The 52,100-nt window shown below is 39.7% G+C and overlaps 1 protein-coding gene across 3 annotated transcripts; it reads left to right on the top strand.

Annotated features, from left to right (window-relative positions):
- Window positions 1-7,784: 7,784 nt before the first annotated feature.
- Window positions 7,785-51,536, top strand: G3BP1 (G3BP stress granule assembly factor 1). 3 transcript variants are annotated; one of them, XM_072824426.1, is made up of 12 exons: window positions 7,785-7,942; window positions 25,481-25,593; window positions 31,188-31,269; window positions 31,743-31,916; window positions 35,083-35,173; window positions 36,813-36,906; window positions 38,083-38,284; window positions 39,489-39,590; window positions 40,023-40,134; window positions 40,339-40,467; window positions 40,868-40,977; window positions 44,364-51,536. In XM_072824426.1, exons 2-12 carry the CDS (start codon window positions 25,499-25,501, stop codon window positions 44,568-44,570), a joined length of 1,398 nt encoding a protein of 465 aa, XP_072680527.1. In that variant the 5' UTR covers window positions 7,785-7,942; window positions 25,481-25,498; the 3' UTR covers window positions 44,571-51,536. The 3 variants fall into 3 exon arrangements, with proteins under 3 accessions (XP_072680527.1, XP_072680528.1, XP_072680529.1); XM_072824427.1 differs by lacking the exon at window positions 7,785-7,942 and adding an exon at window positions 8,438-8,593; XM_072824428.1 differs by lacking the exon at window positions 7,785-7,942 and adding an exon at window positions 8,652-8,672.
- Window positions 51,537-52,100: the final 564 nt, after the last annotated feature.

The raw sequence follows: 52,100 nt of genomic DNA, 5'->3' as shown, positions 1-52,100 counted from the left end.
AGCATGACATGTAAGCATAGTTGTACCAATGTTACTTTTCAGTGACCAAGAAAAGCATTTTTTTTTAAGAAAAGCATTTTTATGAAATATATCAATTCCAAATAAAGTTTTAAAAAAGAATAAATTCGGGACACCTGGGTGGCTCAGCAGTTGAGCGTCTGCCTTCAGCTCAGGGCGTGATCCCGATCTGGGATCCAGTCCTACATGGGGCTCCTTGCCGGGAGCCTACTTCTCCCTCTGCCTGTGTCTCTGCCTCTCTCTCTCTCTCTCTCTCTCTCTCTGTCTCTCATGAATAAATAAATAAAATCTTTTTAAAAAAAAGAATAAATTCAACTATAGTCTTCTTAGAATATGTTCATTGTATTTTTAGAAGTAAGAACCAAGGGGCACCTGTGTGGCTCAGTTGATTGAATGACCTCTCTTGGTTTGGGCTCATGATCTCAGGGTCTTGAGATGGAGCCCCTAGTCAGGCTGGACATGGAGTCTACTTCAGATTTTCTTCCTCTTCCTCTGCCCCTGCCCTGCCACCTGCTTGCGTATGTGCTCTCTCTCAAATAAATAATCTTTTAAAAAAAGTGAGGACCAGACACTTTTATACCATTAATAAAATGTTAAGAAAGAACACTGAATGATCCAGATTTTGAGTGTCTGGTAAAAAACTGGAAGATCTAGAAACTTATCTGTAACTGGCAAGACAGGCCAGGTAATGCTATAGCAACAAACCATCACAAAACCTTAACGGCTTAAAACAACAGATTTTCTTCTTGTTTATGTCATTTGACCATTGCAGGTTGGGCAGTTTGGAGGAGCAGCTCAAGGACCCAGGTTAAGGGAAATTCCCCAAATAGAATGATATTGAATATGGGGGCTGGTGTGGGGAGGGAAGAGCTCAGCAAATAATCACTAGCTCCAAAGACTTCTCTTCCTGGAGGAGAGATGTGTCACATTTGCTCACCTTGTTTTGGCCAAAGCAGGGCATGTGGTCATACCTGTCTATAGGAGGGCAGGACAGTATAATCCTGCCAGGTACTTGGAAGGACTGGAAACAGCTATGTCAGAAAAAAATACAATAAGTCATAAAAATGAAAAGTACAGCATAGGCAATATAGTCAATAATATTGTAATAATGTTGTACGGTGCTGAGTGAAATGAGTCAATCGAAGGACAAACATTATATATTCTCATTCATTTGGGGAATATAAATAATAGTGAAAGGGAATAGAAGGGAAGGGAGAAGAAATGGGTAGGAAATATCAGAAAGGGAGACAGAACATAAAGACTCCTAACTCTGGGAAACAAACTAGGGGTGGTGAAAGGGGAGGAGGGTGGGGGGTGGGGGTGAATGGGTGACGGGCACTGAGGGGGGGCACTTGACGGGATGAGCACTGGGTGTTATTCTGTATGTTGGCAAATTGAACACCAATAAAAAATACATTTATTATTAAAAAAATAATGTTGTATGGTGATAGATGGTGACTACATTTATCATGGGAACACTAATGTATAGAATTGTTGAGTCATTATGTGGTACACCTGAAATCAGTGTAACATTGCCTGTCAACTATACCTCAATTAAAAAAAAAAAATATATATATATATACAAACGACCACCAAGGACTCTTCAGATAAGGCATGAGCCCTTTGGCCACTGCAGTACTTCTCTAGCCATCAGGGATTTAAAGCTATGTGTAATGAGACACTCTAGACAAACCTGTGTTCAATTCCTAGCTGTGTTGGGCAACAAACCTCTCTGAACCTGAGTTTCTTTCCCTGTAAGATAAAGATAATAATTAGACCTATCTCATAACATTATTGTGAGAAATAAGATAATGTTCATAAAATATTTAGTTCAGTGTCTGACATACAGTAAATACTTAGAAGCCACGCTTATGGTTATGCCAGGTTTTTTTTTTTTTTTAAAGATTTTATTTATTTGTTTATTTATTTATTTATTTAAAATGCGAGAGAGAGAGAGAGAGAGAGAGAGAGAGAGAGAGCAGGGGGAGTGGTAGAGGGAGAGAATCTCAAGCAGACTTTACACTGCATGTGGAGCCTGATGTGGGGCTTGATTTCACACCCTGAGATCATGACCTGAGCTGAAATCAAGAGTCAGATGCTTAACTGACTAAGCCACCCAGGTGCCCCCCAAGTTACTTTTTAAATTACATAATACAAGGAAAGTTTCTTAATGTAAAAATTTTTAAACAATCCAGATAAAGTGAGTTTCCTTCAAATCCTCATTATCACTGTTTTCCACAGAGGAAGTAACTATCAGATTGCTGTACATTCTTTCAGACCTTGTTCTGTGGTTTCACAAACACTAATAAATACATATGCATATATCGTTTTTGGTATTTTTTTAAAGCATGCATGACATACTGTACATAATTTGTAAGATGCTCTTTTTAATAAACTACATGGTCTGGGGATTTATATCTATGTATATTGTAATATATGTTTTTAAAATTTTAAAATCCTGCAGATTTCTAGAATTTGCCATGGTTATCAGAATTCTCAAATCACCTGGAAAGCTGTTTCTGTAGCATTACCTCATGGCATACTTGAGGCCCTGAAATAATTCCAGCCTTTCAGGGATTTCTGAGGAGGCCAAACCCCTTTTCTTACTTGGGGCTATATTCTTCTTCCCTGGGCAGTATTGAGAAGTAGGTAAATGAAGATGAATTTGAAGTCAGAGGGACCTAGTTTCCAACCTCAGCTGTGTGACCTTGGGCTAGGGGCTATATTCTTCTTCCCTGGGCAGTATTGAGAAGTAGGTAAATGAAGATGAATTTGAAGTCAGAGGGACCTAGTTTCCAACCTCAGCTGTGTGACCTTGGGCTTGTTGCTTACCCTCTCTGAGCCTGTTTCTGAGAAATGAGAAATATATATTTTTTGTGGGCATAAATGACATCATCTTTGTAGAGAATATTCACAAGGTTGCCTGGCTCATGATCAGCATTCCATAGAGTTTCAGGAAGTCCTATGTTTGCAGACAGTCAATGCCAAAAAAGGAGAAATCCAATTAGGCATGCGTTTCTTTTTTTTAAGATTTTATTTCTTTATTCATGAGAGAGAGAGGAGACAGAGACATAGGCAGAGGGAGAAGTAGGCTCCCCGATGCAGGGTCGATCCCAGAACCTGGGATCATGCCCTGAGCGAAAAGCAGACCCTAACCACTGAACTATGTAGGCGTCGTTAGGCATGTGTTTCTAAGCCAGTAAATTGTCTCTTTAGATTTTTGTATGCTAAGGAGCAAAAGTAAAAGATGTTTGTAGTCTGGTAGGCAGGCTGATTAAAACTTTGATGTTCATTTTCAAAATTCCTCATATACCTATAAAAGGATAAGGTGTTTTTTTTAAATTTATTTCTATTAAAGATTTTATTTTCAAGTAATCTGCATACCCAAGGTGGGCTCCAACTCACAATCCTGAGATCAAGAGTCTCATGCTCTAGCTCTACGACTGAGCTAGCCAGGTGCCCATATTTTATGTTAATACCAGTGTAGTTAACATATTAGCTTTTGGTCTACAATATAATGATTCACCAAGTCTAGAAATTACTCAGTGCTCATCAAGATAAGTGTACTCTTAATCCCTATCCTGTTTTAAAGATCAAAGTTTCCATATTTGTAGTTCCTATATTTAACATCTGCACTTAACATTGAATTTCTTTTGAAAAATAATACATGCACATGTTAAAAAAAAATTATCAGTACCAAAGTGTACTTTGGATGAATGAAAACTAAGCTGTTCTCTTACAGGGCCCAAGTTCACCTCCCTGTTAGCAATCATTAACAGTTTCTTGTGATCCTTCCAGATGTAACCTATGCATGTACAGCAACACCATCCAGGAATGTGTAGAGATAACTAGAACAATCCAGCATACCTTAATAGAAATAACTGCCCCATGGATTACTGTCCCCCTTTTTTTACTCTTTCCATTATTCTTCACTTTGCAGATTGCTCTGTAACTGTACACATAGACCTGCCTCATTTTCTCTATGGTTGCATGACAGTCCACCATAAGAGTAGTTCCATATAGCTCCATTTTTGGGTTGTTTTCTATCTCTAGTACAAGCAGTGCTGTAATGAATATTATACTAGATCTTTGTTCACAGGTGAGAGTTTAATAAATGCAAAGGCACATATTTTTAAGCATCCTCCATAAATGATTAGCTGTTTGGGGAACACTGCATTGACATTCTTAGGATCATTCCTTACCTAGTAATCCCCCCACATGCCCCTCCCTCTCCCCCATACCCCCACTAAAGTGTGTTTTCTGGGGTTTTGGTCACATTTCTCCCTACCTTGATTCTCATAGCTTTGGGGAGAATTGGCAGAAAGAAGGGTCAAGTAGTGTACAGGAGAGGTATCCAGATTTTGCTTGCCAGTAGAGAGAAAGACCAGCAGGAGGCTGGGGACTCTCCCCTACATGACTCAGGAAGACAGATCAGGGTCTCTCTGAGAGGTTTGGCACTATTGACTTTTTTGGCCAGAAAATCCTTTGTCATGGCAGGGGTGTGGGTGTCTTTCCAGTGCATCTGTGCATCCCTCGCTTCTGCCCACTAGATGCCTGTAGTCCCTCTACCCAGTTGTGACTAAAGCCACAAGTCTCCTGGGGGAAAATCTCCCCTGACTCCCCTGCTTTAGAACCAGTGTTCCACACAATTCATTTGTAGTAAATTACTCACTGAACATTTACTAAGTATCCAGCACCTGAGTGCTGAGGGTTTTTATGATTTTTAAAAAATAATTTATTCACGAGAGATAAAGGCAGAGACCTAGGCAGAAGGAGAAGGACGTTCCCTGTGGAGAGCTGGATGAGGAATTCAATCCCAGGACCAAGCCAAGGGCAGTCACTCAACCACTGAGCCACCCAGACATCCCCAGTTTTTATGATCTGAGTGAGGAAGCTACCACAGAATGTCAACTTGCTCTCTCCTGTGGAAGATAGCAATGGCCACGTGAGGGTTCTTGTCTACCTTCTCCCTCTGGTAATCCAATTCCCCTTCTTTTCTTCCAACCTCCCATTACACAACACAGTACATGGACACAGTCTCATTGTAAAACTTTTGAATAATACATTATCCTCATCACTCTCAACCTGGGGGATTCTCTAGGGGAAATAACTATTGTTTTAAATTTAAAATTCTTCCAATGCATTTACATATTGATTTTAACATACTGAAATCAGGCGTTTTGACATAAATGGGAATTCACTGTATATTTTGTTGAACTTGATTTTTTTTCAGTTAATCCAAATAACAAAAGGAGACCCATCCATATCTGTATAATTCTTCTTTTTAAAACTACTGCATGATATTCTATATTATATGCATATCACTGTGATGTAGTTTTAGAATATAGGTTCATCAACTGGTTAACCAGTTTGTCAATTGATGAGCAATTACATTTTGGTTCATCAACTGGTTAACCAGTTTGTCAATTAATGAGCAATTACGTTTTCAGTTTTTTAAAAATGATTTTATTTGTTTATTCATGAGAGACAGAGAGAGAGAGGCAGAGACACAAGCAGAGGGAGAAGCAGGCTCCATGCAGGGAGCCGGATGTGGGACTTGATCCCAGGATCCCCACCTGAGCCAAAGGCAGAGGCTCAATCACTGGGCCACCCAGGTGCCTCTACATTTTCAGTACTTTCTTTCTTTCTTTCTTTCTTTTTTTTTTTTTTTTACATTTTCAGTTCTTAAGAGTTGTAACAAAGCTGACAATGCTGCAGTTCAACACCCTGATATACACTTCTTATGGAAAAAAAAAAGTGTGGCTATAAAGCAAGAAGTACTATTATTGTTTTGGATGATATACACAATTTTAATAGTTGACTGCCAAATAGCCTTACAAAAATAGCCGTATCACTTAAAATTCCCTCCAAATGTGATCCAAGAATAGCCTTGACTCTATCACAGGCCATCTGGGTTAAATTACTAATCAGCAAATTTAAAGTTTTGCAAATCTCTCATTAGCATTTCAATTTGGAGAGTCTTCTTGTAAAAGGAAATCTCTTTAAGAACCCTTTCAGGGGCTCTGCACTGCCCAACAGAATAAAACTCCGAATTCCTTAGCACAGCTGACCCGATCCTGGTGTGGGGCTGGGGCGGGGGGGGGGGGGTCCTTACTCTAGGAAACTTTAACGGCGTTTCTCCTCCGGGTTGGGTTCCATCCGGTGCCTTCATTGTCCTAGACGCCTGTTCCCCCTCCAGAGGGGGAGGGGGAGGAGGTGGGGGTGGGGGTGGGGGCTCCCGACCCAGCGAAGCGCCCCGGTCGGCCCAACAGGGTGACGAGAGCCGAGGCGGCGCTCAGTTGCTCTCCGGGCCCAGCCCTCGCTAGGAGCTTCCTAAGTGCGGAGTGAGCTGGGGCCACAGGGCAGCGGGACCTGCGGGGCCGGAGGGACGCGCTCGCTGGGTCTCTGGGGCGGCCGCGAGCCCTGTCTGGGGCCGGTCCCCGCGCGGGGAGCTAGAGGGGATGCGCCCGGGTCCCGGCAGGTGGCTGCGGGCGCCCCTTCTCCCCGAGCAGAGGCGCTCCGGGCGCTCCACTCCCAAACTGTCTGCAGAACTTCACGGGAGACCACGAGCCTGGAACGAGAGCCGGCCGGGGCGTCTCTGTCTCCTTACACACCGCTCATGGTGCCCAACAGAGGGCCCAACGAAGCCCGGAGAGACGTGGACAGGACCGGGCTGGCGCGCTGCCGAGCCCCAGCAGAGCTTCGGGAAGCCGCGGGCGGGCGGGCGGGCGGGCGTGCAGGGGTCTGGCAAGCCGCCCCTCGGAGACGCCAGGGCAGCCCCACAGCGCGGCCGATCGGAGGCCGGATGGCAGCGGCGGTGACGCGCAGGATGTTGCACTGAGCCCCGAGCGGGGCGCAGACCTCCCAGGCTGCGGCGCGTCGGCAGCTACGGCCGGGAAGACCTCGGCGAGCGGGGCCCGCGGCCGGCCTGGGCCCCCGGCACTTGCCACCAGCAGCCGGCGGCGCAGACCCGTGTTCTCGGGCTCCGCGGCGGCTCTCACGTGCGACCTCTCCAGCGACCTTAGGAAGGTCCCCTCAACTGTCCCACCGGAGTGCTGACTAATGCTGAGAGCCAGCCAGTGCCCTTAGGCCGCCACATGGAAATTAGAAAAAAAAAAAAAAAAGTTGCCCTAAGAGGAAGAAAAAAAACCCCAAGCAACGGGAACTTTCGCACTTGGTTTCCCTAGAGCCAAACGGTGCAGAAAAGGCGGGAGAGGGGGACTCAGGGGCTAGACCCAACAAGCGAGGGAAAGAAAGGACAGAGGACTGGAGCCCGGGGCCGGAGCGCCTCGGAACCGTCCCCGGAGGGCACGGCGGCCCTGGGGCTCGGTCTCCTTGGCGCAGTCCCACCCCCGCGTCAATCAGACCCTTCCCGCTTTGCGATTGGCCGGGGGCTCCCTTGGCCTCCCCGGCGCCCACCTCCTAGCTGCTTGGGGTTTACTTCCCCAAAGTACACGGGCCCCACCTTGTGGAGCAACCGCTCCTGCACGGACAACGGATCTCCGCCCAGGGGAAACACATCTTGACGAATGGGAGCGGCCCCACGCATTCATTGGCTGCTCTGGACATCACTCAAAGGACTCCCCGCCCTCCTTTCGACGTCCCGTGAAGTGATTGGCCGCCCTCCGTGCCAATCCGTTACTAGGGAAACGAGATCCTCAGAGTCTCATAGGCAGGAGTCAAAGCCAATCAAGAGCCACGCCTTCACCCCGAGTCAGTGCCCAATCGCTGCTCGAAGAGCGCAGAGGACGCAGTTGGGATTGGTCAGCCGGCTGCTCGACCTGGCCGCAGCAAGTTAGGCTGAGGCACGGTTATATAGACCGGCGACGGAGCACGCGTGTGTGCGGACGCAGTTGCGTGAGGGGATTTCGCCTTCCGCCGTGCCGTGGAGCAGAGCTTGTTCCTCTCCCTCTCAGCCGCGCAGGTACGCCCGGGTGTGGGTGTGGGCGGGGCGGGGCAGGGCGGCCCCGGGGCCGAGACGAGCCGGGGCGCCTGAGAGAGAAGTCCGGGCGGCGGCGGCGGCGGCGCGGTGGTGGTGGTGGCGGTGGTGGCGGTGGTGGCCTCCGCGCGAGGCGTGCGCACCGCCCCCCCCAACGGCCGCAGGCGGGCGCCGGGCGCGCGGAGTTTCCCCGCCCCCTCCGCGCCGCGCTCTCACCGGTCGGCGCGCGTGGCCGTGTCCGCGTCCGCCGCATGCGCGTGCCACGCCCAACGGTCGCGCGGGCCGGGAGCGAGCGGCGGCCGCCGCCCGGGCCCCAGGGCCGTGTCGGGAGCCCGGGGCCCCGCGCGGCCTGCTCGCCGGCCTCTCCCGCTGCCGCGCGCCCGCAGAGTCCCCGCCCCCCCCCCGCCCCCGCCCCGCTCCCGGCGAGGGGCTGCGGCCCGGGCCGGCCCGGGAGCGCGAGGAGGCTTGGGCTTGGGAAGCAGAAGTGCTGCTGCTCCCGGGTTTTACAGGGAGTGGAAGGGGGGAGCGGCGAAGGCGCGGAGGATGCGTGGAAGGAGTAACCGCTCTTTTTTCTGAGCCGGGCCCTGTGCTGAGCAACTTGGGTGGCTCTCCTGTACTCCACGGCGGTCCGGCGAGGTAGGTGCGGCGAGTTGCCTTTTTTGCAGTGGATCCGGACGTCCAGAGGCGGAGAGACGCGGTCCCCGGCACGCCGACGGTAAGGGGCAGGCAGCGGGGGCCCCCGGGCCGCGTGACCGCCGGGCCCCCGGCCTGTTTGCGTCCTGGAGCCGGTGCCCTCGGAGGGAGCACTGGTCCCCGGGGAGGCCAGCGCGGCGGCATCTGTGCTGGGGCCGCTTGTGGGCTTGCAGGGAGGCGCGGCGACAAAGGACACGGAGGGCTTTGGGCTTGCGGTCCGCGTGTGAGCGCACGGCCAGCTGATGGATGCGCCGCCCGCGGAGCTTCCGGAGAAAGGCGGCGCGGAAGTGCCGGCGAGCGCGGCCCGGGCTCCTGCGCAGATTTGTTAACTCGCCCCGCGACGGTGGGAAATCCCCGGCGGCCGCGGGCGTCAGGCTCTGCGCTGACACCTTAGACCTTTTTCGTCTTTTCTTGACCGAGGCAGACTTTTGAGAAAGACCGTCCGTGAGATAGTTCAAAACTTGCTCGTTTTGTCGTTGGACAACATGCGGGGCCGAGCGGGGGGTTTGTTCAGATGGGTGGGTTGAAATGTGAAGTCGGGGTGGAAAGGACGGTGCCCGGCTACAATATGAATTAAGCCTCTGGAGCTTATGCTCGCTGAATTATGAGTGATTGAGGTGTGTGAGGAATCGTGCCCTTGGGGCTAAAGTCGGAATCTTCTGTGGGTGAAAGCCTCTCTACATTCATTTCGTTTGTTTACCGTTTACTGTTCGGCTCCCGCGTGTAGTATATGCGAGTATGGAACACACCTTCAGAGGGGAGCTTATATATTTGCGATTTCTAAAAGCCATTATGCTCCCTGTCTTAATAAAATAGTTACAGGTCCAGACCATTACTTGACATCACAAACGTCTCTACTTGAGGTAAAACTAACAAAAGTTTGGGCATTGGCTCTAATGAATTAATTTTGCTTGGAATGGCTTTCAACCTCTTATTTGTTTTTGGTTTTGTTTTTGTTTTTTTAAATATGTATTTATGATAGTCACAGAGAGAGAGAGAGAGGCAGAGACACAGGCAGAGGGAGAAGCAGGCTCCATGCACTCCCTCTTATTTGTTTTTTAAAGCCTTTAGGATTAGACTTTGAATAAGAATTTTTTGCAGACAGAGGGAACTTTAGCATTTACATCCTCCTCAGCAAACTAAAACACTACAAGGAAGCTTAATATTTGTAAGTGTTTCCATTTACCCGTACTTTCCATGTTTCTTAACAGAAAGTAGCAATAAAGGATCAAAATATTGTATGGTCCAAGTTCTTAATGTTTAGTTGGTATTGCTTTAGACTGTAACATTGTTTTACTTAAAACGTGCCTTCATGTAGCAATTCTAGTTACCTTTATTTAGATGGTCTTAACTATTGAGTTAGCATTTTAGGTTTCAAATTTTAAAACATAATAACATACATTTAAACTGTTAACTTGGAGTCCAGCTAATGGTGTTAGTGCTCAGGGTAAAATAGATTAGGATGACATTTGCTTGTGCCTTAATTGAGGAAGAATTTTGTTTCCCTTTCAGATATTTCTTAGCCTGTTCTTTGCCTCGCCTCCGGCCTCCATTGGGTAGGAATATGAAAACTGGTAATTTACAAATTGGTAGCCCAGTGTCTCTCCATGTATGGATTTATTAAGAACAAATGAAGCAGATTGTAATAATATGAGAGTAGCGTGCCTTCCTTCTTCCCAGCCAAGTCAGGTTACTTCTGTTATTGCTAAATCCTTTCTGTTTAGGCTTTTGTATTTCTGATAGAAAAGTAGGCAGTTCTTTGTTCTTTATTTAACTCACATTAGGTTTGCTGTTCTCAGCTGACAGTCTGCTAAGAGTGCATCAGAAGATTTGGTAATGTTTGTTGCTGACCTATTTTGCAGTAGTTCTTGTAATTTTCATTATTTGACTTGTTATAGTACTTTGAATAGAAAGTAAAGGGTAGAGGTTAGTTTAAGCTTTTTTACCTTTGTGAATTGTATATGGTTCATAGGATGAATAGGGCAATGGCAGGTAAGAAATGAAATTTAATATAAAGCCTCAATTTGTAACTGAAAGCAGTGTTTTTTTTTGCCCGTTTAATAAAGTTATCTCTCTGATTTTTTCACATTTTGTAACTCATTTTTTTTAAATGATATTTTAGAATTCGGTTATGCATTGTTCAGCAGATGGGTTTAAAAAATGCCCCCCACCCTTTCAGTTAACAACTAGTGAGAAAAACCTTTAGTTGCAACACTGTCCTTCCAGCATGGAGTTAAATTTAGACTCAGCAATTGTAATCTCACTTGTAGTTGGTGATCACACACTGGTGGTTAATTGGGTTTATTATATTTTTATTTTTTTATTTTTATTATTTATTTATTTTTTTAAAAAAAATTTTATTTATGATAGTCACAGATAGAGAGAGAGAGAGGCAGAGACACAGGCAGAGGGAGAAGCAGGCTCCATGCACCGGGGGCCCGACGTAGGACCCGATCTCAGGTCTCCAGGATCACGCCCTGGGCCAAAGGCAGGCGCCAAACCGTTGCGCCGCCCAGGGATCCCCTTATTATATTTTTAAATCTCAAAAATCAGCTTTATACTTTTATTGAAGTATTCTTGGACACCCTGTTTGGCTTTGGCCAGAGAAGTTGAATTGCAAGCCAGGTAATACGGTGAAGAGCTAGGAATAATCTCCACACGAAGAGTGGGCTTTATGAAACAAAGTAATTCAAAAAATTTCACAGATTGTGGCCTTAGTAAATGTTTTTAGATGGCTTTGAATGCTAGATTTCTCCTTTTGTTCTCTGGTGGTCCGTCATGTGATATTGTTTAGCTGTTCACCTTGTTGTCTTTCCGTTACTTAATGATAATTTTTTAGAGATTTCTTTATTTTAGAGAGAGAGAGCATGAGCTAGTGAGCTGGTGGGGGCTGGAGAAGGAAAGGGATAGAGGGAGAGAGTGTCACAAGCAGACTCCACAGTGAGTGTGAAGCCCCACTGGGAGCTTGATGTTCCAATCCTGAGATCAAGACTTGACCCAAAACCCTAGAGTCCGATGCTTATTGACTGAGCTACCCAGGTGCCTCAGGTATTTAATAATCATTAAAGTAAATGTTAGAGCTGGTTCAGAAAAAGGGGCCTCCTAGATGGGACACACTTCTGCTTTGTAGGGATGTCATCCTTGGTGGCTGTTAACTTAATTGGCTATGTAACAGTATCATTGTGTGTTTGTATAGCCCTTTTATGTTCTAAAAGTGCTTTTACATAGCTTAGTGTTCTTATCTTTTTACTTATAAAAAGAACAAGCTCTGAAACCCAAATAGTTGTATATTTTGTAGAGCTTGTATATCTAGTAGGGCACTGTAGACTGTTCTATCTTAGCTTTTTCCTTACTCAAAAACGTTTGAAAGTTTCAGAATTTAGAAGGTGTGTGACAAATACTTGACTTTCTAGGCTTTTGTAGGCTATACCTCAAGTATACTCTGGACTCTGAGCTTGCTCTTTGCTTTGTGAGATCTGAAGGGTGGGAAATTCATGTTTTTAGGAATTTGTAGATGAGACAGTAGTATTAATTACAAGATAGTTTTACATTTCAGTCTATGAGAAAGAACATAGACTGTTGCCTAATTATAAATCCATCTGACTGGCTTTTAACTTTGGAGTGGGGAATGGATGCTAAAAAACCAAGACAAACTAGTGAATTGTTAAGTTTTTCAGCTCTGTCTTGAAGTTTCTTCTTTTGAGTTTAAGATAGCTAAGAAATTGACATTGAATGAAATACTGTTAACTAAATGATTGCCCTTATTTGGATTTCCTTATTTTTTTTTCTACTAATGTCCTTTTTCTGTATCAGGATCCAATCCAAGATATACCCCCATTGCATTTAGTCCTCCTGTCTCTTTAGTCTCTCTCTGATATGTGACAGTTTCTGTCTTTTGTCTTTTGTGATCTTGACCCTTGATCTCAGTTGGGCTACATCATGAGTAAGTAGACTGAGGTTATGAATTTGGGGGAAAGAATACCACAGAGGTGAGACTTAAGTCTTCTTATCACATCAGGGGGACATTAATTTACTGGTTGAATTTAGCCTTGGTAAGTTGAATAAAGTGGTACTTAAAGTCTGCCAGGTTAGGGTTTTTTCTCTTATTTTGTTTATTAAAAACCAGTCCCCAATGCCTGAGTGGCTCAGTTGGTTCAGTTGAGCGTCTGCCTTTTGGCTTGGGTCATGATGTCCATCCAGGTCCTGGGATCTAGCTGGCATCGGGCTCTCTGCTGTGCAGGGAGCCTGCTTCTCCCGCTCCCTCTGCTGCTCCCCCTGCGTGTATGCGCTCTCCTCTGTTGAATAAATAAATAAAAAATATATATTTTAAAGTTTATATATTTAGAAAAAGTCGCCCGGGGGAGGAGGATCTGAATTTGTGGACCTGTATTAGCTGTATATTAAAGCTACCATTGTAATTATTAAGTATTTGGGGGAGACACTTCGAAGCTATTCTAATACTGTTTCTTTAAAGGTTCCCTCCTTTCAGCATTTATTAGTGGATCTTGCTTTTGGCTATTTTTTTTTAAAAGAATTTATGTATTTATTCATGAGAGAGAGAGAATGGCAGAGACACAGGCAGAAGGAGAAGCAGGCTTCATGCAGGAAGCCCGATGTGGGACTTGATCCCAGGACTCCAGCCCTGAGCCAAAGGCAGACGCTGAACCGCTTGTGGCTATTATTTGTAGTGTTTTAATGGTGATTCTTTATTTCCTTTGTTTCTTCTGCCTTTGAAATTCCTCTGTAGGGCAGATTTGTTTCTTCTGTCCAGTTTATTTTATTAAGACTTTATTTTCTTACTCATTAATTTATTTATTTTTTTTAATTTTTTATTTTTTCATTAATTTCTTTATATCACTATGGAGTCATGGATATTTTATTCTTTGGGTTCTTAATCCAATGTTATCTAACTTTGATTTTTTTTTTTTTTTTTACTTATTTAATTGCTCAGATTGTTCCAATTTTGGCCCTTGTGTCCTTTTAGTATTCCCCTATGCTTTGTGTTTTTTGTTTTTAAAAGCATTTTCTTTATCAGGTACCTAAGGCTCACCTTGTATTTTGCCTTTCCCAGCCCTAGGGTCAACCATTTCTCCAAGGAGCTATCATGAAGAATTTTGAAAGGAAGTGACAGGTGGTAAATGTGAAGAGTTTAGAAAATAGATTGAATAGTAGATCCAGTGATGGTGATAGTGCTCTTGCTTTGAGCATAGACAGTGGCTTTTATATTAGAATTTCTCTAGTTCTGGGACACCTGGATGGCTCAGTGGTTAAGTGTCTGCCTTTGGCTTAGGACGTGATCCTGGAGTCCTGGGATCCAGTCCCATATTGGGCTCACTGCATGAAGCCTGCTCCTCCCTCTGCTTGTGTCTCTGCCTCTCTCTTTGTGTGTCTCATGAACAAATAAAATCTTAAAAAACATGAAATTAAAGTTTCTCTGGTTCTAAGAAAACATTTTGGTTTTTCTTAATACCTAAACCAAATTTCAAATGTTTGAATACATAGCATAAGCTTGCTACAAAATTTATGACAATTTAATATATACTCCTGTCAGTACATAAAAACCTTTGGTGTTTATTTTTTCTTATTGGTCTTTGATAAATTATTAAAATAGGATAAAAAGACCACTTCAATATCCTAGCAGTTAGAATTGACGATTAGCATTTTGCATCACTCTTTTAAGTAGGATTTCTTTTCTTACATAGGTTCCCATTCCACTCTTCTCCTAGGCTGTTTTTGTTGGAATTAAAAATATTTTAGGGGTGCTTGGGTGGCTTAGTCAATTAAGTCTCTACCTTCTGCCCAGGTCATGATCTCAGGGCCTTGGGATCAAGCCTGGCCCCTGGCTCTCTGCTCACTGGGGAGTCTGGTTCTCCCTTTGCCCTTCCCTCACTGCTTGTGCTGACTCTCTCTCTCTCTCTCTCTGAAATAACACTTTATTTTTTTTTAAGATTTAATTTATTTATTCATGAGAGACACGAAGAGAGAGAGAGAGAGACAGAGAGAGAGAGAGACAGACGGAGACACAGGCAGAGGGAGAAGCAGGCTCCATGCAGGGAGCCTGACATGGGACTCGATCTCAGGTCTCCAGGACCATACCCTGGGGTGAAGGCAGTGCTAAACTGCTGAGCTACCCGGGCTGCCCTCTCTCTCTGAAATAAATAAAATCTTAAATTTTTTTAGGGATGCCTGAGTGGCTCTGTGATTGAGCGTTTGCCTTTGGCTCAGGTTGTGATCCTGGGGTCCTTGGATTGAATCCTGCATCAGTCTCCCCACAGCAGCCCGCTTCTCTCTCTGCCTCTCTTTCTGTGTCTCATGAATAAATCTTTAAAAAAATTTTTTAAAAGCTTTTTTAACTGCACATATTTAAAGTGTACAGTAATTTTTGTCACTGTTTATATCTGTGAAACCTTCACTACAATCAATATAGTGAACATACACACCCATCACCCCCAAGTTTTTCCATGCCCCTTTGCATTGTCTCTTTCCTATTTCCTGTCTTTTCTGCCCGGAGGAATTTATTTGCTGTCACTGAAAATTGCATCTTATGCATTTTATGCAATCTGCAGTTTTTATGTAAGTGGTATCCTACAGTATGTGCTTTTGAATTTTTTTCTCCTGTAAGTACACCATAGTTTATCTACTCATCTGCTGGTGGATATTTGGTTTGGTTCTAGCTTTTGGCTGTTTAAAGCTTCCTAAGAAACTGCCTAACTTTTCCAAAGTGGTTGTACCATTTAACATTCTCGCCAGCAGAGTTTTGAGGGTTATACTCTGTATCCTGGCCAATATTAGCATTTAAAATTTTTGTCGTTCTACAGGCAGACCCCGGTGGCGCAGCGGTTTGGCACCGCCTGCAGCCCGAGGTGTGATACCGGAGACCCTGGATCGAGTCCCATGTCAGGCTCCCTGCATGGAGCCTGCTTCTTCCTCTGCCTGTGTCTCTGCCTCTCTCTCTCTGTGTGTCTATGAATAAATAAATAAATAAAATCTTAAAAAAATAAATAAAACTTTTGTCGTTCTAGCAGGTGTAGTGGTACCTCACTGTGGGTTTAATTTGCATTTCTGTGATTACTAATGATTGACATTTTCATGGACTTACTTGGCATTCAGATAGTTTCTTTGGTGGAATGTTTCTTTATTTCTTGCTCATATTTTATAGGATTGTTACTCGGTTTTGATAGTTCTTCGGGAATCCCTGGGTGGTGCAGCGGTTTGGCGCCTGCCTTTGGCCCAGGGCGCGGTCCTGGAGACCCGGGATCGGATCCCACGTCGGGCTCCCTGCATGGAGACTGCTTCTCCCTCTGCCTGTGTCTCTGCCTCTCTCTCTCTCTGTGTGACTATCATAAATAAATAAAAATAAAAAAAAATAATAAAGTAAAACACTTCAAGTTAAATTTTTAAAAAAATTTAGAGAGTGTGAGAATGCATGTACAAACAGTGGGGGAAAGGCAGAAGGACAAGAAGACTCCCTGCCGAGGAGGGAGCCTGACTGGGGCTCTTGGGGCTTTATCTAGGGCTCTGAGATCATGACTTGAACTGAAGTCAGATACTTAACCACTGAGCAACCCAGGCATGCCATTGAGTTAAATTTTAAGATGATGCGATGCGTGAAGGGGGTTCATTTTTTTCTATATCTGAGTGTGTAACTGATCCACCATTTGTTGAACAGAGCTATCCTTTTTCTGTCAGATTATCTGCATTTAATATTGAAAATCCCAATTGTCCGTTTATGTGTGCATATATTTTTCTTTTTTTTTTTTAAAGATTTTATTTATTCATGAGAGAGAGAGAGAGAGAGAGAGAGGCAGAGACCCAAGCAGAGGGAGAAGCGGGTTCCATGCTGGGAAAACCCAATGCAGACTTGATGCAGACTCCATCCCGGGTGTCCAGGATCACGCCCTGGGCTGAAGGCGGCGCTATACCACTGAGCCACCCGGGCTGCCCTGTGCATATATTTCATAAGTATTCTGTTCCTTGGATCTGTTTGTTTTTACGTCCATACTGTTTTAAAAATAAACGTACCTGTGAACAATATCTGATGTTTCTAAACACGTTTAAAAGCTGTTTTGCAGTACATATTCAGGTGCTGACTTTTCATTTTAATATTGTTTTTGAGATCTCTTTCATGCTGACTTTGACCGCTATAAATAGGATGACTTTGTCTTGGTTTCCCAGGGACAGCCCTAATTCACTCTAGTTAACCTGCTATAATTATAAATATAAATAGTACTGCTTTTCTATCTTATAAGTGCCCCATTTGATGATCTTAGATAAAGGAGGTTTGAGTAATAGGCATAAATGCAACTTAATCCATCCATTTCCCATATGACAGACACATAGGTTATTCTTAGGTTTTAGAAATAGGGTGGCAGTTAATTTCTCAGTTTGTCTTGTGCACATGAGTGACTTGTGTATATATCTAGAAGAGAGTTAATAGATTCATTGGAACATTTTTGATTTCTTTTTAAAGATTTTATTTATGAGAGACAGAGAGGCAGAGACACAGTCAGAGGGAGAAGCAGGCTCCATGCAGGGAGCCTGACATGGGACTCGATCCTGGTCTCCAGGATCATGCCCTGGGCTGAAGGCCACGCTAAACTGTTGAGCCACCCAGACTGCTTGACTGGTATTTTAATACTTCAGGATATGTTCCGTGAGAACTGGTAGGTCTTAAAAAAAAAAAAATTTTTTTTTTTAATTTTTAGAGTTTATTTCTAAATATTTAGAGCACTTGTGAGTGTAGGGGTAGGGCAAAGGGGAAGGGAGAAAGAATCCCAAGCAACTCTGTTTAGCAGGAGACCTGGGCTGAACGCAGGATTTTGAGATCATTGACTTTGCCAGAGTAAGCTCTACTATTAAAAATTCAGGTGGAGGGAACCCTGGGTGGCGCAGCAGTTTAGCGCCTGCCTTTGGCCCAGGGCGCGATCCTGGAGACCCGGGATCGAGTCCCACATCGGGCTCCCGGTGCATGGAGCCTGCTTCTCCCTCTGCTTATGTCTCTGCCTCTCTCTCTCTCTCTGTGACTATCATAAATAAATAAAAATTTAAAAAAAAAAGAATTTAAAAAAAAAAAAATTCAGGTGGTTTATGACTGGTCTTCATCATGGTTCCCTGCTTTTGGAACAGAAATAATTACAGCTTTTTAGACTCCGTTAAAGGAAGCACATTTAACGTTCTTGTGAACTTCAGCAAAATTATTGATGGAAACTTCTTTAAAGTTGCCATGCAATCTAGTAACTTGGGGTTAAGTAGGAATTTTTTTTAAAGATTTATTTATTCATGAGAGACACACAGAGAGAGGCAGAGACACAGGCAGAGGGAGAAGCAGGCTCCCGCAGGAGCCCAGTGAGGGACTCGATCCCAGGACTCTGGGATCTCTCCCCAAGCAGAAGGCAAATGGTCAACCGCTGAGTCACCCAGGCATCCCCATGTACTGTACCTTAATCATGCTTTTCATTGTTTGCTCTGAGGGATCCAAGTGCCAACACAAAATGGTATTGTTGGAAAAATGATAGTATTACAGGCAAAAAGTGCATTCCTTCCTAAAATTGGAAAACTATTTTTTTTCTTAATTTTTATTTATTTATGATAGTCACACACAGAGAGAGAGAGAGAGGCAGAGACATAGGCAGAGGGAGAAGCAGGCTCCATGCACCGGGAGCCCGACGTGGGATTCGATCCCGGGTCTCCAGGATCCGGGATCGCGCCCTGTGCCAAAGGCAGGCGCTGAACCGCTGCGCCACCCAGGGATCCCGGAAAACTATTTTTTTTTAAAGATTTTATTTATTTATTCATGAGAGACACAGAGGCAGAGACATAGAGGGAGAAGCAGGCTCTCTGTGAGGAGCCTGATGCAGGACTCCATCCCAGGACTCCAGGATCACGATCTGGGCCCACGGTAGATGCTCAACCACTGAGCCGCCTAGGGGCCCTAAACTTGGAAAACTTAAACAGAAAGTATTCTGATACAATCTTCTAAAAAAGCAAAGTAAATAGATATTTTAAGACCAATTTGAAGGTGAAACTAAGAACTTTTTAGGAGAATGCTTGGCTCTTAGACTTTAGCCCTGAAAGTTGTGAGAAAGTAACCAGATAAAACTTACTGCACTTGAAAAAATTGAAATTGGATCATCCATACCTGCTGCTAGTAAATACACGGAGATGTATTCTCAGATTAGTGTAAGTATCCCACTCATAATAATAAAAATCATAAGAGTGGAGTTAGTTTATTTATGGAATATAAGTCTAAGCAGATTTTAGGGCAGCCCGGGTGGCTTAGTGGTTTGGTGCTGCCTTCGGCCCAGGCCCTGATCCTGGAGACCTGGGATCAAGTCCCACGCCTGGCTCCCTGCACGGAGCCTGCTTCTCCCTCTGCCTGTGTATCTGCCTCTCTCTCCCTGTGTTTCTCACGAATAAATAAAATCTTTAAAAAAAAAAAAAGCCTAAGCAGATTTTAAAGATCTGTTCCATAGAGCTAAAATATGTATGATTGCATACCACTAGTTTTACTGGATGTTGGTGGACCCTTTCTTGCATTTTTTGATTTTGAAAATGATGTATGTTGCCCTTAGGGCATTGTAGCAATACAGAGGTGTATGAATTTTACTGTTTTTAATTGTTCCATAGCATTTCATTATGTAAATTGTATAGAATATAACTTTCTGTAACACTGCAAAAGTACTTTTTATATCTTATGCTTATATGTTTTTCTACCTGTGTTGTTTTTATTTACACCTTTTGTTTTTTAATAATCATTTTTGCATGGACAGTTCACGAGTAATAAAGTTAACCCTTCCTGAAAAGAAAAAGTGATTACTATTCAGTTTTTAGGTTGCTAGTGTTGGGAATAAAGGGAGATGAATGTTTTGACTGTTATTTTCTAGTAGCTTTTCTCAAGGGAAATAACTCCTCTTGGCTTTGATGAGTAAAGATTAAGATTACTTCAGAAATCTTTCAGTTCAGCAAACTTTTTTACCTAGCATAAGACTAAAATAGTGTTGCTTATAAGAAAAGTAAAACTTAAATGCTTTAATTTTTAAAAAGAGCAGGAGTTTTGTTTTTTTTTTTTGTAAAGATTTTTATTTATTCATGGGAGACCCACAGAGAGAGAGAGAGAGAGAGGCAGAGACACAGGCAAAGGGAGAAGCAGGCTCCATGCAGGGAGCCTGATGTGGGACTTGATCCCGGGTCTCCAGGATCACGCCCTGGGCTGTAGGCGGTGCTAAACCGCTGAGCCTCGAGGGCTGCCCAAGAGCAGGAATTTTTATACATAACAGCACACACATAAGTAAGACCATTGTAGATTCATGATGCATGTTTTAAAAATTAAGATACGTGTACACTGATTAGATTTTACAGTTTGTGCAGTTAAATCCTGTAGGCACGCAGAAAGTCTTCCCTATGTAACATTCATAGGCTGGATTACAACAATCATAAAGTCAGCTTAGAATTTCTCTGAAAAGTTAGTTTTACATTAAGTATTTGGGCTTCTATAATTCAAAGTACTCTGTACAAAAATTCTCAGAATAATCATCCAGTATTTTAGTACTGCTAGCAGAGTTCTTAAGTAGTCTTCTGGGAACAGAAAAGGGTGGGATGTGAAAATGCTTTCTTTAATTAGAGTTAGTTAATAATTAGAGTTAATAGTAACAGCTTACTTTCAGCGCTTGCTACTTATTTTTTTATTTTTAAAGATTTTATTTATTTATTCATGAGAGGCACACAGAGAAAGAGACAGAGACACAGGCAGAGGGAGAAGCATGCTCCATGCAGGGAGCCCAATGTGGGACTTGAACCCGGGTCTCCAGGATCACACCCTGGGCTGCCCAGTGCTTGCTATTTAATAGACAGGTTTTGCAGTTATGATTTTGATTTTATGAAAGAACTGGGGTGCATAGAGATTAAGTTACTAGCCCAAGAGCACAGCAAGTGAATGGTATTGGAGATTTTTTTTTTTTTAGGATTTTATTTATTGGGATCCCTGGGTGGCGCAGCGGTTTGGCGCCTGCCTTTGGCCCAGGGCGCGATCCTGGAGACCCGGGATTGAATGCCACATCGGGCTCCCGGTGCATGGAGCCTGCTTCTCCCTCTGCCTGTGTCTCTGCCTCTCTCTGTCTGTGACTATCATTAAAAAAAAAAAAAAAAAAAATTAAAGATTTTATTTATTAATGAGAGACACAGAGGCAGAGAGAGGGGCAGACAGGAGAAGCAGGCTCCATGCAAGGAGCCTGATACGGGACTGGATCCCAGGACTCTGGGATCATGCCCTGAGCTGAAGGCAGACACTCGGCCTCTGAGCCACCCAGGTGTCCCTTTATTTGAATCTCAGTACTTTCTCAGTATTCTAAAATTGAGCACTCAGTTTTAGATTTGCTTTAGATTTGGATGGTTCAGTGAAAACCGGTAAACTGAAGGTCATGTTTAGTATTTTTTTCCTCAAGCATTTCTTTCTATTTTACTTAGAGACAGTGTGCACAGGGATGTACAAGTGGGGGTGGAAGGAGAGAGAATCTCAAGCCGACCCCTCACTGAGTGGGGAGCATGATATGGGCTTTGCTCTCGATCCTGAGATCATGACTTGAGTCAAAATCAAGAATCCGACTTTTAACCCCCTGAGCTATCCAGGCACCCCTGAAAGCATTTTTTATATAGAATTTTGGAGGCGCAGTTTACAAATAATTAAATTATAGAATTTAAGGATTCAGCTTGAAGAATTTTTGCATCATATATTTATAATCATCATCCCCAAACAGTTGATTTTTTTTTTTAAACAGTTGATCCAAAAAAAAAAAAAAAAAAAAGTTGATCCTTAAGATGAGTTTGAACTCTGTGGGTCCACTTGTAGACGGATTTTTTTTTTTTAAATAATACATAACGGTTCTGGAAATGTATTTTCTCTTTATGATTCTCAATGTTTTCATTGCTGTAGCTTGCTTTATTGTAAGAATACAATATATAATACATATAACATACAAAGTTTGTCATTTGTTACTGGTAAGGCTTCTGGTCAGCAGTAGGCTAGTAATAAAGTTTCTGGGTAATCAAAGGTAAACGTGGATTTTCAGCTGTGGTTGGGGTGGGTGTCCATTCCCTTAACTGAGGGGGGGGCGCGGTATTTGAAAATCAACTTTACATACATTTCTCTAACCCCCCCCCCCCCATCCCTCTCAGGAATTTCTGAATTGTAGCACCACTTTTCTTTTGTGTTTTTTCTTAGTCCTTAAAGAAACAGTGTTGTGGCTGTTATCTTAATCTAACTTCTGAAAAACCTGACAAATGGATGATAAAAAATCCATTTTGGTTGTATAAAATTCTAATCTTTTGTGTGAGAATGTAGAACCAAAGAAAACTTTATTCTTTGTCAGACATTCAAGTTTTGGGGCTAGAAAGTTACATAAGAAATGATCTCTATTAAGAAACAATATTTAGGAAGAAGCTTGCATTCTTTTTTTTCAAAATGTTTTATCTGACCATGACTCATGAGGAATTCTTGAAATCTTTGGCTGTTTTAATTTAGAAATCAGTTTTTTTTTTTTAAAGCAGTGAAACAATCAATATAGTTTCTTTTCAATAAAATGTACATTATTTAGTCCCATGATCCCATGAAATGTTCCTTTTTTTTTTTATGGAGAGGTAATTGACAGGAATATTTTATTTTTTTGACAGGAATATTCTTTTTAAATAGTATTTCCATTTTCCTTTAAATTCATTGGTCCGTATTATAGAAGAGCTGAAAGGAGAGACTTCAGAGCCAGAGCTTCTACTGTAATGGAATTATATGGTGCTTGAAGTGTAAATATGAGCCCTTAGGAGGCTACAAGGGTATTTGAGGCAACACTGATGATTGACGTTAAAAGTTGTAACTTGAGTAGCAGAGTATTGAAAATTTGGTTTCAGCATAGCTATTGCATGTTTCTGAAGTTGAAAATTTCAATCTAAAATAAAGTACCACCTATTTAGAAAAAAATAAAAGATGCTAATTAAGAACCCAAAACATTCAATTATATTAAACCATTAAGCTAATAAAGAAAATTAATGTTGGAAACTTGGTAAATGATGTGGATTTTAGTATTGGCTTCAGAATTAATAACAAATCCACAAACGAGATGAAGTTTGATTTACCATATAAATATTTAGCTTTTCTTTTTTCTTGGTTTTAGGGGGATGACCTGAAATAAAACGTTGATAATGGTGTAACTAAACCAATAATGAACTTTCTTTATTCTTTTAATTTGAATTATGTAGGTAATCTCAACGAGAAAAGAGAAGCTTTAGTCTAGAGGTGGACAATAGATTATAATTTTTCTTACCTTTGATATATAATCTAGAGGATTTTCTTTATTTTGCATGGGGATATTGGATATCAGAAAAGTAGTTGCTAAAAAGATTTTTAGAAATTTGTTATAATGAGACTACTTGGCAGTATCAAAAGATGCAGTTAGGTTGATACTATTGGTCTAGTAATGATGACATTTATAATATTGACTGGGTAAGAAGATGAAACTTGAGAAGCAAGTGCAACTAGAATAGAAAAATAGGGGTTTACTTAATGTGTGCTGTTCCTCTATCCTGTTGTGAAAGTTCTCTTTAAATTGCCTTATATTGGGGATATATTGTATATTTTGGGTAATAGAGGGAAGCAAAACTTTCTACTCAGCCTCTTACTATGCTAGAAAATATGCAAGTACAACCTAATGGAATGAAAATATTAACGACCAGTTTCTGAGGAATTGGGAGAGAATGGTCTTCTGTGAGATCTGGTGGATGATCACAATGATGGAATCACATTGGATTTTTCCTTTTATTTGAGATTTGGTCAGATGTTAGTGACTTTTGATGAGAGTAGCTAAGCCCTTTTAAGAAAGTAAAAGTTATGTAGGAACTGTAATAAAAAAAAAAAGTGCAGTTGCTCTGGCTTAAATGAAGTAATGGGAAATCTTAAAACTTGAAAACCATAGGCTAGATGACTGTTAAGATCTTCAATGTCGGGATCCCTTGGTGGCTCAGCGGTTTAGTGCTTGCCTGCCGTCCAAGGCATGATCCTGGAGTCCTGGGATCAAGTCCCACATCAGGCTCCCTGCATGGAACCTGTTTCTCCCTCTGCCTGTGTCTCTGTCTCTCTGTGTGTCTCTCATGAATAAATAAATAAAATCTTTGAAAACAAAAAAAAAGGGGCAGCCCCGGTGGCGCAGCGGTTTAGCGCCGCCTGCAGCCCAGAGCATGATCCTGGAGATCCGGGATTGGGATCGAGTCCCACGTTGGGCTCTCTGTGTGGTGCCTGCTTCTCCCTCTGCCTGTGTCTCTGCCTCTCTCTCTCTCTATGAATAAATAAAATAAAATCTTAAAAAAAAAAAAAAAGATTTTCAATGTCCAACTCTGAAGTTCTCAAAAATTTAGGATCAGTGAGAACATCTGAAATTACTTTTTTTTTTCTTTTTTTTTTTTTGACTATGAGCCATGGAAGAAATAACAGCAATTTCTTGTTCTGCCTTTGAGTACATTAGTTTAGGACTTACGATCCAGATTCCTATTATTGATGTTCTCATAACTGCCTGCCGGTGAACTGCTCTCCATTGTGACTGGGAAGGTGTTCTGTATTGACCTCGTTCCTGTAATCTGGAGAAAATGCAGACCAACCTTGAACTAATTTCTTAGGTTTTGGTGAGATAAGTAGTAAATGGGACACATATTCAAGAATAATGCAGATGTATTAGATAAGGATAAACAAATCTCCACAAATTGTTCATAATTGACCGATCAAATTCATTCTTTCACCCATCCTTTGAGGAAACTGAAATAAAATTTCTTGCCTTTTGTACTGTAATTGATCTGTATATATATTTCTTTGTTTGCTTGTACGTTTAACTTCAGGATGATTTTATCTCCTCAAATGAAAAGTTGGATTGTCTCATACCAATGTCTTTTCAAAAAGTTTTAATTTGATCATAACTGACCATAATTGAGGACTTAGCTGTGTGTTAGTTGCCTTTCTTTTTTTTAAAAATATTTTATTTATTTATTTTTTAAAATTAAAAAAAAATTATTTATGATAGTCACACACACACAGAGAGAGAGAGAGGCAGAGACACAGGCAGAGGGAGAAGCAGGCTCCATGCAGGGAGCCCAATGTGGGATTCGATCCCGGGTCTCCAGGATCACGCCCTGGGCCAAAGGCAGGCGCTAAACTGCTGCGCCACCCAGGGATCCCAGTTGCCGTTCTTAATACTCAAAGATAAGTCATGATTTTGAGGTGTTGAAATTATTTTGTTGAGTAAGAACATTTTGTTTAACTCATTTTCAGATTATTTTTGGTTTCATCATAAACTAAGCATAGAATTTTTAGATTTTGTGGTTTCTCTATTAAAGATACTAAAAATTTTTCTGATTTAGTTTGACTAAAAACGTGATCATATGTTGTCTGTAGGTCAAAACTATATTTATCACCCTTGAATCTAATACTGCCACAAATAAGAATGTTTGGAATCTTAGAACTGGAACACTCTTAATTGGGTTTAAAAATATGGAAATTATGATAAGGTGCATGATGGAAAATGTGTACCTTTCAAGTTCTTATATTCATTCATTATAAAGAAATTGACTGTTGGGAATAATAATCCCCCCCCACCCCAAATTCATCAGATTGCAATAAATTTCAGTAAAAATCTCTCCTGGTGTGTTGTGTGGGTTTTATTTGTTCTTAAAACCAGAACTGTTGACATACCTTGTCTTACTTTGAGTTGATTTTATTTAAATGATTCTGTTTTCTCCCCTGCTACTTTCTTGCCTTGTAAGTTGACTATATTTGACTTTTTTTTTTTTTTTTTTCCCCAGGTTGAATTGACCAAAGCAATGGTTATGGAGAAGCCTAGTCCCCTGCTGGTCGGGCGGGAATTTGTGAGACAGTATTATACGCTCCTGAACCAGGCCCCAGACATGCTACACAGGTAAAACTTTTTTAAAAAAATTTTTATCCTGCATCATCTAATGTTTTTTAGCATGTGAGTACTTAGTACTTGATTCTCTTATGCATCATGCATAGTATATGCAAGTATGAAAGTCTCCTTCAGACAGTTGCATATATATTTGCGATTTCCAAAAGCCATTATGCTGTCTTAAAATAGTTGCAGGCCCAGACCATTCATTACTTGACATTACAAATGTCTCTTACTTGAGATAAAACAAAAGTTTTGGCATTGGCTCTTCTAAATTAATTTTGCTTCGAATGGGTTTGCTTGCAGTATTGTTGCATAATAGTGCTTTCTACATAAGAGCCAGTAAATGATAGCTGCTAAAATTATAATTTTATTTATTTTTTGTTTAGAAGTTATTTTAAAGATTTATTTGTTTGCGAGAGTGATCATGTACTCACACAAGCAGGGGAAGGGCCAAAGGGAGGGGGAGAGAATCTCAAGTAGATTCCCTGCTGAGCATCTAACCCCTGTGAGATGATCCCAACAACCCTGAGATACGACCTGAACTGAAATCAAGAGTTGGACACTTAGCACTGACTGATTGGACTGCCTAAGTGCCCCTAAAATTAGAATTTTAAGTAGAACATACAAATAGAAGGAAATTAGACTAAGTTACCTAGACTTTCACATTATCAGAAAAATAGTGCCTGAAAACATAAAGGAATAGAATTTGTGCTTTTGTTTGTTTTTTTTTGTGCTGTTTTTTGGTGAATCCTGAATATTTGGTATGAATATGTTCCTGTGATAATATTTTTATGTTGATGTGCTTTTAAAAATTGGGGAAGCTTGGGACACCTAGGTGGCTCGATTGGTTGAGTGTCTGCCTTGGGCTCAGGTCATGATCCCAGGGTCCTGGAATCAAGCCCCATGTCGGGTTGGGGAGCCTGCTTCTCCCCCTCCTTGCCTGTGCCTTCTGTCGCTCTCTCTCTCTCTCTCTCAAATAAATAAAATCTTTTATAAGAAAAAAATGAAGAAACTTTAGTGGAAATATTATAGGCTTGTAAATAAAGTTTTTTTTTTTTTTAAAGATTTTATTTATTTATTTATGAGAGACACAAAGAGGCAGAGACAGGCAGAGGGGGAGAAGTAGGCTCCCTGTAGATAGTCTGATGCAGGACTCGATCCCAGGACCCCAGGATCACAACCTGAGCCCAAGGCAGATGCTCAACCACGGAGCCACCCTGGTGTCCCATAAATAAAGTTCTTAAACATGGAAAGCTTTACTAAAACCATGTTTACAGATGTTCTTGTATGGACGTGCAAACATTTTAACATACTGTCTTCTTTTTACTTGATAATCTGGGGTCCTCTTATAACGATAGTACATGTATCGCATTCATTTAGTATCCACATAGTTAATTTATAGAGATGTAGCATATATTAATCCTCAGTGATGAGTTTGTCAGTTGCTTCCATTATTTCCTTTAACAGTCTTGCATTATATAGAACTATAAATATGTCTGTGTGGACTTGTTAGAATAATTTTTCTTTCTTTTTTTTAAAGATTTATTTGAGAGAGAGCGAGCATGCTCTTGCGTGCTCCACCCTCTCATGTGCTCTTAGCGACTGTGCCACCCAGATGCCCCTAGAATAATTTGAGATTTTGAAATATATATTTCCTAGACCAGACTCTTTTCCTCTATACTTTGACCAGCTTGTGTATTGGATATCATATGCTTATTGTGTGCAAAAGAAAATTTATAAATATGTTTTGAGTCCTTGCTCTGAAAATACCCCCTTTTTTTTTTTTTTTGTAAAAGATTTTATTTATTTATTCATGAAAGACACACAGAGAAGTAGAGACATGCAGAGGGAGAAGCAGGCTCCCCACAAGGATCCTGGCATGGGACCCTATCCTAGGCCTCCAGGATCATACCCCCGGCTGCGCTAAACTGCTGAGCCACCCAGGCTGCCCCTTTGACCTGTTATCTTTTGATCTTTACAAAAACCTTTAGTAAGGCACTGTCACGATAACTTTATTTTGCAGATAAAGATGGTAAGGAGTTAAAAATCTGGTGCTGATAGGACTATTAAGTGATTGAAAAGATTTGAAAAGTTTTCTTATTTTTGTTGTTTTATGTAAAAATTTGATTTTATGCCCTCAGGTTAGATAAGTTTGGAATTTGAAAAGGACTGAGAGTTGAAAGATAGCTAAATGAATTGATATATTTCTTGTCAATATTGATATTAATTGACTCAAAGACCTCTTTTTTCCACATTTTATCTCTGAAGTACAGCTTAGATATACAGGCATATCTTGTTTTGTGTTTTGCTTTATGGTGCTTTGCAGAAACTGCATTTTTTTGCAAGTTAGAGGTTTGTGGCAATCTTACATGGAGTGAGCTTATTGGTGCCATTTTTCCAATAATATTTGCTCACTTTGTGTCTTTGTCACATTTTGGTAATTCTTAGAATATTTCAAGCTTTTACACTATTATATTTATTGGTAATTTACGATCAGTGATCTTTTTTGTTATTATTTTGGGACTCATGCCCATTCATAGAAGACTGAACTCTTTTTTTTTTTTTAAAGATTTATTTATTTACTCAGAGAGAGAGAAAGGCAGAGACACAGGCAGAGACAGAAGCAGGCTCCATGCAGGAAGCCCGATGTGGGACTCGATCCTGGGTCTCCAGGATCACACCCCAGGCTGCAGGAGGCGCCAAACCGCTGCACCACCGGGGCTGCCCCTGAACTCTTTTTTTAAAATTATTTTTTATTTTTATTTTTTAAAAAGATTTTTATTTATTCATGAGGGACACAGACAGAGGGAGAAGCAGGCTCTGCACATGGAGCCCGATGTGGGACTTGATCCCCGGACCCGGGATCACTCCCTGAGCTGAAGCCAGACGCTCAACTGCTGGGCCACCCAGGTGTCCCTGAACTCCTTTTTTTTTTGGTAAAGATTTTACTTATTTGAAAGAGAACAAGAAGGTGAGCACAAGTGGGGAAGGGGTGGGGTTGAGGTAGAAGCAGACTCCCTGCTGAGCAGGGAGCCTGATGCAGGGCTCAGTCCCAGGACCTGATCATGACCTGATTTGAAGGCAGCTGCTTAACTGACTAAGCCACTCAGGTGCCCCAAAACCATGAACTTAATGTTAAATAAAGGTGTATCCTCTGAATTCTCCACTGACAGCTATCCCCCATCTCTACCTTTTTCTTGAAACACAACAATATTGAAATTAGGCCAGTTACTTAACTGTTAAAATGGCTTTTAAGTATTAAGTGAAAGGAATAGACTTTCCTTATAGTAGACTTTCCCTTAACATTAAAAGCTGGAAGTAAGCTTAGTGAGGAGAGAATGTTCAAAGTTGAGATAGGCCAAAAGCTAGGACCACTTAGCTAAGTTGTGAATGTAAAGGAAAAGTTAATGAAAATTAAAGTGCTACTTGAGTGAACAGACAAGTAATAAGCAGAGCAGCCTTCTTATGGTTATGGAGAAAATTTGAGTAGTCTGAATAGAAGAGCAAACAAGCCACAACATTCCATTAAGCCAAAGCCTCATCCAGAGCAAGGCACTTACTACTTACTCTTCGATTCTTTGAAGGCTTACAGAGGTGAAGTTGCAGAAGTAGAGTTTGAGCTAGCAGAGGTCGTTGGTTCATGATATTTAAGGGAAGAAGCTGTCTCCATAAAATAAAAGTGCAAGGTGAAGTAGCAAGTGCTGATGAGAAAGCTGCAGCAAGTTCTCCAGAAGATCTAGCTCAGGTAATTAATGAAGGTGGCTACACTACCCAAAAGATTTTCAGTGTTGATGAAACAGCCTTATATTGGAAGTGGTTTGTGGGAAGATGTCAAAATATCAAGATAAACAGGAGTTGAAAAAAAAAAAAAAAAAAAAAAAACAGGAGTTGAGAAGAAGTTGATTCAAGACTTGAGTAGAGGAAGTAACTAGAGGTAGAAATAGGAGAACTAGAATAGAAGTGGAGTCTGAGGATGGGATTGAATTGCTGTAGTCTCATGATAAAACTTGAACAGATGAGGAATTCTTATGGATGAGCAAAGAAAGTGGTTTCTTGAGATGGAATCTATTGATGAAGACACTGTGAGGATTATTGAAATAACACCACTAGAGGATATTATGTAGACTAGTTGATAAATTAATGGCAGGGGTTAAGAGGATTAACCCTCAATTTTGAAAGAAGTTCTGTGGGTAAAATGCCATCAAATGGCATCACATACTATAGGGAAATTTTTAGTGAAAGGAAGAGGCAATTGATGGGGGGAAAACTTTATGGTCTTACTTTAAGAATTTGGTACAGCCAATGCCTTCTGCACCCGCCACCCTGATTTGGTCACAGCCAAATGGAGGTAAGACCCCTCCACCAGCAAAAAGATGAGGACTCACTGAAAGCTCAGGTGATGATCAGCATTTTTTTTTTTTTTTTTTTAGCAGTAAGTGTTTTTTAATTAAGATATGTACATTATTTTTATAGAAATACTATTGCACACTTAATAGACTAAGTGTAGTGTAAACATAAATGCACTGGAAAACCAAGAAATCTCTTTTTGACTCTATTGCAAAATTCTCTTGCACTGGTTTGGAACTGAACTTAAAATATCTCTGAGGTATGCCTGAAATGAGAAGTGGATTGGCCAGCAGTACTGATTCAGTGGCTGACATACAGCCTTTTAATAACTTGAAAGTTTTCAGGGTACAACTGGGGTACCCGTGGGCCCCAATCTCCCCACTTTTGTGGGGAACAGGCAGAAACAGGATGTAGAGTGACATGGGGTTCATTTGTGGAAAATTGTGTATCTGTAGTATAGTTATCGAATTGTAATAGCAGTTCTATCTGTGCTGGGGCACTTTTGGTTGTATCTGTCAGGTTTTCCTGATCCAGTATTAAAATGAAAACAAAACATTTGAGGATATAGATGAATTAAAGCTATGCAGAATTAAAGTCTGAAGCTCTTATTGCATCAGCAAAAATTGCTAAAAATTACTCTTAAATTTCACCTGCATGAGTTACTGGGATTTTATTTCATTTCATTTTAATTTAAATAGGCTCCATGACTGGCATGGAGCCCAAGGTAGAGGGCCTGAACTCTTAGGACCCTGAGATCAAGACCTGAGCTAAGATTAAGAGTTGGACTTAAATGACTGAGTCACCCAGGTGCTCCAGTTACTGGGTTTTTAATGGAAACCCCTCAAATACATTCTCAGATATGTAAAAGGATTGGACTCCCCACGCCTGTGGGATGGTATAGATGTCCTCATCTGTATCAAAACTGCCTGTTTGCTTCTTGAGTGAAAATGGGAACTTCTGTTTTTCATTCTGAAGTAGCCTAACTGACAAAATCATCCTACTTTGAAATCTGGAGCTCAACATTTTATAAAATAAGTGTTCTGCCTCATTGACCAAAATCTTTTTTCCATTTGGCAAATACTGAGTGATATAGAGGGGGGAGATCTATGAATGCGTATGCACACAGAAATGAAAAAGAAAATACATTCTGCTTCTAGGAGTCTGCCAGTGAGGCGGGTAGGTACCAAACATGAAAAATAAGTATCTAATCTAAGGATACTTGATACTGAGAAATAAATTCTCTCTCTGTTTTACAGATTTTATGGAAAGAACTCTTCTTATGTCCATGGGGGATTGGATTCAAATGGAAAGCCAGCAGATGCAGTCTATGGACAGAAAGTAAGCATCCCAAGCTTTCTGTAGGTTGTTACACAGCTAGAAAATAACCCATAAAATTGAGGCAGATACATATTTAATAGATTTACTGTTTAAAGATAAAATTTTTCAATTTCTTTTTTTAGAAATTTTGGTATTCAGAAGCTTCTTGGTAAATATGGTAGCCATTGATAAGCTTTAGGGTGTCACATTTCTTCATTTTGAGTGATGTATTCTGAAGATTTTTTGTTAGGAGATAATTAGTTTTAGTATAGGGATCATTTATTTACTGTAAAACATTTTAGGTATGTCAATTCAGGACAATTTAAAAAAGCTCAAGGTGGTCACTAGGGATAAATTGTTCTAAGGCAAATCAGTACAGGCTGTGTAGTTTGTAATTTAAGCATGCAAGTTATCTCTACCTGTGTTGTGTTGGAAAGTTCTTTGTTGGAGATTGTCTAAATTTTAAGTCATTAACTCTTGCCTTGATTCTTTAGGAGATCCATAGGAAAGTGATGTCACAAAACTTTACCAATTGCCACACTAAGATTCGCCATGTTGATGCTCATGCCACTCTGAATGATGGTGTGGTGGTCCAGGTGATGGGGTTGCTCTCTAATAACAACCAGGCTTTGAGGAGATTCATGCAGACATTTGTCCTTGCTCCTGAGGTATGAAAAAAAGAGACGATGAAAGGTCGTGCATACCTTTTTAGGAACTATTCATTTTGAAATTTCAAACATAAAAGTTGTAGTAATAGTACAGTAGCTCACACATACTCCTTACCTAGAACCACTGCCAACACTTGCCCATACGTTTGTAATTCTTTTTCTCTTTACCTGTCATTTTAATTCAAAACCATTTGAAAATAGGTTGGAGACATCATGCCTAGTCACTGTCATCCTTAGGTATTTCAGTGAGCATTTCATAAGTGTAAGGAATACTTTTTCATAACTACAGTTTTCAAATTCAGGAAGTACCGATATTAATAGAATTAGCAATCTGTAGCCCATATTTAAATTTTGGTGATTGTAACAATAATGTCCTATGTGGTATTTTTTTCCCCTGGTCCAAGAATCAGTCCAGGATTACACATAATATAATATGGTTGTCGTGTCTCTAGTATCCTTTAACCATCAGTAATTCTTTAATTTTATGTTTTTCATGGCACTGACTTTTTTTTTTTTTAAAGATTTTGTTTGTTTATTCATGAGAGAGACAGAGAGACACAGGCAGAGGGAGAAGCAGGCTCCATGCAGGGAGCTGGACAGCTGGACCTGGGACTCAATCCCAGGGTCCTGGGATCACACCCTGGGCTGAAGGTGGCGCTAAACCGCTGAGCCATCCAGCTGCCCGGCACTGACTTTTTTTTTTTTTTTAAGATTTTATTTATTTATTCATGAGAGACACAGAGAGAGAGAGGGGCAGAGACACAGGCAGAGAGAGAAGCAGGCTCCATGCAGGGAGCCCGATGTGGGACTCGATCCCAGGTCTCCAGGATCACACCCTGGGCCAAAGGCAGGCGTTAAACCGCTAAGCCATCCAGGGATCCCCAGGCACTGACTTTTTTGAAGAGCACTGTCAAAGTGTTTCATAGAATATCTCTGTTTGAATTGTCTATTTCCTTGTGATTAGATCTAGGTTATGCACATGTTAGTGTCCTTCAGTGCCCGCCCCACATTAGGAGGGCACTAGATGTCATTTAAGTCTTAGTGTTATTAACATTGATTACACGTTTGCCACTATGAAGTTAGTATTTTTATTTATTAGTAAATACATTGTGGTTCATTTCTTTGAGACTGCAGTTATCTTGTTCTTATTTATTTATTTATTTTTATTTTTTTATTTTTATTTTTTTATTGGTGTGCAATTTACCAACATACAGAATAACCCCCAGTGCCCGTCACCCAATCACTCCCACCCCCCGCCCTCCTCCCCTTCTACCACCCCTAGTTCGTTTCCCAGAGTTAGCAGTCTTTACGTTATGTCTCCCTTTCTGATCTTTCCCACACATTTCTTCTCCCTTCCCTTATATTCCCTTTCACTATTATTTATATTCCCCACATGAATGAGAACATATAATGTTTGTCCTTCTCTGACTGACTTACTTCACTCAGCTATCTCGTTCTTCATCAAACTTTTGTGTATGCTAGTTTTAGCATGATTCTTGCGTAGTCAGCTGCTATTTCTGATGGCTATAAATAGTGATTATCTATTTCTGTCATTTGGTATTCATTAGTTAGCATCTTACTATAAAGTACTCCACCTTCTATCTGCTGTCACTTGTGGAGTTTATTTAATGGATTTAACCCACGATTAACTTAATGACTAAAATATCCCAGATCTGTTAAGTCTGAGCTCCTTCAAGCTGGCTTGTATTTGTCTTGGTGAGGGGAGTAAATTTTTTTTTGTTGCTGTTAAATATTTTATTTATTCACAAGAGACAGATGGGGGGCGGGGGCAGAGACACAGGCAGAGGGAGAAGAAGGCTCCATGCAGGGAGCCTGATATGGGACTTGATCCTGGGACTCCAGGATCACGCCCTGAGCCGACGGCAGAGGCTTAGCCTCTCAGCCACCCAGGCGTTCCAGGGGAGTACTTTTTAACTTCTGTGACACAAGATGTTTCAGGGTCATTTTGGACTCTTCCCTGCTCTAGCCCCGGCCCTGGAATCTGCTGTTTCTTCAAGGAACCCTGGTTCCTTTTAGTTATCATGCTTGTCATGAATGGGTGGTAATTTATGTTGGCAACTATATTTGTACTGTTGATAATTATATTTGTACTGCCTTCCTGACTGGTGCAGACTGAACACATTCAGGATGCCTATCTGCACAAGTGTGTGGAAGTGGCTCAATAGCGGCTTGCTGGCTAGATGTTTTCTCTAGCATTATCTTTAAGATAGTTTTCTGTCCAGAGTAATGAATCTAAAACCCTGTCCTTTTACAGTTTGAATAACTCGATTATCTTTTTGAAAAACTACAGGTTTCATTTTAGTCATAAGTTTCAGAGGATGGCTTAGATTATCTGTAGTATCAAACTTGAGGCACTTCTAACTATATAAAGAATCATGTGGGGATAGGATGACCAGTTATTTCCAGTTTGATTACAGTTCCTTTTACTATTAAAGAGGAAGAATCTGATATTACCATAATAAGGTGCATTTTTACATGAATTGTCTCAAAGCTAATATTAATACTCAAAGCTGTAAGGTGGTATCGTTTCTTCAGATGAAGACAGTGTTATAAACTGAATGACTAAAAAACTAAAAAAAAAAAAAAAAAAAAAAACCTGAATAACTGGTTGTATTCCCATGCGTCTTCTACCTAGTGTGGGCAAACCTTTTCAGCTATACCACTATTGAGTGCTTTATCAATACTGTTGGATACAGGGAATTAAGGGAATTTTAAATACCTGCTGCAATTGGTAGTATGTATTTATTGTCCAAAAAATGATTTGAGATGTGTGGCATTGTACATACTTAGAGCTTTACCAATGTTTGGATATCCATTTGTTGGTATTTTAAGTAGCACTATATTTGAATGTAGTTTTTAATGGCTGTAATGTAGAGCAGGGTGTTTCATCTTTGGTATAACCATTTTGGGCCAAATAATTCTTTGTTGTGACTGGCTGTTGTGAGCATTGTGGGGTGTTTTAGCAGCATCCCTGCCCTCTTCTCCGTAGTTTCAGTTGCACTCCCCTGTGTGAAAACTGAAATCTCTCCAGACACTGCCAAATGTCTCTGGTGCAGTATTGCCCTTAGTTGAGAACCACTGGTGTAGGGTGATTTGGTTTTTTGAAAGTCTGCTGAATAAATCAAAGTTTTTGTTGCCATTGCAGGGCTCTGTTGCGAATAAGTTCTACGTTCACAATGATATCTTCAGATACCAAGATGAGGTCTTTGGTGGCTTTGTCACTGAGCCTCAGGAGGGTAAGTTACTTGTCTCAATTTTTTTTTTTTTTTTTGAAGGCATCAGGTTGACCTGAAGAGAGTATGGGTTTCTCGAATGTTTTCATTACACTCTGTATTTTCTTCATTAATAACTTCTAATTGTCAAGACGGAGAAAGGGTCTCAGTTTTTAACCTACTTAAGAGCTAACCTGTTTCATGGAAGACCCAAAACTTCTAAGTCATGAGTACATAATTAGTCACTGCAACATGATAATGTATTTTTGCCACAATTTCTTTTTTTTTAAATTTAATTCTTGTATTTCTTTTTTTTTTTTTTTTTTTTAGATTTTATTTCTGTATTCATGAGAGAGAGAGAGGGCCAGAGACAAAGGCAGAGGGAGAAGCAGGCTCCATGGAGGGAGCCTGATGTGGGAATTGATCCTGGAACTCCAGGATCAAGCCCTGGGCCAAAGGCAGGCACTAAGCCACCCAGGGATCCCTTTGCCACAATTTCCACAGGATATCCTGAAGTTCATATGATACCTGCATTGGAGTCGGGTGCATTATAGAGCTGGAACCCTAAGTTTAAGGAATCAAAATCTTTTGTAATGTGTGTAAACATGCCTGCTCTTTGCTTTAAAGGGAGACAGTATTTTCTGAGGCTGTTTGATGTTTAAATGTTCCTAAGAAATTTAGGAAGTGAAACAAAGGTTAGCCATTGCTTTAGTTGTAAGATGTGCAGAAACACAAACCCATGACGAATTGTCTCTAAACACCAATAATAATTAGTATATTAGTGTTTTCTATATGGCTGATTCTAAGGGCTTTGTATTTGTTGTGTAATACAGCAGGCCTATAGATAAGTACTATTCTCATTTAATGGATTAGAGCACTGAGATGGCAGAGAAATAATTTGCCTGATATTGTATAGCTAGTTAGGTGGTAGAGCCTGCATTGAATTATGGACAGTATGACCTAGATTCCCATGTTCTTAACTCAAACACTCTCGTAGCCTTAATTCTGTCCTTAAAGCTTTTGCTATAATTTTACCAAATTGCTATAATTGACTTACATTTATATATATATGCTTATTTCATTACTTCTTTTTAAGTGTTTAAATTCCAGTTAGCGTACAGCATAATACTAGTTTCATGTGTATGATATAGGGATTCCATGCTTTAGTACAACACCTGGTGCTTATCACAATAAGTGTATACTCCTTTATCACCCAGCAGGTATTTAACCCACTCCTCCATCCCACCTCATCACTCCACCCACAGTGAGGATTGTGAAAGTGAATATAAAGCTGACCTTTGAACAACATGGGGGTTAGGGGCACTGACACCCTCCTCCCCCCCGTAGTAGAAAATTCCCGTATAACTTTTGACTCTCCAAAAACTTAACTATTAATAGCCTACTGTTGACTGGAAACTTTACTGATATATAAACGATCAATTAACACATTTTGTATATGTATTTTACGTACTGTGTTCTTAAAAGTAAGCTAGAGAAAAGGAAATATTAAAATCATAAGGAAGAGAAAATATATTTACAATACTGTATTTATCAAGAAAAATCTGCATATAAGTGGACCTGTATAGTTCAAACCGTCTTCTTCAGGGGTCAGCTATATTTGACAAATAAGCACAAATTCCTTGAAATTTGTTTTCTTATGTAGAATCTGAGGAAGAGGTAGAGGAACCTGAAGAAAGACAGCAGACACCTGAGGTGGTACCTGATGATTCTGGAACTTTCTATGATCAGAGTGTCAGGTAAAGAAAAAATGTGTTCATCTGTCTAAGGCTGCATGAGAATTTGGGTTGTGTTCTCTTTGGTTGGAGGGAGTTACATATTCTCGCAGAATTATCTCAGAATATAAGTTATTTCCTAAAAGAAAGGCTTTTGCTTTTAGTATCTCTGAGCTAACAAAAATGTTGTAACTTTCTGACAGTAGGTGAAAAACAGATTCTGGGACTTCTTATCAAGTATTTAATGTAAGAAGGCATTGCATTAAGTGCTTTGGGGGAAGTACGTTGAAGGACTTATTTAGAGATCAGGCATAAATTGATAGAAATTCAGACATGAATTAAATGGCTTTATTAACTCAAGACAGTAAATGTGTGACTGTCTTAAGCTGCCTTTTTTTCTCTCTACATCCAGAACAGAAATGTTTGATAGGAATAAAAATTAATATTTGTTAGTTGCCACGTAATAATGAAACCTTTGGTGTTAGTATTTAGTGCTTAAAGGATATTTTCATGTATTTCTCAAGCTGTGGTGATGGACAAACCACACCACTCACCTGGGTTGCTGGTTGAGAATAATCTATTGTCTCACCACAGACATGAGCCAAATTAGATTTCAGGGGGAAAACACCTGCCGTGTTAACAAATATGTGATTCGTGTGGAAGTTTTAAGAGCTAGTATTCTGAATCGTAACTATTTTTTTCTTCTAAATTATTTGGGTGATTTCTTTGAGAGGCTTTTTTGATGGTAAAAACTGCATCATATGAAATTTAAGTGCACTGTGTAGTAATGTTTAACTCTATGCACGTAGTTGTGCAACAGATCTCTAGAAGTTTTCATCTTACAAAACTAAAACTATACACATTGAGTAACCTCTCTTCCCCTTCCCCACAGCCTGTCTTTTGTGAGTAAATTGTGAGTTTTTGGGATTGTGACAGAAAATCATGATTTGGTTCATCTTTGATCTGTTTTGATGTGTTTACTTATCAGACTTTAGCAAATCTGATTGCAGTAAGATTTGCTCATTGAGTGCTTCTTCTAAAAAGTCTTGTTTTAATATGCAGATAATGGAACTCCTAGATCTTTTTTTGGAGAGAGGGAGCTATTTTTTTGGTTCAGATATCTATAGTTAATAAAAACTTCGGAATTTCTTGCTAAATCATTTGAGGCATAATGATATTTCTTAAATTTTCCTGTGAAAGCAATGACTTGGAAGAACATTTAGAGGAACCTGTTGCTGAACCAGAACCTGATCCTGAACCAGAACCAGAGCAAGAACCTGTGTCTGAGATCCAAGAGGAAAAGTCTGAGCCAGTATTGGAAGAAACTGCTCCTGAGGATACTCAGAAGAGTTCTTCTCCAGCACCTACGGACATAGCTCAGACAGTACAGGAAGACTTGAGGGTATGCAATGTGTCTTTTTATTCTTACTCTATTTCTGATTTATTTTAAAAAATATCTCTTCCTTTATTAGTGTTTCATTGACTTTCCTAGGTATGTTTTTCAGTTCAGGGAAATTTCTTACATACTGAGCCATACCTCAGATAAGAAGTAAGATGCATATTTTATAAAAGTAACTCCCCTCCCCTCCTAAGGAAACTTTAATACTCTCTCTCTTTTTTTTTTTTTAAGACCAGAAATTTCAGGTGCTATTTTATTACCATGTCAATAAGCCCTCATTTTAAAAATATTTTATTTCAAATTATGACATGCTTGTTATAACCAACAAGTGATAATATATCTTTTTGAAAAATACTGTGGCATAGCAGACTTTTCTTTTTTCTGAAATCTAATTGAGGATAACCTTAAAGTAGAAGTAGAAACTACTGAAATAATAGCTACTCTTCTAATTAGAATACATGATTTCAAAAGTTTGAAGCTTTTCAGTTATTCCTGAGTCTCATTAGGCTGATGTTAACTGAAATCCCGGAACCTTTACATTTGATGCTCCATGAGGGAATATGTTTTAATGCTTTATTTATGTAGTCAGGATTCTTACATCATTTATCTAACAATTAATTCAAGTGCTTCTGTGCTAGGCATTGTTCTAAGTATGGGAACTATTGGTAAAACAGTTTTTGATCTGTCTCTGGCAGTGATTAGGTGAGTAGGAATGAGAAATGTGAAATAACTTTGCTTGCGGGTAGAAAAGTAGGTTGGCTGGATTAGGAAGGAATGACTAGTTAGGTGGCTATTGTAGTAGTCCTGGAGAGAAAACTGACACCTGGGATTAAGGTTGTGGCAGTGAAGATCTTTATGTAGTAAGTAGCAAGATTTGGTAAATTTGATGTGCATAGATTGAAAAGGTGTTCAGAGTAGTTCTAAAGTTGATGTAATTGGGTTGATGTTTACACATCAGTTGGAGGAATCATAGGAAGATCTGGTTTTGGAGGAGAGAATTTTATTAAACTTTTCATATTTTGCTGGTACTTGATGAGTAAGGGAATTTTAGTACTAAATTTCTAAGTAGGAGGAGAAAAGGAATCTCGAGGTACTTAGAAACTCTATCCTATCTGAAAATGTGGTTCATATGTATGAGAAATCTAATAACTAAGAGCTTTTATATTGTTTTGATATGGTCAAGCCACTAATGTTGTTGTTCCCTTAGACATTTTCTTGGGCATCTGTGACCAGTAAGAACCTTCCACCCAGTGGAGCTGTTCCAGTTACTGGGATACCACCTCATGTTGTTAAAGTACCAGCTTCACAGGTGAGTTTCTAAGTTTGTGTATTAGGCATATTTGCTTGTATTTCATGTAATTTGGTTTCACAGAGGTTTAGAGAATGTGGGAGCTGGTGCACAGAGCAGAGTCCAAGGTGTTTTTTTAAATAATTTGTGAGAGAATTGTCATTATTTATTTGTCAGAAGAAGGAGTGCAATCTTGCACTGAGCTGGGGTGGGTGTGTAGGGTTGGGGAGGGAGAGGGACAAGCTGACTCTGCTCTGAGCACAGAGTATGACAGGCCTCAATCCCAGGACCGTGAGATCATGACCTGAGCAGAAACCAAGAGTTGGATGCTCAGCTGACTGAGCCACCCAGGTGCCTCTGTCATTTTTCTCTCTTAAACCTTATTGTTAGCGAAGAAACTTTTAAAAGTAAGCTTGCTTTGTTTTTAACGCAGTTGACTTATAAATTTTTCAGCCTCGCCCGGAATCTAAACCTGAATCTCAGATTCCACCACAGAGGCCTCAGAGAGATCAAAGAGTGCGAGAACAGCGGATAAATATTCCTCCCCAGAGGGGCCCCAGACCAAGTAAGAGCTCAGAAGGGTGACTTACCTAGTTTGGGGGAGTTTTAGGTGAGAGCTTGTGTCTTAGGGGTGGTTGATATTTTCTACTTTAAAAAAAATTGTGGAGCTGATGAAATTACCTGGTTTTAGGGGTGGAGAAAAAATTTATTAAATGAAATAGTCACTGAAAATTGTCTTTATCTTTCATTGCTGTTTTTGTTTCTTAAGTCCGTGAGGCTGGTGAGCAAGGTGATGTTGAGCCCCGAAGAATTGTGAGACACCCTGATAGTCACCAACTTTTTATTGGCAATCTACCACATGAAGTTGACAAATCGGAGCTTAAAGATTTTTTTCAAAGTAGGTTATGGAGTTATAAACACTAGATTCATCTAATGCAGTGCTGTCTAATAGAAATAGATGAGCCACATATGTAATTATAAGTTTTAAGTGGCCACATTTCATTTCTGTTTTTAGTGGTCACATTTTAAAACGTAGAAATGAGGATTTAATTTTAATATTTTATTTAATCCAATGTATCTAAAACATCATTTCAACATAGAAAAATAAGTTATTTTATGTTTTTCCATACTAAGTCCTTTAAGTCCAGTGTTTATTACACTTAAGGCATTTCTTGTTTTGGAATTGATACACTTCCAGTGGTCTGTATCCACGTGACTAGTGGTTATCATTGGATAGTGTATGTATGATATTTAAAGGAAATGTTCTCATACATTGAGAGTCTGTGTTTCACTTCCAGGTTATGGGAATGTGGTGGAGCTACGCATTAACAGTGGCGGGAAATTACCCAATTTTGGTTTTGTTGTGTTTGATGATTCTGAGCCTGTTCAAAAGGTCCTTAGCAACAGGGTAAGCAGTTTTTGATCTTTTTTTTTTTTATTTAAAAAAAAAAACAAAACAAGATTATCTTGGATCTTGGAATGTATTCATCGTAAAACTGTCTTATAAGTAAAGTAGTATTCACTCCAATGTATTTGGTTAATATATTCATTCCATGGTGATTGGCCATTGTTAAAAGACTTGCCTGGGAGTTTAAAGTAACAAAACTTCTGTCTAACTTAATTTTGAAGACCTTGAATGAAGAGATTGAAATAACTAATAGTTACCAATGCACCGAAATTTATGCAGATTTCTTTTCTTGGTGAGGCCTCTGGTTTAGGAGATGAAATACAATGTACTTCTAGCTGAGTCAGTTTCCCCTGGGCAATTTTGATATAGGACTGTTATCTGGGTTTAACTATGAGGAGCTTCTCCTTTTATTCTATAAGTTGTCTAGGTTTGGAGTCACTCTACCTGGAACCACTTTTATTAACAGAACTCTTCTTACCAGTGCTTTCTAATAATAGAAGGATTTTATAGAATCAGAATCTTACTATTGTGTAGTTCATAAGGAACCTTTCCCTTTCCCCGTATCTTTTTCTTTTTTTTAAGATTTTATTTATTTGAGAGAGCATGAGCAGGATGAGGAATGAGGGGAGAAGCAAGCTCTGATCTGAGCAGGAAGCCTGACCTGGGGCTCGATCCCAGGACACCAGGACCATGACCTGAGCTGAAGGCAGATGCTTACCCAACTGAGCCACCCAGGCGCACCTCCCCATATCTTTAATTAAGAAAAGATCCTGTCTTGTAGTAGTAGAGAATAACAAAAGTGTAATAATATTACTAATTCACTGAGGTGACTATGGGAGTTAAAAAAAAATCTCACTTTAAAAAAAAATGGAGGTGAACTTCACATAATACAAAATTAAACCATTTTATTTTATTATTTTTTAAAAGATTTATTTATTCATGAGAGACAGAGAGAGAGAGAGAGGCAGAGACCTGACAGGCAGGGTGAGAAGCAGGCTCCTTGCAGGGAGCCCGATGCGGGACTAAATCTCAGATCCTTGGATCACGCCCTGAGCCGAAGGTGCTAAGCCACCCAGGTATCCCAAAATTAAACCATTTTATTTATTTATTTTTTATTTTTTTAAAAATTAAACCATTTTAAAATGTAAAATTTAGTGGCTTTTAATACAGGTTGTGCAACCATCACCTAAGTACACAACATTTTTGTCAAAAGTAAGCCCTTTGTCCATTAAGCAGTCTTTCCTCATACCCTTTCTCTGCAGCCCTTGACAACAACTAATATTTCAGTTTGCTGATTAAAGCTACACGTTTTGTTAACCATGTAATAGAAATTTAGATTATTATTTCCCATGGGTTGTATAGAATCTCTGATGTTCTTTACAGTGTTGATGGCTATACTGTAAAGTTTAATGTTGTGGTCCTAATCTGCACACGTGTATTCTATTCTTTCAAACTATTTAACCACTTTTTATGAAGCTTCTCTTGCAAAGAACACAGAAATGAGGAGAGAACAGTGTCTAGTCTTAGCATAGCCACAGAATATTGAACCTGGAGATGTCCCATTTATGTGTAAATCCATCATTCTGTATGCAGAAAAGATCCAGTGGCCAGCATTTTTGGTACAGGCTTGAATTTATCCTTAGAGGGTAGGATATTCACAGAGGTCCAGAAGAGGTCAGATCTGATAACTGGCTTTTCATTGTCCAAGGTGTGAGGTTTTTTTTTTTTTTCATTTAATGCACATAGATAAACCATTAAGAATTCTTTGAAATAAAATTTCCTCAGAAAGGCGTTGTATGTTACATTTTTCTCATTCAAGTTGCTTCTACCCTTGTGATAACTCACATGTCTTCTGTTGCTACCTATTAAAACATCCCCCCCTCAAATTCTCTCCCCTTATCTTTTAGACCTTACTATGGTTTTGTTTTTCCCATTGTATATAGAATATTTCCTGGAGCAGGGCTTCATATTAATGTGTGTGAAGAGGTTTCTATAGTGTGAATATTAAAGTTATATAAATATTTTTAATCTCTTAGTCTTAATGTATTTATTAATGTACAAGTACAAATACGTATTTAATCAGAATTTTAAATGTAAGTTAAAATTGTACAGAGGCCTTCTCCCCCCCCCCCCCCCCCCCCCAGGCAGGTTTCTTCATGTGTACTTTCATATCTCCCCTTTGTCCTCTGGGATTTCATAAGTAGCTTGCCTTTCCCTCTTCTTACTGTGTTGGCTCCTCTACCATATTCTCTTCAGTAATTCTTATAGCTTCTGTAAGACAGAGGACCATGGTGTTTGACATGCAGTAGTATAGCTTTGTGGTTTAAAGCGTATACTTGCCTGTCAGGATGCCTTTGTTTATATTCTGCTTCCATCGCTTATTCTGTTGTGACCCATGGGTTAGTTCCATAAACTTCCTGGCCCTTGGTTTGCTGGTCTCGGGTGTAATGACAGCTCTCAGGGGTGGCAGTGGACATTAAATGAGATAAGTGTGAAGTATACAGAACACTTCTCTGCATGGTAAGCACTGTTAGATATCTATTTAAAAAATATGTCACTTAGAAAACCAGTGTGTGCCAGTGAGGAGCATAAATTAAAGTCGTTGCTATCTCTAGTAACCCTTTGGTTTCTACTTCAGATCTATTGGGCTAAAAAGAAGGCCCAAGACTTAGTGTGGGTGTGTCTTTTTTCTTTTGCTAAGCTTTGTTATCTTTATTGTCTTCAGTATTTTCCAAAATTTTGTTAAGGCAAATAGCATTTTGTTCCAGTTCTGTTTAGATGAAATTAATGATGGTTTTGAGATGTATATGTAGTTTACGTAAATACTGTGCAGCACAGTCTTTCCACGTTAGGTGATGATGGAAGATATTCTAAACCTTCAAATCCATGGAGAAGGTGGCAATTATATATATTCTGTTTATGTAATTCTGTGGGGAAAATAACAAGTACAATGAGAGTTAGTTGTGCTGCTATGTTAATGTAAATTGTCTTTTTTTTTTTTTTTAAGATTTATTTATTTATTTATTCAGAGAGCAAGAGAGGCAGAGACACAGGCAGAGGGAGAGGCAGGCTCCATGCAGGGAGCCTGACGTGGGACTCGATTCCTGATCTCCAGGATCACACCCTGGGCTTCAGGCGGTGCTAAACCGCTGTGCCACTGGGGCTGCCCTAAATTGTCTTTGTTTGAACTAGCTTGTGTATCTAACTCCCACCTTTCCATGTATTTGTTAATCGGGAGAATTACGTATTCTAACTTGGAAATAAGAACTGAAGTGAGAATGTAGCTGATTTATAAGTTGCTGGTTCTTGATAATAGCTTTGTTTTATCTCTGGTAGTTGGTAGCCCATAAGCACTCTGTTAAGTCTGCTTACCTTGATTCCTACAGCCCATCATGTTCAGAGGTGAGGTCCGCCTGAATGTGGAAGAGAAGAAGACTCGAGCTGCCCGCGAAGGGGACCGGCGAGATAACCGCCTGCGGGGACCAGGAGGCCCTCGAGGTGGGCTGGGTGGTGGAATGCGAGGCCCTTCCCGTGGAGGCATGGTGCAGAAACCCGGATTTGGAGTGGGAAGGGGAATCGCTCCAAGGCAGTGAATTGCTCTTCATTGATCTTCACACAGCTCCTGCAGAATGGTGAATTTCTTACACCAGCGTTTGGTATCCTGGAGTTTGACCCTAGTCTATGATAAACTGCTTAAGTTTGTACAATTTTACTTTTTGTGTTAATGATGTGTGCTCCCTCTCCCGCCCTTCCCTCTCCTCACCTTTTAGTCCTTCACTTCCAATTTTGTGGAATGATATTTTAGGAAAAACAGATTTTTAAAGAAGAGAAAAAGACTGAATTTCCTTGCTTTACTTTTGCATATACAGACTGGATTTTTTTTTTAACAGCCGTTTCCCCAAAGGAATGTGTCTTGCTTATTACTGACATTTGGTATGTTTCATTCATTGGAATATTTCTTATTTTCTATGTGTTGCAAAAGCCTGTGAGAAACACAGGATTTGATAAACATTTGAAGGCAGGAAAAATCCAGATTGTTTGTTCTTTGAGAGTCATGACTACCTTCTGGTGTGTAGAAATTGCCATTGGAAAAATTGACAGTTCTGATTCTTGCTGGTATGGTTAAAAACTGAATAAAAGGTATTAGTAGAGTTTTTTTTTTCTTTTGATATGTGATCACCAAACAATTACAAACTTACTGTTTTTACCATTTAAATTGTGAGATAGGTTTTAAATGTCTAGAATGCAACTGATTGAGATTTCTTTTGAAGTAGAGTTTTTTCATGTTTAATTTGTATTTGTAAAAAAGAAAAAAAAACAAAAACACAAAAAGCCCAAAAAACAAAAAAGAAACCCCAAAATCCAAATAACATAAAACCAGAGCAAAACTGTTGTGCCTTCTATTTATCTTTGATTCCAGCCTTGGCAGTTAAAGGAAAAAAACAAAAGTCTAGATTTGTTTTACCAGGTGTAGAGTATGTTGGGATTGAAGAATCCCTCTTTTCACCTAGTATGTCTTCTGTTCATTTGTTACGCCTTATTCTTAAAATTGAGTCTCAAACTGGAATGCCTTTAAGGACAGATATGCTTCTATGGAGGTCCTTTGACCTAAATAGTCCAGCATTTGTATTTTTATTTTGAAATCTGTTCAGAATCCTAATCATAGCCCCATACAAAGGAATATAACTTTATTATTGGACTTTGTGCTCTAGTGTCTGCCCGTTTTTTTTCTTTAAATCATAGCCATATGGTAAATTTTCTATTTTGTTATGGTTCTCTTTTATTGATGGGCATGCAGTGGGTGTTTCTTGGAAATGGCCAATTTTTATTAAAATATTTCTGGAAGAAAAATTAATCTGGCAATATAGACTAATATTCGTTTTACATAGTATGTTAATTTTTTGAGTGCTGTGTGTGAGGTGGGTGAAGGTTTTGTTTACACATTTGTGAAGCAAGCCTTTGATAACTTGTGAAACTAATTGAAGGGCAACAAGGTTGTCAAATTTAACTTATTTATTTTCTTAACAGTATTCATCATTAGGACTGTTTGAGGGTAGAATATGAGTAGAATAGGAATCTTTGTTTTGCTGTTACTGGGAAACTCTACTTTTGCTGAAGGGGTGTAGTCTTAAACTAAAATGAAGTTTGACATTATCGGTTCTCAGTACCTGAAATATTTGAAAATTGGCATATTCTCCTTCATAAAGAAACTTATATAACTGGGTCACAGGGCTGTTTTTGGGTCAGCTTAAATAACTATTTGGTAACCACTTCATTTGACCCAGGCCAGTGATAATTGGAAGAAATTCAGCTTGTACTTTTGTAGCTTATATTAAGCCTGTGGTGGAAATAAAAAATTTAGCTGAAGTTGTTTTTGGAAAAAAAAATACAGTTGCAGTAACAGTAGGGTCATAAATTAAGGATAACCTAGAAGTCATTTTTCACAAGTAAATGCTCATCTATACACCTCACTAGGCATTTTTTTCTTAGTAGTTGAAGGGCACCAGCTGGATGCAGTGATTCTCAGCTCAAGCTGTTGTTACATCCTAGAGAACATTTGGAAATGGATGAGATTTGGGGCAGAGGGAAGAGACAACACGCCTGGCATTTAGTGGATGGGGCCAGCAATGCCAAATGTTGTATAGAAGTGAAGCAAACCCCACTGAGATGGATATTCCTCATTCCCTATAATGCTGCATGGAGGATGGAGGGGTGGACGAGGACAGCCAGAGTGAAGACTCAGTCCTTTGAAAAATAATCTCAGATAAATTAATTAGCAACTAGAAATCTCTTTTCAGGAATTATAGTAACATCTACTGTAGGTAATTGATAATCTCACTTTATTTGTACCCATGTATGCTTTTAAAGAAATATTTGGAGAGGAAGTAACAATGTGTTAGATGCTTCTTGTAACTTTTTGCATAAGCTTAGAAAACAAAAGATTGCTTTAGTAATTTCAAGTCATCAGAATGGGATGGTTGTGGAGTTTTAAATAGCATTGGACTTTACGTCAGATTTAGCATCATGATTAACACTATGAAAAATCCCAGTATCATTGTTTACATTATTGCTGATAAAATAAATATGATAACCTAGTACCTACATATTCATACACGTAGAAAACGAAAATAGGTTAGGACAAGATTTTCTATAGGCAGCATCAGCTCATCACATTCATCTTTTTGGGTTTTAAAATAAGATTCCATCTGTAAGAATGGCCCAGTGTACAGTTATTTTCTGCTGAGCTTTAAATCCTTCACCCATGAGTATTTTAGCTAAGTAAGATTAGTTTGGTTTGATGGTCTTAGTTTTTGAAGGCCTGTTGAAAGTAAGCAGTAGATCTTGGGCCTTAAAAAAATGTATGTTTTCCTTTGTGGTGAGGTTGGGCTTACCTGTGTATTACTACGTTCTCAACTTTTTTTTTTTTTTTTTCTTACGTTCTCAACTTTTTGAGCTTTTGCTGGGAGCGGTGAAGTGGATAATCCAAAAACCATTATTTGGCTTTGGGTGGTGGGTAGGTTACCCCCAGAGTATTAGTTGAACTGCACTTTGGTTTTAGGTTAGAAGCTAATTTTCACAATTAACCCTGTGGATTAGGTGCTATTTTTTCCGAAAGCAATAGATGAATAAGAAATCGCGTCAGAGCAGTTAAATGACTAAGCTTCTAAGTCATCCATGTAGCAAGGAGCGCTGATTGGCCTCCAAACTGATGCTTTTTCTCTAGAACCCTGATGCCTACCTATTTCCATTCAAGTGACATACTGAAGAATAGGACATGGCCATAATAAATTACTACAGTACAGATACAAGCCTGTAACATTCAGAGAAAGGTTAGCATTCTCCATTTCCTTGAAGGTAAACGAGATAAGGAAACAATTGATTTTGCAGGGCTCCTTTTGATTTGTATAGACTGTAGTAACACAGTAACAATGACTTGTTCTTAGGTTATTTTTTCTCATCTGTTTTTTTTTTTTTTCATCTGTTTTTTTTAAATACATGTAGGACAACCTTGAAATCTGAATGTGGAAGGTAACTTTTTATAATACCTTAATCCAGGTGGGTTTGTAGCAGTTATGTTTTGTGCTTATAACTGCCATCCTTTGATAGTTTTCTTCATCCCCTTATTTGAAATTCCTTGTAGAGTTTAATAATTTAGTGGGAAACGTGGCACTTTATAGAAAACAATTTGTTGAAATCTATATGGAAATAATCTTCCTATGAGGTTTAAATTTATAGTCCATTGTTTATGCTGAGTGGCTTATTTCTTTTAAGTAAATGATTGCATTTGTCTACTGATCTAAAGATAACTTATTGAAGTTTTATTTTTGTGTTACTTAAAAGAATCTTCAGGAACTGCATACAAACAAGATCATTGTTAACCTTTTGGTTCAGCAATTTTGAACCTTGTGGAAGAAAAAGCAACTTCAACTTTAGTTTGAATATGGGGTTTTAGCTAACAGTGTAATATACTACAGATGGGCAGTGGACAATTAGAGTCTTCCACAAATGTTTTAGAAACCTTAAAGAATGTATTAGAAACTTAGCAACATTTAGTGTGGGCAGTTGCTGATCAAGTAATGGCCATGTGGCAGTAGATAAGTAAATATTTCTTATTTTAAGGTAATACTTTTGGGATTTGTATTTGTTTACTGTGATATTGAGGTTCTGGGGACCATAGGTAGGCTTGTGAACTCTTAGACTGTATTACAGGAGAAATAGTGGCACATGTGAGATAAAACTTAATTACTTCTTAATAGATACGTTGCTAGCTCAGGATAATGGCTAAAATTAGTCTGCTTTGCTCATGATTTCATGAAACAGTTTCATTATGGCCTGTATGAGTAAAAATCTGATTAGCAATGGTTTAAAAAACCCATACTCAGTTTTGGTTTTGATTATACCTATGTATTGGCTTACAATCAAGCTTGTTTACTTTTTATATGACTTGTTTTGAAAACCTTGGACAGACTCAGCCTCTCCAGTTTCCACTTGAACCGGGTAGGTTTTTTTTTAGTTCCCTACGAGAGGAAAATCGTATTGGAAATCAGTACCACAGTTACTTCCATAGACCGTGTGACCTGGCCAATTATAGAAATCTGTACTCATTTGAGAACTTTGGAATATGGCCAGTGTCACAGATTCCTAAGGGACTTACAGCCATCCAATGTGTCTTGTCTTTTAAAAAAGTAAATTAAGGGATGTTTACCAGAAATTCACTATTGAATTTAACAAGTATTTATTTTTCAGAAACCTGCTTATGGGAAGTTTGCCTGTATTTTTGGTAGTAATTAGACAATTATATCTTGTTTAATCTGGATATAAACAGTTTTAACTATTGCTGTAATTAACCACCTTGGTTACTGATTTTCTCCCCCAAGCTTTGATGTCACCTGTTTGGATTTGATTTAAATTCTTAAATGTTCTTGTGAAGAGTATATTCACTGATTTGGCCCTTTTAAATGAAGACATTATACCAAAAAGCTGGCATAAGGGAGTTTTAGGGGAGAAGAACAGGTCTTGCTTTCTTGAAAGATACAGTGTATGCTTTAGATTATGTAGAACACATCATGTTACAAATAAGTTTATATAGGTAGATGTTAGATTTTGAAGAATGGGTGGATGTGGAACTTAGCTCATGGGATAAGAATCACTTGTGATTTATATGGTGAAAAATTTCTAAGTGAGAAACATAATATTTTAAGTTTTTCTTCTCATTCTGATTATTAACCATAAGAGGCAGGAGAGACTCCTAGAATTCATTGAATCGTAGTTAGTGCTGGAAAAGACTAACATCCCCTTCATTTTTCAAAAGATAGATGGCTCAGAGAATAGATTATTAGCACAGAGTCCCAAATTGGCTTATAGAAGTAACATGGAGCACCTCCAGAGTCACCACTCTGCCCTAGGTTCACAGTAGGAAGCCAGAGATGTTAAAGGTCAAGATGTGGGGAGAAAAGGGAAGGAGCCACATTTTATATGCTTATTCAGTTGCTACTATAGCTCGGTTTTCATACCCAGTTTTTCTCTATTTTCTTAGAACTGTCTTAATGCCCAGTTCTACCAGGGCCTATTGTCTAAGGATATTACCTTGTGCTCCCCTCAGGGATGGGTTTACTACTAGCTGTCAGAAAGCTATTGGGTATCCTAATGTGTTAATAGCTGAAACTCAGCTGTAATTTTCTCCTAAATCCTTCAGCATTTTGCATTCTGTACATTGTGGTGCTTTCCCCCACCTTGTATTGTTATAACTGTAAGCTCCTAAGGGGCAGCAATTTGGTCTTAGGCATGTACCCTGTTCAGTGCCTGGCAGCGCCATGTACATATCAGGGTCCTAATCTTCCTTTCCAGTGATTCTCCCATTCTTCATGGAGGTGATGCTCCAGCCATGATAATAAATTACTTAGGATTTTTCTAATAAGCCTGGCGTTGCTGATTTTGTGGCTTCAAGTGCCTTCTTTCTTCCCTGAAGATAGACTTGCATCTATATCCCCCTTCCCCAACTCTCTTGCCATCGAAATTACTTTTTTCAAGACCCAGTTCAAGAGCATTTTTCTTTTCCCTAAGAGAAAAGATTTGTGATGGGAGTGTGGAACCCCCCCCCCCTTTTGGGGTTAATTTGGCCAGAATTTGAAATGGGGGGCAAATTTATTCTTGTCTGATTCCTTTTTACATTGCCCTTCCTGTTGGAGATTCTGTCCCAACCTTCGTTTTTTAAAAATATGTGTTCGTAGAGCACTTTATACCTTTCTCCTAGCCCATAATTTACCCCTTCAACCTACAATTAGAATGACCTATATCTGTTTTACTACCTTATTAGACCATAAGCTCCTAGAGGAAAAGGACTAGGGGGTTATCCCTGTATTTCACCAGAAGGTACAGTGACTTCCATAAAAAGAATCCTTAAAAGATGACTCATTGAGTTGAATAAATTAACGTATTTCTGTTTTCATTCTTACAAGTGAGGCATGCCTTAGAGATAGGACTTAATAAATTGTAGGCACTATGATGATTCATAGTGGAGGGAATTGTTGGGAAATTTTAAGGGGTGGGCAGAGGAGGGAGGAAGTCACTGGTCATTCAGCGGTACTTCCATCCTTGGTCTGGGTGATAGGCCATTTCTTTCTGCACCCAGCCTATCCTAGACACTTCGTTCCTATGCAGGAAAATTTTATGTGCCAACTTTGATTTCTTTTCACAAACTGAACCCATTGTTCTCTCAGTTCATGTCGTCACCCATGCCACATGTCTGCGTCCTCTGCTGCTTTTTTCCTTACTCAAGCTAAGTCCTGTCATTGCTACCTCAAGTCTTTCACATCTCCTCCACACTCAGATAATCTCAGTGGACTCTTGGCTTCTTTTACCTGTTCTGATCCCCCGCCTACCTTATACACAATATTAGGTTCATCTTACTGAAACATAGCTCTGACCATGTATCCCATGTATGTGTTCTATCTCCCCTACTAGACTGTAAGCTCCTTATGGGCAGGATCTGTGTCGGAGTCATCTTTGTATCTCCCATAGTACCTATCAATAAATATTTCTTGAATGAACAACATAAAGCCTTGTCTTAAGTGAAATGATGTTTTCCAGATTAAATGTAGGTTCCTCTCTGAGGTAATCACAGTATTTCAAAAGTTTTTTTTTTTTACATATAAAGCGGGTTAAACAGTAACTATGAGTTAACCACAGAGAAAATTTCAGAAAACTTTTAATTTTTTTCCATTGGAATCAGCATGGATATGTGTATATGGATGGTTCAATAAATATATTTTTATATACATGTATCACAGAAATTTTACATTACATTTTCAAACTGCAGAAATAGATTTTTTTAATAAGCCAAAAAATAACTGCCATAACTTTTATGACTTCATGCAAAAATGGAGGTAAATGGAGTAAGGGGTAAAAAGGGAATCGGTTGTTTCAGGTTAAGAGTCCAGTAAGAAGTAAAAATGTTACATTAAGGAAGCGATTGCTTAACACGCTGCTTAAGGTGGTAGCCAAACAAATCCTTAACTGCAGCATTAAGGCCATACCAAGTTTATACATATATACAAAGGAATTTCCATATAAAAGACATACTATCATATTTTCTTCTGGGAAAGGGTGAGGAGCTTTGTAAT

This window comes from Canis lupus, chromosome 4, assembly GCF_048164855.1.
Source record: "Canis lupus baileyi chromosome 4, mCanLup2.hap1, whole genome shotgun sequence".
NCBI classification, from domain to species: domain Eukaryota; kingdom Metazoa; phylum Chordata; class Mammalia; order Carnivora; family Canidae; genus Canis; species Canis lupus.
Note: the sequence above shows the minus strand (reverse complement) of the source record. Positions and strands in the feature narration are given on the sequence as shown.

Coding starts and splice junctions, on each gene's coding strand:
- G3BP1 (XM_072824426.1), top strand. CDS start 25,499: ATGGTTATGGAGAAGCCTAGTCCCCTGCTGGTCGGGCGGGAATTTGTG. Junction 35,174..36,812: donor TGTCACTGAGCCTCAGGAGG/GTAAGTTACTTG, acceptor TTTCTTATGTAG/AATCTGAGGAAGAGGTAGAG. Junction 40,135..40,338: donor CCAGAGGGGCCCCAGACCAA/GTAAGAGCTCAG, acceptor TTGTTTCTTAAG/TCCGTGAGGCTGGTGAGCAA.